The sequence below is a fragment of the Phragmites australis genome, chromosome 7 (genome assembly GCF_958298935.1).
Source record: "Phragmites australis chromosome 7, lpPhrAust1.1, whole genome shotgun sequence".
Lineage (NCBI taxonomy): Eukaryota > Viridiplantae > Streptophyta > Magnoliopsida > Poales > Poaceae > Phragmites > Phragmites australis.
This window is the reverse complement of record NC_084927.1, coordinates 38,259,694-38,329,603: the sequence shown is the minus strand read 5'-3', so window position 1 is coordinate 38,329,603 and position 69,910 is coordinate 38,259,694. Positions and strand designations below refer to the sequence as shown.

The 69,910-nt window shown below is 44.1% G+C and overlaps 7 protein-coding genes across 14 annotated transcripts; 4 read left to right on the top strand and 3 right to left on the bottom strand.

The window, feature by feature from the left end:
• Positions 1-19,089: 19,089 nt before the first annotated feature.
• LOC133923719 (vacuolar iron transporter homolog 5-like) lies at positions 19,090-20,146 on the bottom strand. The gene has a single exon (XM_062368999.1). The coding sequence runs from the start codon at positions 19,958-19,960 to the stop codon at positions 19,352-19,354; it is 609 nt and encodes a 202-aa protein (XP_062224983.1). The 5' UTR covers positions 19,961-20,146; the 3' UTR covers positions 19,090-19,351.
• Positions 20,147-26,985: 6,839 nt separating this feature from the next.
• LOC133925313 (SKP1-interacting partner 15-like) lies at positions 26,986-31,909 on the top strand. Of its 6 annotated transcripts, none has more exons than XM_062371236.1 (2): positions 26,986-28,577; positions 31,772-31,909. In XM_062371236.1, the coding sequence occupies exon 1, from the start codon at positions 27,220-27,222 to the stop codon at positions 28,567-28,569; it is 1,350 nt and encodes a 449-aa protein (XP_062227220.1). In that variant the 5' UTR covers positions 26,986-27,219; the 3' UTR covers positions 28,570-28,577; positions 31,772-31,909. The 6 variants fall into 6 exon arrangements, with proteins under 6 accessions (XP_062227220.1, XP_062227217.1, XP_062227216.1 ...); XM_062371233.1 differs by having other exon boundaries at positions 31,732-31,871; XM_062371232.1 differs by lacking the exon at positions 31,772-31,909 and adding an exon at positions 31,493-31,703.
• Positions 31,910-32,750: 841 nt separating this feature from the next.
• Positions 32,751-40,252, top strand: LOC133925312 (serine/threonine-protein kinase STY8-like). Of its 3 annotated transcripts, none has more exons than XM_062371230.1 (16): positions 32,751-33,675; positions 33,771-33,885; positions 34,053-34,141; positions 34,325-34,426; positions 35,062-35,134; positions 35,249-35,359; positions 35,924-35,974; positions 36,139-36,275; positions 36,556-36,663; positions 36,754-36,827; positions 38,388-38,563; positions 38,647-38,733; positions 39,179-39,259; positions 39,342-39,392; positions 39,530-39,670; positions 39,878-40,252. In XM_062371230.1, exons 1-16 carry the CDS (start codon positions 33,458-33,460, stop codon positions 39,935-39,937), a joined length of 1,674 nt encoding a protein of 557 aa, XP_062227214.1. In that variant the 5' UTR covers positions 32,751-33,457; the 3' UTR covers positions 39,938-40,252. The 3 variants fall into 3 exon arrangements, with proteins under 3 accessions (XP_062227214.1, XP_062227215.1, XP_062227213.1); XM_062371229.1 differs by having other exon boundaries at positions 32,773-33,675; positions 38,638-38,733; XM_062371231.1 differs by lacking the exon at positions 35,924-35,974 and having other exon boundaries at positions 32,763-33,675; positions 38,638-38,733.
• A 662-nt stretch (positions 40,253-40,914) lies between these two features.
• On the bottom strand, positions 40,915-43,674 carry LOC133925311 (SUMO-activating enzyme subunit 1A-like). Its single transcript, XM_062371228.1, has 3 exons — positions 43,363-43,674; positions 42,871-42,922; positions 40,915-41,309 (listed from the first exon to the last, which is right to left on the bottom strand). Exons 1-3 carry the CDS (start codon positions 43,458-43,460, stop codon positions 41,196-41,198), a joined length of 264 nt encoding a protein of 87 aa, XP_062227212.1. The 5' UTR covers positions 43,461-43,674; the 3' UTR covers positions 40,915-41,195.
• A 234-nt stretch (positions 43,675-43,908) lies between these two features.
• Positions 43,909-46,466, top strand: LOC133925309 (putative pentatricopeptide repeat-containing protein At3g15130). Its single transcript, XM_062371225.1, has one exon. It carries the CDS (start codon positions 44,226-44,228, stop codon positions 46,299-46,301), a length of 2,076 nt encoding a protein of 691 aa, XP_062227209.1. The 5' UTR covers positions 43,909-44,225; the 3' UTR covers positions 46,302-46,466.
• A 40-nt stretch (positions 46,467-46,506) lies between these two features.
• Positions 46,507-51,357, bottom strand: LOC133925310 (3-isopropylmalate dehydrogenase 2, chloroplastic-like). Its single transcript, XM_062371227.1, has 11 exons — positions 51,099-51,357; positions 50,877-51,006; positions 49,422-49,533; positions 48,935-49,010; positions 48,721-48,809; positions 48,393-48,479; positions 47,977-48,093; positions 47,777-47,884; positions 47,614-47,667; positions 47,356-47,508; positions 46,507-46,923 (listed from the first exon to the last, which is right to left on the bottom strand). The coding sequence occupies exons 1-11, from the start codon at positions 51,304-51,306 to the stop codon at positions 46,843-46,845; spliced, it is 1,215 nt and encodes a 404-aa protein (XP_062227211.1). The 5' UTR covers positions 51,307-51,357; the 3' UTR covers positions 46,507-46,842.
• A 103-nt stretch (positions 51,358-51,460) lies between these two features.
• LOC133925308 (uncharacterized) lies at positions 51,461-53,390 on the top strand. Its single transcript, XM_062371224.1, has 3 exons — positions 51,461-51,736; positions 51,823-51,911; positions 53,153-53,390. The coding sequence occupies exons 1-3, from the start codon at positions 51,544-51,546 to the stop codon at positions 53,282-53,284; spliced, it is 414 nt and encodes a 137-aa protein (XP_062227208.1). The 5' UTR covers positions 51,461-51,543; the 3' UTR covers positions 53,285-53,390.
• Positions 53,391-69,910: the final 16,520 nt, after the last annotated feature.

Sequence of the window (69,910 nt, the reverse complement as noted above, 5' to 3'; positions counted from 1 at the left end):
GAGAATGGCGGTAGCTAGGACTTGGAAAATATTCTATGTGCACGGCTTCACCATCTTGGTGGGGAGGCGAAAGAAATGGAGGCAAAAAATTTTTGGTCCAGCGTGGGATTGATCTGGCATAGTTCGGGCCCTCCCTATAAATTATTCCCTACAAAATGGAAAAGATAGTAGGGGAAACTTTCTTTCCCTAGGAATCGAGAATCATAATGTAGGGATACTAACTATCCTTATATTGTAAAATGACTACTAGGGAAAGAAAAATTTTGTTGGGAACATTGTAGTGTCTAGTAGTTATATAGGTCATTGAGGAGAAATCGACTGCTCCTCAGGGGGCCTCGAACATCTCTGCTCCTCGATGACTTCACATAGATCATTGATATTGATGGGATGGTTGCTAAATGTCAAGGTCCTGCGGTGATGAAGAGTTCGGTTATCTTCCCGGGTAGTCTTGTTTCAGGGATCATGTCTCTCCGGATCTGAATCATCACGAGAAGGATCAGCGTGGAACTTCCCTCGATTAGAGCTATTCATGGATGCCACATGATGAGAGTTCTTGGCCTGAATCAAGGCTTCCTTGGACATGTCATTCATCAAGTCGGGCCAACCCTTGCCTTCAGGGGTAGTCAGATATGTAATGGGGGTCATCGGAGGGCCTCCTATAGAAGGAGGAGCCTTTGAGCTATCATAGATCTGAAATGTTGGGTTCCCAATTGAGAGTTGGGAGATGTGAGATCCTAGACCCCATTGGGGTTTTGAACTAAAGTAATTGTCATCTGCGGAGGCTGGTTATTGTTTCCCGGAGCCTGGGCAGCAGGTGTCTTGCGTATTTTTTTGGATCATCATCATGATTGGACGAAGTGGTGCCCCCATCTCCGATGGCGAAGACTTCTCGGGGGTAATCTCTAGTAGAGGAGTCAAAATCCATCATGCATTTGTAATCAGAGGAGATTTCTAGGTGGGTACTTTGACAATCCATGTTGTCAGAAACCGCGGGGGAAGATCCTCACTTGTGGCAAATGTCGCTTGCGCAGTCATCTTGGTCACCAGGCTATTCGAGCTCGATGTCGTACTCTCTGGCACATTGATCCATAAAACAAATTACCTCATTGCTGGAGTCATCGTCAGTAAGGTCATCGCCTATATCCACCCGATCAATCATCGGGAACTTGTCAGTTGAGGGGGTAAAGTTATCGTAGAACCCCTCGTTCGAGAAGCCAGTTCTTGGTGCAAATTTGGATGGAGTAAGTGACGTGTTGCGTGACAAGGATTCGGCATCTTTGGTCAAATTTCCCACAAACGACGCCAGTTGTCAATGATTTATGAGCCTTCAATCTTACAAATACGTGAGGGATGTAGGGGATACTCCCTGTAGCCTAATCACACGCCACGCCCTACGTCCTGTTGTCTTGTATTGATCTTCGAGACAATATAATAAGGGGGTCATGGCTAGTCTAGGTGGATCTAAACATAGTTGAGTGCTCCTTGCGTGTAGTCTCAGCGAGATGTCGATATAGATCGTGTGTATAGAAGGCTCAAGGGCTTGAGGCTCTTGTAGGCTTTGGGCTTGTTTGTTGGACTTGTCCTCTGAAGGCCCCCCTGGCTCTGTATATATATATATATATAAAGGCCGTCGTGTGGCTCTTGGACACCATCCCGAGTAGGATTCAATTATCCTTAGAGATAAATTTCCATATATGTGAGATACCTTGGTACCGGCGGACAGTTTCCATACATCTAGAGATTTTTTTTTTCCAGGGCACGGACGTATGCTTTGAGAATACATGAAATCCTAGAGGATCTAGATACATATAAGATACTGATATATGATAGTTTTATACTACCTAACGTCACAATTCAATTTGGCAGATTGAGAACTTGAGATATACAACAAATAATGTGACTGTAACATCTATTTGAGGTAACCTCGAGCCAAGCTAGGGTCATTGGGGCAACCAAACGCACCCTAAGTGAATGGAAACATCAAGGTAGAGAAGCATGAATGAGGAACTAGGGAAGAAAGTCTACAAAGGCATTAAGTTTAGTCCATGGATCTACTCCAAGAACAAGTGCTCGCCTAGCCATGGTGAAAAGTCAATGACCTATTGGGGAGGAAAGAGCACAAGGTAGAATGTTGATGAGAGGTAATAGATGAAGAAGTTATTGACAAGTGTGTGGAGGACTTAAAGGACCTTTCCTCAAGCTTGATTGTGGTTATTCTCCTTTGTTTGGGTTGGTAAGTGCTTTTGGTGCCATCGTGTGTCTTAGGAGCGTTCTTATGTGTGCTGGTGTTGATAGGTGGGATGTTCAAGTGACCTTTGCATCGATGTGTTATACCAGGTTTTGTGTTGGTTTTTTATGCCATTGTAGCTTCAACCGGTGCAGCATCTAGGCCACGACCAGGAGCCCAGCGTCGTGCTTAGCTCACAAATCCCCTCTAAGACCTCAGTATGTATGTCATCGGTCATCCGAGGAAACAAGCAACGAGCCACAAAGGCATTAAGCCACACAGGCAGGGTGTAGGGATGGCAATTCTACCCGTGGGTGCGGGTACCTATGGGTAGTGTGCCCGACAGGCGAGGGCATGGGTTTGAATTGTTACCCATGGGCATAGCGTGTTAGGTACCTGCGAAGTAGTGGGTTGGGCACGGGTTTTATAATCTACCCACGGGTATACCCGTTAAGCATTGTTGGCCCAAAACTCCCTAGCCCAGCCGACAAGTCTAACCCGAGCTTTGCTTTCCTTCGGACTAGTCCATGAGGACCCCTACTCTTCCCGTTCTTCAACCTCTCATTCTCTCCTCTTACACCATCGTCAGCCTATCACCATGGAGGCCGAGGCCGCCGTCTCCACCACCGAGGAGGTCGTGGTCGTCATCACCGTCTCTGCCGTCGACTAGCCCCTTCCTCTAGTGCCCCCGACCGGACCCCTCCCCAAGCGTCGCCCCTAGCCATCGTCGTACCCGAGCACCACCTCCAGGCCGCCGTCCCCAAGCGCCACCGCCGTACCAGAGCCCCGCCTCCAGGCCATCATCATCGAGCGCCGCCCTCGGCCCCATCATCGAGCGCTGCCCTCGGTCGCGCCCGCTCCACACCTGCTGTCGTCTGCCCAATCAAAACCGTCACCCAAGCTCGTCGCCCTGGCTCGGTTAGATCCTCCCGTGCGCCACTAGCTTCCTCCCTCACTCCCCCATCGTAGGCCTCTCGCCCTCTGCTAGCTCCGCTCACCATTAGCCTCTAGCCCACACGCCGCTAGCTCCGGGTGCCAGATCCGCGTCGCTGCCCTCAGCCGCCCTCTTCCCCAAGCACCGCCCCTATCCCCGAGCGCCGCCCCGACCGGCCCCGTCCTCGAGCATTGTCCCCGACCGCTCCGACCTCGTACCTGAGTGCCGTCCCTGACTCCCCTCTCGCCAGCCATCAACCCTGGTCCCCGTGGGACCCGTCGGTTTCGGGTACCCGATGGGCACAGGCATGGATACAATATTGTGCCTGTCACCCTTCGCAGGCACGGGTCAAGTAACCCGAATCAGGTCGCGGGTTGGGCATGATTCTGCTTTGCTCGCACCCAACCCGACCCGTTATCATCCCTACATGGTGATCTCAAAAGCACCAGGGGGTAAGCGACAGACAGCAAGCCACAAAGGTCATAAACATCCTGCCAATTGGCAAGCATCAGTATCAGGGCAAGCTCAAGTCACAAGCCACAGTATAATCACATAGTTCATCCACCACCATCCGCAGATAACAGGGAAGTAAGACTGCAGATCATCCCCCAGAGTGACAGTATAAGTAGCCCAAAGCCGACAACAGCATAACGATAACAGTATATCAGCCGGCAACAAAGGGAGGAGCACATATACTGCATATGCTAACTGCCCGCATAATCATCAACCGACCAACTTGTACCTGATAACACAGGGGCAACATATGATCAATCAGAGCAAAGCTACAAACACTCAGAACTGCCCTGACATCAAGAATCCAATATTGCCCGGCAATAGCGTAACCGATTACCACCTCAAAGAACCAGCAGCACCTCATCGCCATCGACCAGACAACAAAGCCAACCGGAGACCCGACGGGGGGGAGTCGCTGGAAGCACACCCGCACACAAGCCGCGCATACCAGTGGAGTACCTCGATGGCCACGGCATTCATGCCAACCTGAGCGTCTCCACAGCGACGGCATTAGGCCGCGTGGTTGGAGAATACACTGTAGTCTCGGCCAGAGAGGGGAGGGCAGCTGAGAATGGGCCGAAAGGCAGCCTACTTCTCCCTTTCTTTTCTTCTTTTCTGTTTCTTTTCCTTTATTCCCCTTTTATTATTTTATACATATGATATGTATATGCATGTTACGAATATATGCTTGCATTATGCATGCAAAGCCATACGTATGAATGTGGTGCATAACCTGCGTCAAAATACAGTTGTACAGAATACACTGCAAATAGTTGTACATGCTTATTTAATTATATATGTGCAGAGCAGCGACAGCTAAAAGGGAGTCAATGCTTACCATTCAGACAGGCGTCCAGGATAGCATTGCAAGGCTGCCTGCCTGCAAGGCACCAGCAGAGAGGAAAAACTAGAGACGCCTATTCGATTCCCTCCTCCTCGCTCGGGCTATATAAACCCCATCATCCCCTAACCTATTCGCTCAACAGTCGCTCTCGAGTCTCGATTGCTACACAGCAGCAACGTTAGTACGTAGTAAGCATAGCTAGCCACAAGGCGACCATAAGCCAAGCTAGAAGCCATGGCCGCGCCTCACGAGAACAAACTTCCGGCCGCCGGCGGTGAGGGCCTATCGGCTGCTCAGGAACTCCATCTTCAAGTTTACAATCGTTGCATCATACGTCATGTACGAACTCATGATTTTTTTTGTTTGATATGTGGGCGCGGATGGTTGTTATTACAACTTTATGTACATCTCTGCAGCTTAGGGTTCTAGACGCTAAGATCGCCAAGCTGGAGCTCCAGTTAAACGACATGCTATCGAAGCCAAACGACGCCTCTTCTAGTTCTGGGTTGCTGGAAGACATCGTCAGCAACACGATGTCAAAGGGCTCTTCTTGTTCTGAGTTGCTGGACGAGATCGAGAGGATCCGCACCAAGCGAGAGAGAAACTATGGTGAACTCCAGAAGAACGAGCAGCAGATCCAGGGGAGTGATAACGGCGGTGAAGGCAACGCCGGCAGTGGCGCTTCTCGTCCCGCTGCCGGCGCCAGCAAGTAGCAGGAACGAAGCGCGGCTTGCTTAGTATTTCTGGATGCCTTGATATAATTAGCCCTTTACTTCTGTACCATCGTATGATGCTTCTGTGTTGCAAGCTAGATCGGATATCATCAGATCTCAGCTATATTTATCTCTTATGTTGCTGCTTACTGCTTAGGAATTCATTTTCTGCGGTTTAAATTTCAACTGTTATCGCCCAATACAAAGAATGAAAAAGATTTATTTGCAGTTTGTACTTGTCCAGAACTATCCTTGCCCCCCCCCCCCCCTCTCTGTATGCAATATATTTATACAGTAAGATCCTCATGAAGTACGGCTAAATATATTTTCAGGTCACGCTGCCGGCGCCAGCAAGTACCAGGAAACGAAAGTGGCTTGCTTAATATTTCAGGGTGCTAGCTAACCGAACGATTAAGACTGGAATGTTTAGCCCTGTTACTTCTCTACCATCGTGCTATGTTTCTGTATTGTAATCTAGATTGGATGTCATCAGATCTCAGCTATTTATCTCTTCATCAGTCGTCTAAATTTATCTTCTGCGGTTTACATTTTAATTGTTATCGCCCAAGCAATACAAGAACGATCGATGAAACGATTACAAGTATTTGTACTTGTCCAAAACTCTTGTTGCGCGCCTTCATACGAGTAAGCTAAAATATATATCAAGATTACTGTATTAGGGCTAGAATAGATTGAGTTCTTTTTTTTTCAAAAGAGTTTGGTAGATTATATGTATGATGACAGATCGATCAATGTTCAGATTATAAGTACAACAGAACATTGTTAATCAGTTGTGAATATTACTTGGTGATGTGGTGGCGGCCTTACTAGTTGTTATTGGTGATGGCAAGACAATAGAACAATGTTAATCAATTATGAATTTGTGATAGCTTCGGGATCCTGTTTACTTTCTTAAGACTATCTGCATAACAAATGAATACAATTTTTCATGCTTTCGCTCAAATTTTTTTTTACCATATGATCAGCATCATAGAGCAATAACTAGGCTTTGAAACATAAGTAGTCATGTCTTTGAACAAAAAATGCAGACAGAATGCATCAGATGGTGTAGAATATGAATAATAACAGCAGAAAACATATCAGTAGACAAACAGGCAGCAGCTCTGTTTTCTTAAAGACTCAATTGATAGTTTAATCTGTATATTCTGTATTTATCTTTTTGTTTAGAGGCCGTCAAATGAGTAATTTTTCTTCATTTCTTGATTTTGTACCTTTCAAGTCCTTGGCATTCCGTCTATTGCTCCTCTCCTTTTTTATTTACACGGTAAGAGCGTTTCCGATTATCTTCTCTTATACGGACTAAATTAACCTTTTTTTGTTGATAGTATATGCATGCCAAACTTTGATTAAACTCGCTTGTTTCCTGCAGAACTGTACCTTTTCATTATATTTGAATCAATAAATTAATCTAGATAAAGTGCTGTGACATTTTTGCATCCTTGAATTAATTTGTTTGCCTTTTCTTTTACAATAATGAAGAGATGGTTTCATTTAATCATCAATAAACCAGCTATTTCCCCATGCAAATGCTTTTAGGGACCGTGTTTTTCCGTTTTGTGTTGTACGTGCTACAATTTAATAAAGAAAACATAAACTAGTTGATTTCTTGCACAGTTAAATTTTTATAACATCAACGATGAAATCAAACAATACTTCTTTTTCCTGTAAATATTAAACCGTCAAAGACATATCTGGATCTAAGGACGTAGCTAGTTTCACGGGGGTTCAACTGAATTCCGAAAGTTTACCAAAACCAAACTCTCTCTCTCTCTCTCTCTCTCTCTCTCTCTCTTGACTATGAACAAAGCAATCCCATTGAGCCACATCATCAACAAATTATAAGCCTCCCTATCCGTCGTGCGGAGCCAAGTCACCTACCTGCATTTTGTGACCGGCTAGAATCTCCTTCAATGACATTTTTTTCCCTTCTGTTTTCTCATATTCTGTCATGCCTTTTTTCACATATGTAAAAACTGTTTCCTTGTTATTAATATATTATATTCAGCATGGGCTTTCCCCTCCAGTTTAATCAAGCCCCGGTCCGTAGTCAGTTTTCAACATCCAAGACGTCAAGGTTCCTTAACGTTGGTTGGATCTTGTTGCCTGCTATACCGTTCCAATCAAGAGAGGACTAGCTTTTTCATTAAAAAAATAAAAAAAAAAGAGCAAACAAGTGCATACAACACCAAATGCATGCTAGCCAATGCAAAACGATGCCAATTCGTCCATTCACCAACAGTCACAGTGGCTTCACATCAATAGACCTAAAAACTGCGCACTGTTAGGATTAATTAAAACATGTGTGCAATTATTAGGTAATGTAACTCTACATGTCTAACAAGCACACGTACAATAGCTTATGATGATACTCTTTTACGTGAAGCTATTTTTTTATAGAAAGTAATATCACTTATGAGTTTGATAAAATATTAGAATATTTTATATATTTTATTGTTGCAAATTCATATGCTTGGTATGTAATGTATCCGAAACATAATTATTTTGTGCATATCATAGAACTATTTTATATAAAATATGAATTCCGTTGTAACACACGTGCATTATACTTAGTTAACAGTACGTGATGTGCTTGTCCTACATACAAGGTTAGTGTATGCGACATTTGCGCCTCTTCATGGGTTAAACATTCTCATCTTAGATGTGTTGGGACCCTATCAGAAAATTTCTAGCTCTGACGACCACTTGTAACCACCCGGTGCTTCTAGCAGCAAGCTTGACTTTGCCCGTCTGCAAAGTCAAGCGATCAAAATGGTATATCACATGACCCTTGCATGCAAACGGTCAAATGAACCAAATGAAAGCTTGGCTACGGTTAATGCAGGGCCGGGCCTGAGCGAGTCAAGCCAGGAGGACGCCCTGGGTCTCCAAAATAAAGGTTCTCTCTTCATATATTTGTGTATAATATATATGTCTAATAACTTACATGATAACAAATAGAACTAAATCCAAAATAGCAGTAAACCTAACAGTCCGTATAGCAAGATGTACATGGTCTGGTTCTTTCAGTCTATAAAAGATCAAGTGACTTGCATGTATGTCTAGGCTATTTGGCCGTTTGCCTATTTCATGTTTTCTTCCATCCAAATAGTTTAGTTTTCTACATTCCGCGGAACCACGACTCCAAGGCGTTTCATATGCTTGCAGCTGCGATCGAGGACAGGCGTCAGCCATTGCTATATGAGTTTTTGTCGCTGATTTTTCTCCTCTATAGTTTCTATTCCACCTCAAATAGATCCGACCCTTGCTAAGATTGCACGTTTGAATATGAAAAAGTCCCCGCTCGCTCTAGCGATCGATGGGTCCGACTACGTTGCACAGTACGGGGGCGGCTCCCGCGTGTGCCCAATCATCACCGTCACAAAATCTGACCATTCATGCTACCAATCACAGAAGCACGCAGCCAATCGAACACCAGCAACTGAACCTAGCCATTTAGCATTAAGCAGCTATCTACCAGCGCAGTGTTTGTGCTGTGGTGCTGGCACCTACGAGTAATAGCTCCAAAACCATACTATGGATGCAAGCTACCTGCTGCGTGTACTGGTGAGTAACTAGAGCTGCACATAGCAAGTTGTACATAAGCATGCAGATACAGCTGATCGAGTGAGTATCTCTACCTATCTAGCACGTATTAACATAAGCATACGTACGTGTACTCTGATCCCTCACAAATTTGCTCCTGTGAGCATTTACAATAATTTTGTTCCCACAAGCATTTACGATAAGCTGGAATAACCTGAAATACATCCGATCGTCAGCTGAAACAACCTGTAATACGTCCGATCGGACGCATTAAAAGTTGTTCCAGCTTATTGTAATAGACGCATTTCAAGTTATTCCAGTTTATCGTAAATACTCGCAGATGTTTTTGTAAATATATAAATATTTAAATATTTATGTTCAATGAGATCTCTTTTTAGTTTTGCTGGGGACCACTAAAACCTATCTACTGCATGTACTGGTGAGTAACTAGAGCTGCATGTAGCAAGCTGTACATAGGTATACAGATACAACTGATCGAGTGAGTATCTCTACATAGCTAGCATGTATTAACGTAAGCATATGTACATGTACTCTGATCCCTCACAATTTTGTTCTCGTGAGCATTTACGATAATTTTGTTCCCGCAATCATTTATGATAAGCTGGAATAACCTGGAATACATTCGATTGTCAGCTGAAGCAACCTGGAATAAGTCAGATCGGACACATTACAAGTTGTTCCAACTTATTGTAACGGACGCATTTCAAGTTGTTCTAAATTATCTTAAATACTCACAGACTCTATCTAAAATATTATTTTTTAATTAATATATAAATATTTCAATATTTATGTTCAATAAAAATCGTTTTTAGTTTCGCTCGGGACCACTAAAATCTCAAGCCGCCCTAGGTTAATGTGTGACTCATTATTTTGAAATATATACTGCTAACAGTAAATGAGGTACGGTGCATGATTTGGAGGAGAGAGCTAGAGGGATATGATCGGAAATCGGAATAGATAGAGCGCTGCGTGGTGACGCGAGGATAGTGCATGCATGCATGCAGTCACGCAGTGCTTGATCGATGCGATCTCTCTGCCGCACCGGCGACGCTCCGCAAGATCTTCCACGTGGCCAAGCCCCGTCCTCTCGGCACTGCCAGATGGCTGCGGGCGTTATCATATGGAGGGCTCCCGTTCGATCCGTCTCGCCGCCGCCTGCCTACAAATCCATGCGCTTAATTAGCAGCCAGAATAATATAGTCTACTACTCCTATATAATGTTGGTACGTCTCACTCGCTAGACAAGACTGCCGTTTCAATAGACCGTCCTTCTCCTCTGCGGCCGGTCAGATCACAACCCTGCCCCGATCGACCACCAGATTCAGCTCGATCGATCATGCAATGGCGCCGCCGCCGCCTCCCGCCGCGGGTGCCCAGCAAGAGGAGGAGGACGTCCAAAGCCAAGCAGCCCCTGCAGACCAAGACAGCATCAGCTTGTGGGAGTACCTAGCCCAGTACTGCGGAGTCGACGTCGACGCCTTGCTCGCCGTCCCCGCTGCTGGTGAGGCCGCTCAGCCGCGGGTGGCGGATGGAGATCCCAACGACGTGCTACAGAAGAAGCTGTCCCACGAATCCGGTACGTGCCACATTGTACCTTTCTTTTGTTTGAGGATATATTTTTTCTGTTTTGTTTTGTTTAGAGGGACATACGTACGTACCGAAATGTATACACATTTCTTTTTTGAGCGGAAATGTATACGCGGTATTTTTAGAGGACTGTATACATAAGTAGGCCTGGCCTAACAAAAATATGGCCCATGCAGCTCGATCGGCCTCATGTTTGGATCCAAATTTCTGGCCCGCCCATGTCGGCTGCAACAAGGAAGCCCAAAAAGATTAGCTTGGCCCAACACAATTATTTACTTAATTATTCTCCAATGTAATGATAATTAGGCCAGTCTGGTTTGGGCCCAAACTGCCCGACTTAACAACCCTTTTTGCCTTACCAGGCCGGGAATGAGCTCTGAAATGGACTGGGCCTTTTACAGCACAACCTAGCCTTTTGATCTCGAAGACTAAAGAAGGCAGCGACCATGAAGATTTTTATCATCCTTCTTTCTTTTGCTTACCTTGTAGCTTGAGGCTTGTCTATTCATAACCTATGTCCATGTTGTATACCTAGAACTAGCCGTGCTTCAGCAGAAGGTCCTTGCGGACTCACCTGAGCGATATAAGGGTTGACCAATATCACATCTTGACCAAAGCAGAAATAGTGACTTGTGATCGACTACACATGGCCTCTGCAACACAAATTTTACGGTATATAAGAAAGCTGATAGGTGTTTCTTACCATAGTGTCACGGTGCAAATCAGAAAAGTATGTCTTTAAAGGTTCCAATGATGCATGAGTGAAAATTTCTTGGTGTTACACCTTGCAAGCAATTAATTCTAGAGATTTTTTAGGTAATGGACTGAAAACAAGCATTCCCCTCTGTCTTTCCATATGCAGTCCTTATTTAACATGCAAGTAGGCAACCAAGTAAATCCAGATGGATACACCTCTAGTACAATGTGCACAATTTTGTGCCACCTATTATAACAAAGCCCTAATACATTGCGTGCAACATCTGGAAAGAAAGGAATCGACGGATTTTTCAAAACAAATGTATGACGGCTCATCAAGTCGTATTACGCACAAAAGAGGACATTGCTCAAAGAAGGAGCGCCCTCGTGGTACATTAGGTCCTTGGTTCTAGGTTTGTGTATTTTGGAAGTGTTTTGGCCTTCGACTCCTTTGTACCTCCATGACGGCGGCACGATATAGCCGCAATTCTTTTCTTCTCTTCTCCTATAATGAATGGCACAGCTCCTGCCTTTATCGTTCAAAAAAAATAATGAAGTCCCAATGTAATGGTGTTCACACACGTCCTTGACACTGACCTCTCCAGCGGCAGCGGCGGCCAGATACCCTCCCACATCATCTGAACTTCGTCGGACCATCCTTCCTCCACATTTAGTCCCTCCCCCCTAGTCAGAGCGGCATGACTGGAGCTTGAATGACAATGCAATCATCCTTGATTTGCCTCATCTAAATCGCCAAATCTCATCGGAAACTTGAGTATCCGAGGGATCTTCTACATTCCGTCCACCTAGGAGATTTGTTGAAGCCATTAATGTGGATCGGAAGATAAAAGTTTAATCTCCAATCAATCTTTCTAACGTCAGCGAAGTGAATGCGAGCGATTATTCAAATTCCTCATTGCATCCCCAGAGCAATGTAAGGATTGACCGATATCACTTCCTGACCATTGTGATCGACTACGCATGGCCTCTAAAGCACAAATTTATGGTATAAAAGAAAATCGATAGGTGTTTCTTACCATAATATCTCGGTGCAAATTAGAAAAGTATGTCATTGAAGGTTCCAATGATGCATGAGTAAAAATTTCTTGGTGTTACACCTTGCAAGCAATTAATTCTACAGATTTTATAGGTAATGTACTGAAAACAAACATTTCCCTATTTTTCCACAGGGATAGGGAATTAGGCAACTAAGTAAATCTAGATAGATACACCTCTAGTACAATGTGTACAGTTTTGTGACATCTGTTATAATGAAGTCCCAATATAATGGTGTTCACATCTATCCTTGACACCGACCTCTCCAGCGACGACGGCGGCCAAATCCCCTCCCACATCATCTGAACTTCGTCGGATCACCCTTCCTTCACGTCTAGTCCCTCCCACCTTCCAGAGCGGCATGACTGGAGCTTGAATGATAATGAGATCATTCTTGATTTGCCTCATCTAAACCACCACATCTCATCGGAAACTTGCATATCCGAGGGATCTTCTACATTCTGTCCACCTAGGAGATTTGTTGAAGCCATTCTTGCGGGTATGAAGGTAAAAGCTTCATCTTCTATCAATCTTTCTAACGTAAGCAGAGTGAATGCAGGTGCTTATTCAAATTCCTCATTTCATCCCCAGAGCAAGGTGGATCAAGCCATGTCACCACCGACAAAGGGAGAGTTGCACCTTGAATTGCAACTATCCTGCGGCGGAATTGAAGCAAAGGTAGCCTCAGATCCTATCCGTGTGACGCTTTGTGGCAAGGAGCTGAAAGGAGTAACAGCACCGGCCTCAGCATGGCCGCACTCCTCTTCAATTATTATAGGTAAATGTAAATCCATGCGACCTTCCCCTCCTTCTCACCTCCCAACTCAATATTGTTCTCTAAACTTAAGATAGGAAGATGGCAAAAATTGTCATCAAGGCAATGACAAAGTTGATACGATACAATGAGCTGCTATATATAGTAGCGAGTCCCAACAAAATGTTGGAACTGCATAGAGCGTAGAAAAGGATAGGATAGAAGACTATTATGTCCGCCCTTTCTAGTGATTGGTAGCCCATGCGTTGTCGGATCTGCTACAGTAGCATAAGCGTGTGCCATGTGTTGGTTGCACAAGTTATTTTTCCGGTGAGCGTTGATAGATTTGTGTTTGTTTAAAGATCGATCTTTCTCTCTTGACGAAAAAGCCGGGATTTTCTTACGGGTATTATTCTTTCACTGGCTTCTAATACTAATTACTATCACATACATATGTGCAGAAGCAGAAGGAGGCATGGATTCTTCGGCTGCGCAGCCGGTGAGAATGGCGTCCGAGAACATCACCAGAGCTGGTTGCTACGTGCCTCCTCCGGCTGCCGACATGCTTGCGGCTGATCCTCTGCAGATGACGCTTGCTCCTTATGCGCCTGCCAGCGGCATCAACCTGAACCTGCCGCCTCCCGAGAGCCAGACGGCCGTCGTCATCCCCGACGACGCATCGTCGGACGCGGAAAGTGACAACCCACATGAGCGGCCGCTGCGTAAGTTGTTATGATCCCTAGCTAAAAAGCGAGCTGGTCATGACTGTCAGTCACACGCAAACGTCTGTGCATGTATATGCAGTAGAGCTGGTAGGAAGAAAGGATCCTCCATTGCGGCCCGTCATCCTGGAGTCGTCCGAGGTGTTCCGAGAGGCCGCCGAGAGAGCAGCAAGAGACAACATCAATGCTGGCGGCCCCGTTCGTGCGGCGCCCCAAGAACTGAACGTCGCCCCCGACAAACCCAAGCGCCGTCGCAGATGGCCTGCCAAGACGGTAAATACCAATTACTAGTTTTTACTTACTACTAATTTATTGGGTTTGCATAGATGTATTCCGTGTAAATAATACGGTACATTCGATTAGTATTTATTAATTTGTTAGGGGAGGGTGCGGTTTACTAGTTCATTTTGCAATGTGATGTTCCTGAAGGTGGCAAATCTGGATGAGAGGATCGAGCAGCTCAAGAACGAGGCACTCCTCGACCCCCCTCAGAGGAGATCGCTTCCGCTGATACAAGCAAAAATTGAGGAGCTCCAAGCCAAGAAAGATGAAATCCATGCAATAATGTTTAATCAGCAGGGAGAGGTAAGCAGTAGCGGAGGCGGTCAGCACGCTCCCTCCTCCTCCTCCTCCCTGATCCGCTGGTCGATCATAGATTCTAAAACAAAAGATTAAGCTTGCTGTCGTGCTATTGGTCAAACTGTTAGCGACGTACCGTCGTTCTTTATCTATCTCAACTCTTTTATTTGCTGGTTTTCATGAACCGAACCAATCGAAACTCATACTTCAGGTTTGTGTTTATTTATTTGGTGTCATTTGTTTATGTAGAAATGAGATCGATGATTGAAGAGGCTGAATAGTCATCTCAATAAATTTTTTTAAAATTGATGATCTTTCTCATATGTGAATCATCTAGCATACCTCAAAACCTAAGTGGAAGTAAAAATAAAAATAAGTTTTATCAAGAAAAAACCGAGGCAACACGACTCTACAGATGGTATATGAACCATATATTTCATTTGAAATAAATTCACATGTGTTAGCACTTGAAAGATCACAACTTGAAAAGAAACAAGAAAAGATAAACACCGAGCAACGAAACTCTCCAAATTGACTGTTTAGAGGTAAAATAATTTAAGACTCTATCACATAATCGTGTGTATCTTAATTTTATGCATCTAGCAACAAGAAGAATGATCTTACAAGGTGCTCAAATTTCAGCCAAAAAATCAAAACGAAAATCAAATCTGGAAAAAAAAAACTTATAATTTTACGAAAGAACCAATAGAGAGAAACTAGTAGAAGATGAGTACAATAACATGAAGAAAAGTAAAATTTATTGCAGCAGAGCTGAACCCTATTTTAGGTAGATCATAAAGATTTTTTCTCACAAAACTCTCACCTAATACGTAGGCTAAGCATTCATCTTTCTCTCCTCTAAAACTCTACACAAGGCTCTCATATAGATAACACAAGAGGCACAAAATGTTTGGTTCAACTCCTCCTATAACCTACCCCTCTATTTATAAGGCTAGAAAATTTGACCCCTAAATTTTCTAACTTTCTTCCAAAATACTCCTATCTTGTAGTACACTCATACCAACCTCGAGAGTATTTTGATCAATTTTCTTCTTGATTTATCGGACGGTCGTGACGTCTTCACGACTTAGTTTCGTCTCGATGCAAGTTTCGCGATGGTGTCACGTACTCATCTGGTCCTCTCACGGTTTTGAGGCCAAATCGTGAAACCCTAGCACGCTTTTCAAAGCGTGTCTCCCCACTTGCTTACACCTTAAGCAAGCGCTCCGATGTTGACGTGTGTACTCCGTCTTGCAATCTTGATCGCCAGCAAGTCTCTCCCACTCCTGACCTCTAGGGCCGCCTTGTCACTTATATCGGCATTCCATTCGCTTGACTTTATCAACACGCTGTCTCCATCTGTTTTTCATGCTTTACTTGATCTTCACGTGTTCAGCTAGAATCACCCTTAACTCCATCCAGCCTCCTTGATCGTTCGGCACCAAACACTCTGCTTGGCCCCGATCATCTCGTCGTCGATTACCAAGTTGCATACATCACCTGCACACTATGAAACAAGTAAACACATATCTCCAACTCTAATTCCAGTTAGTTCATATTCAATATACTCAAATAAAATCCCAAATCAATTCAAATCATACCAAAGATCATGCAAAATCGAAGATCATCAAATCAAATAAATACCAATGTCAATTGCTCATCACAAGTAAAGCAATGCATATTTCAATTTGATTTCTCAATCTCCCCCTTGATGAGTGCATTGATAACCCTCAAAGCACAAAAATTTTAGTTTGAAGAAATTAAAACAAGATAAGCTCATCCAAGTGAACAAAAACTCGAGAAAGAGCAAAATATGTTACCTGGCATAAAAGTAAATGCTTGAAGTAAATTACGGGAAAGTAAGTGAGTAGGGAAGGAGGACACCGATTTTTTGTCTCAAGGTATCGAAGAGTTGACACTTTCCCCTAATCCTCGTTGGAGTATCCACACAAGGATATCACTTCCTCTCGAGTCACCAAGACTCAAGTGCTCACTAGCGATTGTCACTTTTGCATCTCCAGATTAGTGGGCATCAAACCAAGTACAACCTCTTCTCGAGGCTCCCACAAGAACTCCAAGAGCTCACCAAAAACACCTCCAATCACCAAAACCGGCTAAGTGTTGCCAACCACCAAGAGTAAAAAGTTAATTGCTTCACTTGATCCCTATGAAGCCTAGACAACAGCTAGATGCTCACTCGCTACTCTTGAAGCACTAATGACGTTCTTAATCTTGCATTAATGAACTTCAAAATCAACTCAAGTGCTCTCTCTTACTTCTTGATGACACACAATGTATGAACTCTTCTTGATTGCAACAGATTAAACTGAAACCAAGTGGGTATTTATAGACTAGAGGTCTAAATCTACCCGTTGCTTAACAACCCAACTTTCTATGAACATCGGAAGGTCCGACATGCGCTAGCTCACCCACGCCAGACTATCCGACGTGTGCATTTTTAGAGCCCCAAATTGTGCCAGCTGTCATTAGCCGTTACTACAAGAAATACTTCGGCAAAGCCTTCGGTTCCCACGTCAAACTATCTGGCATGTACAAACACAGAAACCAATCTGAAATTTCTTCTCTGCAGAAATTGCTCCGACAATGTCATTTGGTGAACGCCAGACCATCCAGCATGCACACTCAATTCTTCTACCGAAAATCCTGTTCTGCGTAAAATGCTCCAACGTTCTTCATCCTCAACGCCGAACCATCCGGTGTATAGATTCAAAATTACCCTTCTGAGTCAAAACACTCTGACGTGTTCATCCCGCAGAGCGCCGGACCATCCGGCGTGTATTTGTTGTTTTTCTAGCCACGTCACCCAAAAATGCTCCGGTGTAAACGACTTTGTAGATCGACGGACCATCCAGTGCACTCAACAACTTACTAAACTGAACCAATAATACTTCATAGAGTTCATCTTCAAGATCGTTGAATCATCCGATGTAGGTGTTTTCTTCTGAACTCATCCAATTCAACCAATTTCGAGTTCTAACTTCTTGGCAACTTATCCATAGGCTTCTCTGAGATACCTAGTGTTAGAGTTTCACAAGTGTGCATCAAACATGTCTAGACTCACCTAGATCAAGCTACTACTCTTAGCCCCTCTTTATAGTACAGTAAAAAAACTAAGAAAAAGAACATATGCTACTCTAAGTGTCCTTGTGACACTCAGAACTAGAAGATTCTTTGATCATCCATGAGTTCAACTTAGTAACCAAGAATACCCAATTAATATTATGAGGTAATTTTTTTATTCCCTTCAAAATATACATATTAGTCACAATGATATGGTTATCATTAATCACTGAAACACTTACCACTTATCTAGAGGCCTAGATGCTACACATACACCTCAGGTGAATATCACAGTCCGATAGAATATAACTGGTACTAGGTAGACAGCTTGGAATGATTTATTATAAAAAAATTAATGATGTAAATATCACACAAGGGCGGGATAAGTTCAACTGGAATTTGACAAAAAAAGGTCAATTCTCTTTGAATTCCTTATACAAAGCTTTGAAACATATAGATACCCAAATATAAATAAATAATTATGGGAGTTCAAAGTATTCTCTAAAATCAAAAACTTTCTTTGGCATCTCCAACAAGGAGTTCTACTAACAAGGATAATCTAGTAAAAAGAAGATGGCAAGACAATCAGAAGTGTTATTCCTGTCATAAATATGAGATAATTAAGCACATCTTCTTTGAATGTCAATTCGCCCATTTCGCATAGTTCATCATCCATTACAGACTGTTACCCACCCCGCGATGTATCTCATATGATGGGAAACTGACTATGTTGCTTAGTAAAAGACTAAAAGCTCATGTACTAGGGTTAAAGTGGTAATGTTATATTGATCGCTATGGCTATATAGAAATGATATTATTTTTAGTAAGAGAATAAATATTTCATTTGAATGTTATATATATGTACACATTGGCTCCGCACTTGATCTATGCATCAACAGACGGACCCTCAAGGAATGGTAGCAACAACATATACGTAACTGGAGCAGACGATCAGAGAGCTCTTTGTCAGATATGGATGGGGTTTTAAGCTTGGGATCTTGAATTATCCACCTTAGCGTAGTCGGTTTCGAGTCTTATCGATGATTTGTGGATTTTTTGGGTTGTTTATTTTACGTTTTGTTCATTTTTGTCTTTCAGGTTACGTGCATCGTTGGTCATATAGAAGTTAGGAGTGAACGTTTATGCGATTGTATCTTCTTGTTTTAGTCATAAGAGTCAATAAAATTTTCTTTATAGAAAAAAATGTAAAATTCACGTTTTAAAGGTGCCTGAATTTTAGCACCTAAATATGGTACATGCGGGACCCATTTCCTCGAAAGTACCACGGCATTGGGGGGGGGGGGGGCACTCTATGACTCTCTACGGACGGACCCGGCCATCTGCAGCTGAGGAAAAACCGGAAAAAATAAGTCCATGCTCAATACGCTCTGGATTGCTTATAGTTTGCCTTCCCTGGTGTGGTAGACGACATGCATGACTATACTACTTGTCAGCCTGTGCCACTGAAACCGATGGTTGTCGCCTATTTAATCGGACGGAGGCATGCAGAAAACGAAGCTGGTGCAGCAGCATTATATTCAGAGAGGCCAAACCGCATGCATTTTCGTTCCTGTTGTGCTTCCAGCTGATGTGCTTTGCCTTTGGTGGCACCATGGAATTCGAATTCGTAGGAGACTGGAGACCGGACCGGACTGGGCATGCAATGTATTATACGGGCGCGTCTCGTCTCTGTCAGCATACAAAAAGCCAAAAACTCACTTGATCACCAGTGGCAAACTTGCAAGACAGCGGAAATCATTAGAGCTGCTAGACCAGTAGCTAGTAATTAAAAGCACAATATTATTAACTATATATAACAGTAAATTAGGCCGGTCACAATCGAGAGAATTACATTGCATCACATGCATGCAACGACGACGACAGATATGATCGATCGACGATGGATACAAGGGAATTGATGAAAGAAATCAAGGGGAGGGGAGCTAGCAATAATATAATCGATTCGAGTGCATCATCTATGCATGGTTAGCAGAGCAGATGGATGCGCGCACACAAGCATAAGCAGATTTAGAGCGGCCACGCCAAAAGCGTGAGGGGGCTCATATGCCGCTGGCTCTGAAAAGCCTCATCAGCCCGAACGTGACGCTCATGGCGGCCCAGCCACCGACCACCACCCGCGCGCACGATCTCGCCACTGGGGAACGCCCCAGCACCGCGCCCACGCACCCGAACGCGGCCAGCGCCGCTGTCGCCACGCCGATCACCACCCCGACCCGCAGCCTGTAGTCGCCGATGAACCCGGCCGCCAGCAGCGGCACGAGCGCGCCCACGGAGAAGGCCAGCGCGGACGCCGCCGCGGCCTGCACGGGGCTGGGGAGCGCCTTCTTCTCTTCCCCGCCGTCGCGCTCCAGCTGCGCGATCTCCACGTCGCGCTGGGAGCACACGGACACGAACTCGCCGATGGCCATGCTGCACGCTCCCGCCAGGAGGCCCGCGAACCCGGAGACGACCATGGCGCGCGCGTCCGGCTTCACGGCGCCCACGCCCAGCATCAGCGACGCCGTCGACACCAGCCCATCGTTGGCGCCCAGCACCGCCGCGCGCAGCCAGTTGGCGCGCGCAGCCAGGTCCAAGGACGACTCGTCGTCGTCCACGCACGAGAGGGCCGGGTTCTCGGCGTCCACCTTGCCGTCGACGTTCATGGCCATGGCAAGGTCAATCTGTGTACGTACGTTGGAGTGCTATCTAGTCTAGCTCGCAGCACAAAACTTGGCAGAGTAGCTAGCAACGCAACTTAACAAGGAGACCTCACCGGACTGTGAGTGATGGAGTGATAAATAGTACTCCAGTAGGAGTGGCAATAGTGTGGCGGACACACGCTAGCTTGCATTGTGGCCCGTTTTATAGTAAGTAGATCGGATCTCTCATCTGCAGGATCGGAGGTTTAATTTGTTGCGTGCGCGTGGCCAAGTACTCAACATGAGTGGGCACTGCTACCGAATCAGCTATAAGTAGCATTTTATTACTGCTGGTTATGAAAAAATTGACAGTGAAAGTGTATCACTGTTGGTTCCTATCCTCCCACACTTGAACCATGGTAAAACTATTAAAAATTGGTTTGTAATAAAAATCGGTACTGATAGTATCAGTGCTAGTTTTTATACAAATCGATACTGAAGTCTAGCCCGGATCCAAAATTTCAATGGAATAGCGTTTTGGCTCGCACCTCTCGCGTCCGTCCGTTTGGCTCGATCCTTATCCTCACACGCTCAATATGGCTGTCTTATCCTCATGCGCCCGCTCAGTCCCTCCCTCATCTCTCCCTCTTCTCTCCGACCACCCACCCAATGGATCAAGCTCCGACCGCCGAGTTCTTCTCTCCGGCTGCCGAGCTCTTCTCCTCCATCTCAGTATGACTCCACTCCCTCTTCTCTCCGACCGCCGAGCTTGCCGGAGGCACCGCCTAGCCGCCGGCCGCGGGGGCCCTGGCGCCCGGCTACGCCATCGACGGGCACACCGCAGATGAAGTAGCGGGTGGTGTCAGCGGTTGGGAGCGGGACGACGTCATCGCCAGTGTTGAAGGTGGCAAGGGGGCTGAAGCCAGGGCAGGAGTCGTAGTCGGTGTTGCTCACCTCTAGCATGGGCGGTGGCAGGATCCTTCGTGGCGGCGGGATCCACAGCAGCAGCGCAGCCGAGCGAAGCGCGGTGGTGGTCGAGCATGTGCTGTAGCGGCGGCCTTCGAGCTGCCGCGTTATATTGTTGTGCAGGAGCTCGGCGGTGGCGGGAGTGATGCTCAACGGGAGCGACGATGGGTGCGGGATCCGAGCTGACTTGATTTCAAGCCGTCTCGATCCATTTTTTTAGCTCCCAGAACATCTATCACTGTTGGCTCTAGAACCGGCAGTGATAGATTTTCACTTTCAGTGTCGAATAAACATTATCAGTTCCAAAATTGATAGTGATGTGGTTTTAAAACTAGCAGTGATCATTCTTTTTGCAGTAGTGCGGGGATCCACTCCTTTTTGGTGGAAAAGAGTCTTTTTTTCCTCCGATTTCGGTGGCCACCCATGGACATCGACACGCATCATAAAGCTAGCTTGCCATGCCAATTGTGCTTGCCGATTGTATATATGCGCAATCCACAACGATGTATATGGAGCACTATAGAACCAAAGCTACCTAGCTAGCTCGATCTAGAGCAGATCGTCCAAGCCGGCCATGAGCTTGCAATTGACAATTTTTGATGAACAAAGAAACAGAATAATGCATGCATGCTGCATTTGGCAGGTGTATGTTGGGCCATAGACACTACATTTTTGTTCTTTTTCTGAAACTTACAATGGATCTGGATGAGAAGAAAGCACATCATCTTGCACATTAATTTAAATTTGGGTTTGACGATGGATGATACACATATACTAGTATATATCGCTGCGCATATATATGCATGAGCGTTATAATATGACACACGCGCGATCAGGATCAGCACCTTGCAAATTTCTATAACGGGGGTTACTTGCCTTGTCCATTTTGCCATCGATTAGCTAGCTACTACTAGTGGACAGCTATATATATCTACGTACCAGGAAAATACTACTTCTGAATAGGTCTAGCTTGTTCAGTCTTATGATCACATGACATTACCGCCGCCCCTTTATACATAGGAACAATTGGAGGTACCTTCGAAGAAATAACCTATGAAAAAGTATATATGGATTTGGTACTGTTGGTGTGATCTCAGCTAATGACTGACGGAAACCAAGAAATAAGGGGGTAACGATTCCCTCTCTCACGCGTCTTGATTGATTGGAGGCGTAACCAACAAATGGTTATGGTCAATGGACAGCTATATATAGCCACGTACCAGGAAAATACTACTCTGAATAGGTCTAGCTTTTTCAGTCTTCTGTGATGGCCAGTGATTATCACATGACCGCTGCCCTTTTATACATAGCAACAATTGGAGGTACCTCCGAAGAAATAACCTACGAAAAAGTATATATGGATTTGGTACTGTTGATGTGATCTCGGCTAACGGCTAACCGAAATCGAGAAATAAGGGGGTCACAATTCCCTCTCTCATGCTTCTTGATCGGAGGCACAATCAACAAATGGTTACGATTTCCGTGCAGAGCTACAATGAGTGACGAGTTCCTGTGAGGTTCTTGCCTAAATCCTAACACCTAGAACCCTAACGAGATCAAAAGGAGCACTAATAATGGAGCGAAGACTGCCGCCACTTCTTCAACACTGTCGCCTCCACGACACCGGCAACAATACCACTAACCAACACACCTACATCGACAACGCGATCGCATTTGCATCAATTACAACGATGGCACTGCACTGTACTTCATCAACTTGTACAATACCCTATCGTGTCTCTTCCTCGAGGGATCTACACGCCTTATGGCTTCTACTGGCTCAAATATGTGATCATGCTTCCGCTCTAATGGGTGTTCATTGATTAGAGCTAGAGATTACGTCGAACAGATCAAGATTATTGTTAACAGGTACGTTGCAAATAAATATGTACTTATCTCTTGGGCAGATAATATATATATATATTAAGGATAGACGTCAAGAGACGTCAAGAACTGAAGAATTAAGGATAGACGATAAGCAGGCAAGGAATGGCATGCTAGCTAGCTTTGCCGTTGCATTACACAGCAGGTGTTTGTGTGTTCCCCGGCCTTTTTCTTTGGCCTGTAAAGTGAGTAACTGACAGGACATGATCTCCAAATTATCTCAGGCTATCTGAGCTAGTGATCGAGATTAGCTGCTCCGCACATAATTTAGTTAGAAGTTTGGAATGGCATCTAGCCAACAGCCGATGCGCATCTACGACGTAGATCAATGCATCCCAATTAAGCAGAATGAAAAAATCTAATCAAGATTAATTAAGGATACCTGTGCATGCATCCCTCTCGGAGAGACTGTTTCCTTTTTGTTTCTTTAGAATCCGGCCAAATGAAAAGAAGAGATCGAGTGCTTTGAGCAGACAGAAACTTTGACGGGAAGATGACAAGAGAGACACATATATACAGCATCAAATCGCAGCCCCTCCTTTTTTTTTATGGGAACAAATCAAAGCGCGCAGACGATCGATCGAGTACTTGCCGCGATGGACCGATTGCGAGAAAAGTAGGTCAACTGTTTAGGTACGCGCGAGAGAGCTCGGGCGGTGGCGCGGGCGATGATACGACCTCCATGATCAATGGTGCATGCAGGTGCAGCCCCGCGCGCGCATGCAGCAGCAGCAGCTAGTGACGATGGAATGGGAAATGCACGAGGTGACGGGGAATTATTTGCGTGGGGTGTGTCGGGGCGGGCTAGTGAGTGCTGAATCGGCGGGCACTGGCCCTCGTGAACCAGCTGAGGTGAGGTGAGGTGTGCAGTGCAGTGCAGAGCAGAGCAGAGAGATGGATGCATGGAGGGAGGGAGGGATCGAGCATTTGCGGGGGAGTAAATTAAAAATGGAAGGGAGTGCGCGATAAGCAGGCACGCGCTCCACACGAAAGCCACCGCTCTAATCCTTCTCTATCCTATCGTCTCCTTCCCTTTTGGTTTTCATTTTGTTGCCTTAGCTTGCCCCCCCGGCTGGCTTGCTTTACGCAGCCTCCTCATCGCTTTCTTCTTCCTGCCATCCTTGATGGATATTTAACTCCTACCTAGCCCCGGCCATGCTTTCTCTTTCTCGGTGTATAATTATTGTGTTGCTCCGCACTGCATGACCTCCATTGCCATTGCCTTTTAGACTACTCCTAATGGGAGAGTTTCATTCTCATTAAATAGAGCGACATTTCAGTATTTTTTATGATATGGCAAAGAAGTAATGAACAGAGAAGAAAATCGTTTCATGTAGATGAAACCACCTAATCACTCTTTCTAACATAGTTACTCTTTGCATGTATTACATATGAAATAATAAAGTAAAATAATGTATTGTAAGAGACTATTTCAACCACCAACTAAATACGCTTTTGTTTATATGACACTCTTAAAAACACAAATATAAAACCTTCCATTGGGAGTAGTCTAACAGTCGGGACCTCGCCCCTTGGGTGCTCCAAGCAGTCAGTCAACTAGTTTAACCTTTATTTTAATTGTTGAGCACGCGCCCCTTGCATATACTAGCTAGTCAGCTCAGCTGCACACAGGCAGCACACGGTGCCGTGGTCTCCAAAGAAAAAAAAAACTATAGCAGAGATATATGAAAAGGTAAACTATAGCAGAGGAAAAAAACTATAGCAGAGATATAATCTTCATCTTCAACGCAACGCAAAATTATTAGTGGTAGAGATTCTGCTTCTATCTTGCTAACATGCTCCTGAATGTATCTGACTCCATGGATAATAATGGCCTTTGCATGAAGGAGAGGAGGGGGACCTGAACACTTGGTTTTGGTGATAGGTGGTGTGACTGAGGGGATCTTATCTTACACGTGTTTTTGGTGATAGGTGGTGTGACCGGATCAGTTTCATCATCTTATCAATGTAAGTTTTCATTAACGGTAAATAAAATATACCAGGTCACCAGTAAACATGATATATCGGATTATCAAACTTAAATTCAAACAATTTAAAAAAATAGTATGAATTTGCTAAAAATTATCCATAATAAATTAATTACCATAAATTGCATATAACAACATAGATACGAGACAATATCATAAATTCATAGTACATTAGATAGATTCGTTACACCGAATATAACAATGCCATCATAAATGCATAGTACTTTGACATGATTAAGCAAAAAAAAGCATAGTCTCAAATGTTACATGTTTAAATTTTAAAGCACATATCATCAACAAAGTGCCAAAATAAATAATTTTATTCCAAAATATCGCCAACAAAACATCCACACAAGCACATGCACCAATACCTTTATAATGGCCAACCAAAGGAATGAACAACTCTGTATCTAATTATGGGGCATCTCATCTCAACATCTTCTATATCCCCAAATCTTGCAACAGATGAAAATAATAGCCCTTATCTGTCACTGTGTTATACATCTTAATCTACATAATAGCAATCTATTTTCGTGAGCTAAATAGCAATCTGCTTGCACACTCATCTTGAGTAATGTGCAAAATGCATTATACCTATTTTCATGACCACCGCAGTCGCACCTGTTGTTCCTCCTGTGCCTCTGCCACTGATGCCGCTTGATGATGCGCCGGAGCAGCCACCAATAGCTTGACCCTTCCCTTTGTCCTTGCCATGGAGCCCCTCGTCTCCCTCAGTAGCAGCTCCTTCGACGGGAGGACGCTCCTCAACTCCCCCTGATGCCATAGGGAGCTGCAAGCCTACAATTGTGCACCGTCAGAACTCAGTTTTAATCAATTAAGTCATCTATCATGTGCCGTGTTAATCAATCAGATGCTGAGAAATAACATGAGGATAAGTGATGAGGACATGCATAAAGACAATGACATCAGTTGATCAGACACAAATAACACAGCTGGATGAAGTTGCATGTCCTTCTCAGCACAACAACTGCTTTATTTCTTAGATAATGATATGGACTTATGAGCGCCAAAGCACTTGAGGGCTGGTGGGGTCGCGGTTCTGAAGCTCCCACAAGCCGCAGGCCGGTGCTCGACATCGGTACTCGGCGATTGCGGCACGACGACGCTCGGAGATTGCCTCGGTGTCGGCGCTGCATGGGCCCTCCGTCGCTCCTGCCTCTGGTGGCTGGGATGACCACTTGGACTCGTCGGGGGCGCAAGATGTGTGATACTATTGCGCGCTGGAGGGGGCACGCCGCAGGGCCGTAGGGCGGCGGGGGACGGGAACAAGCCGAGTCATGGGCGGGGATTGGGGATTTTGGGGACAAGGTTTCACGCCTGGGCGGCTGGGGTGGTTTTCTGACCGGTTTTTGAAATTTGGTCCAAAAAAGTTTGGCTGGTATGGTTTTTTTATCGGTCCACGCTGGTAGAACAGATAAATCAGGTTTTTCGGATTGTTGAGGCCTAAATTTGAATCCCTCTCGACGGCCTCAACGCGGCTTCTTCTGAATGGATTGCGATCCAGCATTTTCCCCGATGTTGTTTATCATCGTCCTTAAGAAACTCATCACCAAGGCAGGTGCTGGCGCCGCCCTGTGCATGTGTTCCCTGGTTGTGGATGCAGATCGAAGCTGGAGCAAGGACGACGGCCATGTAAGGATCCACATCGAGCCGGAGCTCATGGAGTTTATGTTCCAGACGTCGGTCACAACATGCAGATTCTAGAGTGACAACTGGGTGCAGGGCAAATCCAACCTGAACCTGCTCTGCTCTGCTCCGATGTGTCAATGAACATGGACTGCAGTGAGCCTCTCTCTACATGGTCATTGATGTCCAGCTCAGTGCGCGGTGCCGGTGTGGAAAGCTTGGCAAGTACTGTATGCTCCTCCTCTTCTTCTTCTACATGCAGTGAACCTTTGGACTGCACAGACCTAGCTGTGGTGGATGGAGGTGGAAGATCCTCTCCTGGGCTGGCATGCCAGTTGAGCCCATAAACAAAGCCCATGGGCCTCCAGGCCTAGGCCCACTGTTCTGGGTCCTCCGCTACCCAGACAGCTGGGTCCGGTCCTCCGCCGCATGTTGCCATGCCCCACTTGGCACGCCACCTTTTTCCTCTGCGATTTCCAGGTCATTTCGCCGCTGACACACACACCAGAGCATACTCCTTCGATGACATGTGCGGCCCACAGATACTGGTCCAACTTGTCAGCGACTCTAAAGAACAAGTAAGACAAGGGAGTAACGGATGGTGGAGATGGAGCCGCAGACGCAACGGCCCCCGGTCAGACGGAAGAAGCATCGCTCCTCAACACACCACCCACCGCCTACGAGGGACCTATCTCACTGACCGATGGGCCACCCGCACATTGGACGACACTTAACAAGGTTGCTGGACCCACGAGCATAGACTGCAAACAGCGAGCGGGTCGATCCACCAAAGGTGGGTAAGTAATGTCACTCGACGACTACGGGCCAACTGAAATGACCGAAACACCCCCACCGGCGCCTCGCCTCGCCTCCTGGTTTGCAAATTCCAATACCACCACCACCGCCCGCACCACTTCTCCTCCTCCTCCCCACCCATCCACCATGGACACCGGCTCCGACTCGCCGCTTCCCGCCCCGATCCACCGCCTGCCGCCGGACGCTCTCCGCAACGTCCTGCTCCGCTTGCAGCTGCGCGACGCCGTCCTGTGCCGCCCCGTCTCGCGCCTCTTCCACGAGACCCTCTCCTCCCAGTTCCTCGCGCTGCTCCCCACCATGCGCCTCCTCATCCTCCGCCACCCGCGTCCCGACGGCGGCGGCTGCCTCCACGCCTTCGACCCCGAGCGCCGCCACTGGCTTCGCCTCCCCTTCACCTACTTCCTCCCCTACCAGTCCTTCTCCCCCGTCGCGTCCTCCACATCCCTCCTTTACCTCTGGGTCGACACCTCCTCATCACCCTCGCCTCCAGCCCTCCCGTCCACCTCCTTCTCCTCCTCGACCGCGCACCCACCCAAATCGCTCGCCGTCTGCAACCCCTTCGCCGGCACGTACCGCCTACTGCCCCCGCTCGGATCCGCCTGGGCGCGCCACGGCACCGTCCTCGCGGGGCCCGGCGGCACGGTGCTCGTCCTTACGGACCTCGCCGCGCTGTCCTACACCCCGTCCGGACCCGGCAAGTGGATGAAGCATCCCCTCTCGCTGCCGTGCAAGCCGCGGAGCCCCATACTGGCCTCCGGCGCCGCCGCCGTGTTCGCCCTCTGTGATGTGGGCACCCCGTGGCGCAGCCAGTGGAAGCTCTTCTCCTGCCCGCTTGCCATGCTCACCGGCGGCTGGGCGCCCGTGGAGCGCGCCGCCTGGGGAGACGTCTTCGAGATCCTCAAGCGCCCCCGCCTCCTTCCGGGGGCTGGCGGTCGCCGCGTCCTTATGATCGGCGGCCTCAGGTCCTCGTTCGCCATAGATGCGCCGTGCTCCACAGTGCTCATCCTCCGTCTAGATCTGGCCACCATGGAGTGGGATGAAGCTGGTCGCATGCCGCCCAATATGTACCGTTGCTTCACTGGCCTCTGTGAGGCTGCTGCACAGGGCAACGCCATGCCCACTGCTGCTGCCGGTGGCAACAATAAGGTGAAGGTGTTTGGGGGTGATGGGAAGGTGTGGTTCTCTGGAAAGCGAGTGCACGGGAAGTTTGCAATGTGGGAAGAGGATGAGACGGGGAGCAGCGGTGGCAAGTGGGACTGGATGGACGGTGTTCCTGGGAACAGCGATGGTGTATACCGCGGCTTTGTGTTGGATGGCGGGTTCACAGCAATTCCTTGACGCTTCCGGTGCGTGACTAAATGCGCTCAAGCTACAATTTTAAATTGATATGGGACATCTATCTACTGCATGCATGGGGACTGATATGTCCCTACACTTTTTTACAGTCTTTAGCATGATGAGAACTTCTAATTGTTGTACTTGGTTAATGAAATGCTTCAAAGATATTTCGGTTGTTTGTTTCAGACGATAAAATGTTGCAGACCATTCTTTATTTACATGATGAAATGTTGCTTTGATAGGAGCAAAATTTTAGCTTGTGGTAGCTGTTATGCTTGTTCATATGCAAGGTGGGCACGTTATCATAATACCTTAATATGTCAATGTTGTTCATTGGATGTTTGCATCGAACTGTAATAGAATTAGCTTTGTTACCGGTTGCTTTTAAGCAAGCAAACTGATCACCATCGCTGCTTAAGTTGTGACTTATTGGGTGTCAGTGCTGTTGATACTCAGTCTAGGTATTAGAAATGGTTTTAACTTTTAAGTAACACTTATTTGCACAGGTATGCGTACTGTAACACAGTTTCGTAACTCCATCACAGCCAGTTCTTTATTTGGTCGAGGTCCAACTGTGAACTAACTTTGGTTTGAATCACAAGCCCTTTGATTAGCTATTTAGTTTTTAGCTCTAAATAGTTAATAAATAAGACAAATAAAGGTTTCTCTTATACAGTGGTTACATGAATTGGGGAACCACAAGATAAATTGTAACAGGACATGGCTTTGTCCTAGTTCTAAGGCACTACTTTGATGGAGCGCTTATGTTGCACAGACACGAACACGGCGACACGACACGATGAGGACACAGGGATTCTGCTTTTTCAAAAAAAAAAAAAAAATCCGACACAGGGACACAGATTTTATTTTTAAATTTTATAAATAATATGTAATGGGAAATGTATAACTGAAGTTTAATAACAAATAATAAGCAAAAAGTGCAGAATTACTTTGAGATGATCATGAATTACTAAGTAGCTAATAATCTTCTTTCCCGTCAATTAGCTCAACTTGCTCCACAAGGTCTGCACCTTCAAAAGACACACTCTCCAACTCGAGTTCTTCAAGAGATAGATCAGCCACTTCAAGAATCCCAACACCACTCAGTGACTCAAAGTTATCTCCTCCTACATCCCACATTCTTGTTATCCCTTGTTTATAAGCTTTCGATCTCCTACAAAGAAGTCTCAAGTTATTGTGCACAAAGACCAAATCTTTTGCACGCTCATGAGTTAGCTTATTTCTTTTCATGCTATGGATAAAGCTATAAGTGCTCCAATTCTTTTCACAACATGAGGATGAGGTGGGCTGATTTACCAATCTAAGAGCCAAGTTTTGCAACAGTGGTGTGGAGGTTCCATGGTTTGCCCTTCATTGGTTGGAGGATGCCTCGCCTCTATCATAAATGCAATCAAAGTCGTTAAATTCTGCACTGCTAGTAGAAAACCTTGCATACTCATCTTTGACTTGCTCTTTCTATTGCTTCATCCACCTTTTGCAACTTCACTTTTTAGTTGTTCAAGGATAGGGACCATGACCTTGGGACAAATTCTAATTCCAGTGTTAGATATTTTCAGCATTTTAAAGTATTTATTTGTTTGAGTTCCAACTGTGAGTTAACTTTGATTCGGTTCACTAGTCCTTTGATTAGCTATTTGGGATTAGCTCTCATTAATCAATAAATAGGTCCTAAGGTGGTTATCTCGGTAGTGGTTACATGAGTTGGGGAACTACGGGATAAATAGTTACAGGACAGGACGTACCCATGTCCTAGTTCTAATGCGCTTTGATAGAGTGCTACAGTTATGGATGCAATTGGGCTGGCGGACTCATCAACCTATCCTAGCACTTTTGATTTACCCCTAATGTGGACCATGTATAGAAAAGTAAACTACTATCTAAGCGCGATGAGGGTGTAGGTCTGTCCACTTGCATCCGTAGTAACAATGGCAGATCCATATACTGGGCATCAGGCAAGTGCCTGAATGATTTTTTCTTTTCTTTTTTTTGCATTTACATATATATGTTTTGTATATTACAATGAAGACTTGCAGTTTCAAAAGTAACTAACGGAATGCCCCCATTAGACATGATTTCCATGGTCCACCTGTCAGCACTAGCTATTGTTTGAGGGTTTGAGTTGAAGTTTGTTTCTTCTCTATTGGCTGTTGCAAATTGATCTTTTGATTATTCTAGTACAATCTTGGTACTATCATGTTGTTCTCATCCTTATTTCCAAACTTAATTTGATAAACAAGATTATAAAGTTTTGAACTTATATTTATTAGAAGTTGGGATGTGCTCTTGGAATGCCTACCACTTCCACCATAGTCAAGGATGTGAAAGGAATATAAGAAAAGGTTTGTTGTGTCCCATGGGATGTATTACTGGCAATACTTCCATGTGCTCCCCTCTTTTCTATTTAGATTGCTTGTTTAGTAAAAAATTAGGAGTAAAATGAATTTACTGCTTCACACCCTCTTGAAGCAATCATGTTTTCCAAACTCCTGCATGCGTACACATAGACATGTGTATTTGATGTTTTGGGTGCTTGTGTGCTGATCTTAGCTAATAAATTGAAATGCGCTTCTACAAAACTTTGTTATTGATACCCTAGTGTGAAACAACGCATGCTCATAAACTTAGCAGCATGTATCAAGTTCACTCTAGCTCATTGATGGGGGAGTATCTGAGCACCAATTAAGAACATCGGGAGTGGACGCTGTGTAAAACTCAAAGCTTGAGCCGAGCATCAGAGCAGTACTAGTTTAGAAGCTCAGGAGTAGGAATCCTATGTAGAAGTCAAAGCTTGGGCAGAGGGTCATGATACTGCATGAATGTCAGGAAATTTTGAAACTGTTGTTGTACGTTGGCTTCATTGGTATTTTCCCCATTAAAAAGACTCTTGTTTTGCATCTGACAGGATAACTTTAACTGAGCTGCAAAGTGGCATGGTGGTGGTAATGGTATTATAAATTTTTATTAGTGAGCACATTATGTGTCAAAGACTTGGATATAATTTTGTGAAGTTGAATAGATTGCACTCAATGATTATTGTTTGAGCATATTGTTTGTCTGGCATGGCATTATTAACAATCAAGGAAATGGATCTGTGGTCTGTATTAGCTGAATAGAACCTTTATACGTTTGATTGGGATTCAGGAGCATTCTGGATGTTGACGCATTCCGCTTGTGGTGGTAGGCATAATAATCATTTATTTCATGAGGTCAAGAACGGATGCAGAGTGGAAGCATATACTAATCGAAATGACTCGGCAGTGGATACTTTCTGATCAGCAGCTGATTTGGCCACCTAATCCTGGATTGGTCTCGGCTGCTGGCACGTTATGAGCCTGGCAGCGAATATAATCAATCGTTATGCTGGATCTGGATTGAATACTCCGTCGTCTAGTTTGGAGGTGACATTTCGTCTGTTACACTCTTTTTCCCGGTGGTGGCGACAAAGCTGGAATATCTGTTTGTAGCAAACCAGAGTGCAGAGTGTTCCAACTCAACTCAACACAAAAGGTCGGTCGGTAGGTCGGTAGTTTTCCTCTTTTCCCTTTCACTCAACTTGTTTATTCCAACCTGATTATCAGTTTGCTTTACTTTCTTTCATCACTTGAAGAACGATCAAGTCGGTGTCACCGGTGACATGCAAACCACTCTCGCCCACTACTCAACAACTTGCCGTTTTACTACTTGCAATCATCCTCACCAGTGTCAAAAAAGATTATGCAACGAGGAGAGGAGGTGCCTTGACATGCAAGCCCGTCTCCGGTGCTGCAACCGTGAGATGATCGATAGCAACATGACGCACTCGCTGCTTCCTGATTCTCCTCCGTCGATCGTACAAATTTGTTGTGAATGGGGGCATCTGCAAGCTTTGTTGGCACTACTGCTTGGAAGTTTCAGCGCCACAAGTGTCAAAACGGGCATCTGGAATGCTTCGAGTCCAGCTCTGTTTTTGGTCCATCTCTTCTCTTTCGATCCCAGTGCCGTACGCTTGGACCCAGCTGCTCACAATCTCTCGCGAGAATACTAGTACGATGTAAACCAAGAATAATAAGGCCCTGACATAGACGTCCAGGTTAGTTTTTTAAAAAAAAAATAATGGAAAGAAGTTCGTCGCGTGATGTATATAGCTCTAGACAAGGTTTTCACTTGTCTAATTCTAACCTACAAGAGAGAAAATCCTCGCAAAAAGGAAAAGAGTAAGAAAGGAAGAAAAAGAAAAGAAAAACACAAGGCGGACAGCCGGAGGAAGTTTGAGGGGCCCACCGTGCAGCGAGCCGTACGCCAGAAGGGTCCAACCTCCGGGACTCGCGGAAAGCTAAAGAGGTGGCCCCACCCGCGGAAACCAACAGACGGCAGGCAGCCGCCCGATCATCATCCAGCGCCTCACTTGCTCCATCGCATCCCACGGCGCATCTCCGGCGAGCCGGAAAGTCATTTTCGAATCGGATAAGGACCCCACTGGCCGCAGCCACCGTGACACGCCGGCGCCGCCTCCTCCGCCACGAACAAGCAGCAGGCGGCCAGGCGCCAAAAAATAAACCCCTCTTCCTTCCTCTGCCCCTCGTCGTCTCTGCCGTCTCGTCTCCGCCGTTTGTATTGGACTTCTCGCCTCGCCTAACCGGAGACGTCACCGGGAAGTACCAAACTGCTCCTCCCGCCGGCCTGTCCACCCTCTATAAATACCGGGACGACGCCTTCCTCTAGAAGATTCTGCCGCCACCGCCAAGGATTCCCCAGCCCACCCATTTCGCCGTCGCCATCGGACTCTCTCTCTCTCTCTCTCTCGCCGCCGCTGCCCCCTCCGTTCCTAGACCCTAGCCAGTGGACGTCGCTATGGACGCTCCGTAGCGGCAGCTCGGCGCCGCGGGAGATGGATGAGGATGACCTGGAGGAGGGCGTGGGCGAGAGCTCGTGGCCGCACGGGGCCGCCGCCGCCGCCCGAGAACGATCGGGCGGCGGCGGGCACGGGTTCACCGACGTCTGGAAGGAGATCTACAACCGCCTCAAGGAGATTGGTAACGAGGAGGCCATCTCCGACCCGACCTTCCCCGAACATCTCGAACGTCACTTCGAGCGGCTGCCGGCGAGGTCAGTTTTCATCTGCACATATTTCTCTTCTCGCCTGTGGTTTACGAGCTGGTTTTTGACTTGATTTTTCGCTGCGTTTGTGCCCGCCGGTGCAGCTATTCCATCGATGTAGACGTCAACAAGGCGGAGGACGTGCTGCTGCACCGGAGGATTCTCGATGAGTGCGCCGACCCTGGCAAGCGACCGGTCTTCCATGTCCGTTTCTTGAGGGTGAGCAGCGCTCGTCATTCATCAAGCTTCTTGTTGTCTGCTTCGTCTTCTCACTCCCGCTGAATACACTGAAAAGCGCACGCACGCACAGACTGAGAGAGTTACTCTTTTGGAACGATCGCAGTTTACATTGAATTGTGCTCTGCCTCCTCTATCTCTATGAGCAGTGCATCCAGGGTTCGGCGGATTCACAAGACAAGCCACAAGGCTCGTCTCCGAGGGAAAACAGTAATGGCGGGGGCTCTCCCAAATTGAGGTATAGGCTATAACCCACGCACTTTGTAATATAGGCTATAACCCCTTGAGTGTCTCACTTTTGGTTCAAGTAGAGTGAATCTGTCTTTATTTTCGACAAGACAATTTTTTAAATGATAAATGGGACCATATCAAGGTGTTTTCTCATGTTTGTTAAAGAGTATATTTTGTATATATTGGACAGAGCTGGTGAATTCAGAGGATTTGAGCCATACCAAAGGATGATGGAAGACCTGAGTTTAGAGAGAAGAAAAGGTGTGGATGACTCTGAGGCCAGTTCTGCAAGGTCTTTTCTCCAGCTCAGAGTTATTATTACACGTAGCCCGGTAGCCATATCAATGCAGCTCGTATTGCATCGCGACCTTCTTAATTTCAGCCATCTGTCTCCATTTAAAAGCTGCAACTCTTTCATGTTTTCAGCTACAAATTTTTTTGCTTTAGTTTTGATTTTGATTCTTGGATTATATGCTTGTTTGGTGCTGGTAACGTGATAGATCGTAGAAGGTTCTATCATGCTTTCATTTGAGACCAGATCACCAGAGCTAATCTGCAACCATGGGTCGGACCGTCGGAGCATAAGTGTCATTGTGTGACTTGAAAGGGTACCCTTTGTGTTCAGCATTAGTGCAATGATCTGTAAACTGGGGTAGTGATGCATGCTCTGATGGTTGGATTTTGTGGATTAGCTTTTGCTCTTAAGGTTGAATGTTAGCAATTCAGCGCAGTTCTTTGCAATGGTTGGTCGTTTCTTCCTCACCTGCTTTAATATTTATGTCGTTGTGTTATTTCAAAATTCAAACCAGTTTGGCGAGTGCTCTATTTCGCGCTTCATTTTGGCAAATCATCCTTTCAAGCTGCTTCATCAATATTTAATGGTCTGGTTCATAAAACTTTTGAAACTGACATTCAAAATTTCCATAGGAGAGATGGAGAAATCCTCCGTCTTCATGAAGTTATTTTTTCTACCATCGACAAGCCAAAGCTCCTTAGTCAGGTAAAACTAGGAGCACCAGTCCATGTGCTACGTGTTTCTTCTATTGAGACTTCCGATGATACATGCCTTTGCATACTACTTGTAGCATTTTAGTTATGAACTTTTGTTTTACAGCTATCCGCATTGCTGTCTGAACTTGGATTGAATATTCGTGAAGCCCATGTTTTCTCAACAACAGATGGCTTTTGTTTGGACGTCTTTGTTGTTGATGGCTGGGATACAGAGGTAAACTTAGAGCATGTTTGTAGTGCTAGCTTGTTTATTGACGCCTTTTGGAACTCTGTAGATTCCTTTTTTGATTTTGAGAACTTTCCAAAAAGATTTTGAATTAAACAAATTTTTTTTTTTTTTTGCAATTTTATTTGGAGAACACAGAGTATATGCACTTTCCCTAGTTTTTAACAAGATACATCTTTCTTACTAAATACTAGAACAGGGTATTTTAATCCGAAGTGCTATCTTCTCGAAGGGGGCAAGGTCTCTTCCTAGGTGATAGTTATTTAGGTCTGCAGGGTAGGTATCAATTTATGAAGAATTTATAAAACCTAGAACTTTAAGTTGGCATTTATCCATCAACTTGGAGTTCTGATTTTGTAGGACAAAGGAACTGGATCGTTCTGATTTAAGATTGACAATTAGCATCCTAAGTTCTTAACTGCTATATCTGGCAGCTTGATTATCTGTGTACCCTGTAGATTCATATAAAAAAGCGAAGCACCAATGATTATCTTACATACTTTTTCTTTAATGGAGTTCTTGATTGAAAAAATTGCCTGACACTGCTTGCAGGAGACAGATGGTTTGTTACAAAGTCTTAAGGAGACAGCAGCACGTAATCATGTATACTGTTTTCTTTCTTTATTATCTTATATACTTCGAATCCAGAAGTGTTTTCTACAAAGTCTTAAGGAGACAGCAGCACGTTATTGATCCACTTGCAGACTTAAAAAGAATCATCATGCTTAACCTTTTTCTTACAGCCTTAAATCTCATGTGGCGTGTAGGCTTCCTTGTCTAATCCAACGAACTCTGCAGCTTCGGAGAGAATCCTTGAGCTGCAAGAGAAGATTGGAGATTCGGATTTCGACAGGAGTTTATTGCAAATTAAGGAGAAGATTGCATCTGGGTCTTCAGGCGACTTGTAAGAACAATGTAACACTTAATGAGGAATACTATGATAAATATAAAGCTAATTGTTCTGAGCTACAGTAGCAACTCAATTGATAGTGTGGGTTCATTCTCTTTGCATGCATCATTTAATAGGTAAAGGGTTTAACATGGGCACAATATCACAAAACATAGTCAAGAAATCAGCTATATCATGACCTCTGCAGACATTGCATGCATTGACTTATATTTGGCTGTTATTGGCAAGAATTTAAAATAGTTCAGTGATCAGGACACTGTGTTCTCGTCTGCAGATATCAAGGAACTTATCATGGTGTGGATGTTGCAATAAAGTTCCTTAGAACCGAGCATGTTAAAGATTCTTCAAAAGTAGAGTTTTTGCAAGAAATAATGATACTAAGGTAAGATTTCATATTGAATCTCTGGGACACATAGTGAAATGACAAATCATCCAATTCCATATAAGTCTAACACAGTGAACTTATTTCCAGGAGTGTTAATCATGAACATGTTGTTCGATTTTACGGAGCATGCACAAAACAGAGAAAATATCTCATTGTAACAGGTGACATTAATTGGAAATCTTGATTGCTGCTATTTGAATGGGTATGAGTGTCCTTGTTGATCCAGCTTCAGATAAGAGTGTGTTTTTTTTGGAAACGAAGTCTTACTTCAGCACGTTTGGAAAACATATTCTTGGGCATATTCACGTAGTGAATAACATTTCTGGCTTAAAGTTCAAGCATATGCTTAAGTTGACCAGTATGTGCTTGGACGTTCACTGTCAGTCCCTTAAGCATATAATGTAACTAGATATCACTGTACACATTTCCGATTTTGCATTTTGTTTTATCCTCATTTTGAGGATTAAAAAATTAGAGCTTGAAAGACAGGGGATAACTCCTGTCGGTAGGAACATCAAGAGCAGTTATGCCTATAGTTGCGATCATTACATTTGCTTAGTGCATTCACACATAAAGAATATCTACTCCATGCTGGAACATAGCACAAGATACACCTGATCAGATGATTCTTGCTGCTTTGTTTCTATTGGATCAACAGGTCACTGCCCAAGCGCCCATCCTTCAATACCATATGATCTGCTAGTTACTTCATGTATGTGAATAAGTCTTCGTTTTCCATTCTTATATTAAACTGCAATTTGTAAATTAAAATGAAAGGTCTATGATATTTTTATTTGGATAGCTTCGTGCATTAAACTTTCCTGTTTGTGTTGCATTCCCTTTCTGCATGGATATGTTTTGCTATGGTTATACTTCAGTATGATGAAAGCTGGATCCACTAGCTGCATTCTTTTTCTGCCTGATGGATCCATCCTGTCTTGTACATTTTTTTTAATGAAACAGAGTTATTATATTGATACTGGATATGAAGAGATATATATCATTGGCGTTTAACTTGATTATCTTAGCTTTCATGAGTTGCTGCTAACCGCATGGTTGATTGGCAGTAGAAGAAAATGGATTATGTTGTCTTGCTTTGTAGTTAGATGTTTTCCATAACTTTTCTTGCTATAAAGCAATTAGTATTATCGACTAAAATTCTTCAGTTACCCTAAAAACAATATTTGTGTACATTCTCATTTACAGATCATCATGCAAGATTTTTCTAGTTCGTATATTTCATGTAGCCTGATCTTTAACTAGACGATGACAAGAAATTGAGTGGAAGCAGAATAGCGATGTGAACTAACACTTTCTGTTTCTCTGTCCTACGCTAAGTGGCGTTGGTTCTTTGACCCGGTTGCTGTTCATATTAGAAATTTAGAAGTGAAATGGTGGAATCAAAAGTAATTGGAACTTTCATGAGAACATGATCCAGTTGCCTAACTGAATTTCAGTTGTGATTATAGATGCAGGATCTTTTTCGCGTTTGTATATGCCAACTCCAAGCTCTCTTGCTACTTTCATGTTCCTGATTCAATACCAAAAAGAGCCCCCATGCCATATATTTACGTGTGTGCTTTCATATTTAGTTTTTTAGTCAGTCAGATAATTGAAAGTTGTTTCAGATGTATAGAGTTTTATTGTCGGACAATTCATTTTTCCTGCTGACTGCTTTTCATGAGATTTTTTTCTCTTGTTGTTGTTTTTGTTTCTTTCAGAATATATGCCTGGAGGTAATCTTTATGACTTTCTTCACAAGCAAAACAACACATTGGTGCTCCCTGTGATTCTTAGGATTGCTATTGGTATCTCAAAGGGGATGGATTATTTGCACCAGAATAACATCATCCATAGAGACTTGAAGACTGCCAATTTGCTAATTGGTTCTGATCAAGTATGCCTATTGTTTTGAAGTCCTGTAGTTACCAATTCAAGGTTGATAAAGCATTGACTGGTTTTTGAACATAGGTTGTAAAGATTGCAGATTTTGGTGTCTCGAGGCACCCAGCTCAAGAGGGAGAGATGACAGCTGAAACTGGTACCTATAGGTGGATGGCACCTGAGGTGCGCTGATCCCTTTGCCCTTGACTCTTTCTCCCTTTTTCTTCTTAGGACTTTTCCGATACCTGCAATTGCTTAGTGGAGATTTTGTACTGCGACACCGAATCTCTTTGGCATCCTTTTTGGTTTCTTATGAGAAGTTCTGTTTCACAAGCTCATCTCACCAGGTACCGAGTGTGCACTGTTACTTTTCACTGCATGCAAGCATAGAAAATGCAAAGATACGGGGGATTGGTTTGGGATTTAGGTTAAGTTTGGACTGAATCCTATCCGGATTCGCCACATTTAAATGTCTAAATCTCAGGCATTGGACGTGATTGATTTTACGTATTACACTAATTGTTGGGACAACAGAATACAATAGCTACCATCTGAAGATAGCTCTTTCCGTGCAAGTAGGGATATTGTGTATGTGCAAAGTGCTTATTGGAGTTGCTTGTTTCACCAGGTAATAAACCATAGTCCTTATAATCATAAGGCAGATGTCTTCAGCTTTGCTATTGTTCTATGGGAATTGGCCACTTCAAAGGTAAACCTTGTTGCTCATCTTGAGTGATTTGAAAATTGGTATACTTCAGTTAAAAGTGACAGCGTAGCCTTCTGCTATATAGATCCCATATGAAGATCTGACACCACTGCAAGCTGCATTAGGAGTAAGGCAGGTATGTATTTGGTCCCAGGAAGTTCCAAGCTAAATTATATGTTGGAAAGGAAGCAATTTCATATTGAGTGGTCAGTAGTTAGTCTTGGGCACAGAAAGATGAAGGTACAACACTAAGCTTTGCTCCTTGTTTATTAGGGAATGCGCTTGGAGATCCCCTCTTGGGTGCATCCGAGATTGTCTAAATTGATTCAGCAGTGTTGGGATGCAAATCCTCACTTGCGACCCTCTTTCTCGGAGATTACCATAGAACTGGAACATATCTTACGGCATGTTCAGGTAGATTCTCCCTAGCTATATTTCAGCTATGCGATGGTACAAAATGGCTCCTATAATTGGTAATTGTTTCTGATATGGACTGCATGAATTTTTCTTAGCAAGAAGGAATAAAGATTTCTGTTAATCGTTGCTTTGTTATAAGAATCACAACCGAGAGAAGAAATCACTGATCTCTGTGATCTGATGAGCAGATAAATTTTTTTTCAGGCCTCCAATGGAGCTCATCGACACTCAAAAGCAAAGATACAAAAGAAATCACAGCGATAGACTTCCAAGGTTCCTTATAACGTTTGTCAAACAGCTTAGAGCTTTTCATCCAGATTATGAGGCTACGGTTGGTTGCTAGGATGCTACTGTAGAATGTTGTGTGTGTGGGGGGGGGGGGGTGCGGGGTGCGCTTGCATGTATGTAGACATGCCCCAATTGGTATGTATTAAGTGTTTATCCTAAAATAGTACTTACCGGGAGAATTGTGCTCGTTACAATGCAAATAGGGCAACCAAAGACATTACGACATGTTTGTACAAGATGGCTTGCAAGCAGTATAAATTGAATAAAGTGCTATAGTTTTTGTGTTTTTCATTTGTGTCAGTTGCATTTGGTTCATGTTTCGTAAGACTTTCACATGGAAATGTCTATTTGACTGTATGGTATAAACCCAAGTTTGAAGTTGCTCAATCTGAAAAAGGACCAGAACGAGAGGAGGGGGAAACGAGTACATATACTAAGAAGGAAAGGATGCAGTTTCATATCGAGTGGTCAGTAGTTAGTCTTTGGCACAGAAGGATGAAGGTACAACACTAAGCTTTGCTCCTTGTTTATTAGGGAATGCGCTTTGAGATCCCCTCTTTGGTGGATCCGAGATTGTCTAAATTGATGCAGCAGTGTTAGGATGCAAAACCTCACTTTCGACCCTTTTTCTCGGAGATCACCGTAGAACTGGAAAATATCTTACGGCATGCTCGGGTAGATTCTCCCTAGCTATATTTCAGATATGCAATGGTGCAAATTGGCTCCTATAATTGGTAATTGCATTTTATACGGTCTGCCTGATTTTTTCTTATCGCGAAGGAATCAAACAAGGCAACGGTTGCTGACTACTATGCACATAGATAGGGTGAATCTACCTGAAACGCCCGATCAGTACACAGGCATGAATGCATGATGATATAGCTGCAGATACTTCACATTTTGTCTTTAACCTTCACTGCTACATAACTTTCCACTTCCTTTTCCCTCAGTCACTGCTACCTAATTCGACCAAAGGGTAAAGGAAAAACAGAGCATTCCATCACTCAACAAGCACATGGAAATCTTCCAGACTTCATCAATGAAATTGTCACATAATGTTATGTTTTCTGCTCGACACAATTCCGAAGATGCCACAGTTTGGTCCTGTAATCAAAATACTAATACCTTTTCACTTCCTCGCCTACTAATCTATGAGTTGTTACAAGCTCGATGCTAATGAGTGGGTACAAGGACCAGTGGACCAGGTAGAATTAGAGTTTGGCGGATAAGTGCTTCAGCTAGCATAAGGTGTAGGGATATCCTCGATGACACCTTTACCATCAGCCGCATCAAAATAGAAGGAATTCTTGACCGGATCGCCCTTACAGGATATTGATTTAATCACCTCCTGTTCGATAAAAGATGACACTGTGAGCACGATGCTGACAAATTATGCAAATACAAAGGGATATCGGAAAGGAATAACATCCACAGTGCTGCAGTATTGCAACCATATGCAGATCAAGCTTTCTCAGTAACTCGGAAGGAAAATATTATGTATAAACTAGTTATTCACACCTTCCTTACACTGGTCATTAATTCATGCTTGTGTTATATAATGTGAAAAATGTTCAAACAACTACATGCTTCCACCAAGTGTTAGTCAGTGTAATTTCAACTTCTGCTTAACACTACAACATTTGGTTAGTGTTAGCAAGTTATTGCAGTTGCTAAAACACTAAATAATTTAATAAGTGCAGGTGAGAGCTTAAGTCAGCCAGTAGCAACAAAAACTTCAGGGGAGAGCCTGGTGCGGAAGTGGAGGCATCATTTTCCATCCACGAGGTGGAAAATGAGCAAACAAATTATCAAATCAACATGTAACATAGCCTAAAGCTAATTGGTAGTGGGTCTTTGGGAATAGCTAGCAATATCAACTTTAATAAAAGCATAAATGGTTGGCAAACCAATTAATAAAGAATTCACCGTCCAAATACAAAACTGCATATATCACCTTTCAAATAAGACCAGAGTGACAAGGAAAATATGCTTATCATATACAATGCGGACATACGCAAGAAAAAATATACATAATAATTAACTAAATGCAACAACTAAACTTGAACAGTTGAATCATTCACGGCAGCACCTTGCATCCTGATTTCAATACACTAGCGCATCAACCCGTGCGACTGCACAGTTTAGAAATTTAGCTTACGACTAAATTGTAGATATTTGTGTTAATAATAACTGTATACTAAGATACATCAATTATTTATATTTAAATATTAGAATTAAAATATAAATATAATTTTTGTTTATAATATTGGAATCATGTTTATTATTTATGAATATATCTAATTTATAATTTTCATTTTATGTGTTATGCAAATTGATTTTTATTTGTTTCTTGATTTTTTGAAATTATTATTATTTTTAATGTCATCACCGTATCTCATATTATTTTTTTGAAATACATTATAAATTCTTTGATATTATTTTTGTGTGATAATCCGTAATATGTTTGCGTTCTGTTGTTTTAATTTTGTAATGTTTGATTATAATTGATTTGGAAAAGTGTGTTGATTGCTAACGTAATTAAGTTGGAGTTTGCTAACGTAACCTTGTTGGACAAATAATATCTACAACAAAAAAGGAAAGAAAGGCAAGGCAAGAAGTAGTCTTGGGGCTGGACTCTATGATTTATTTTTTAATCTTCTATGTTGTTTCATCTGATTATTGATCTATGGTTACATTTAGTCAATCAATTAATTTGACGGTTGGATATTTTGCTTTTTTATTAGAATTTCTAAGGGTTTCTTAGAATTAACGTGGAGGCACCAAAAGAAGCCTCCAATTAGTAAATATAAGATACTTATCAAATAGTAATCAGAAGACCACCAAAGATAAAAAGAGGTGGTAGAAAAAACCATATAAACACTATAACTGCAAGTGATTTTTTTAGTTACCTCAATAGTAGTGCCGTTGATGCCACACACAAGCACATTCGCTTTACTTGGCCTGTTCGAGGAAGCACAAATATAAGAGACAGTTAAAATAAAAGAAATGCATCAAGCAAATAACTTCATAAAGTTCCACATCTTCGCATCAAAAAAGCAATTTTTTGGGCAAAAAATACAAATTTAAGCTCGAAAAATTGGAACAACTGTGGCAAACAAAAAATGGGATAAGATCCAGTAACGACTTGAAAGACCACATGATGGTTTTTTTTACTACAATTCTGAGTCCTCACATAAAAAATGCAAACTTTGGACTTAAAACTCGAATAAACACAGACGGAATTTAGCCTTGAAACCGAAATAAAATCATAACAGACCGAAAGTTCGAATCTTTACGCGGTCCAAAATAAGGCCACACAAAATACAGCAAAAAATGCAGTAGAAGAAAGAAAGAAAGCAGGAGCCCGGGACAAAAGGTGGGGTTTTTCAGTGGCGACGCACCTCTTCTGGGCGTCGACGCCCCAGGCGCGGATCTGGCGGTCGTAGAGCGCCGTCTCCTGCGCTGTCCGCTCCTCCTCGGCGCCCCCGCCGCCGTCCATCGCCCGGAACCCGAGCCTAAGATACGAACCCCGCTAGCCACCGAGGAGAAGGGAGGACACGGAGCAAGGGTTTCAGCAAACGCAGGGTCGACGACGGTAGGCGCAGAACCGAGCGGCGCGGGCGTCCCGGGCTCGCGTAGTGCCACAGAGCAACGCGCGTGCGGCGGACGGGACAAGCGGAACTGAGCGCGTGGAAGCCTTAACTGGGACAGCCTTGTGGAATATGATTTCATGATCATTCTGTTTGCTGTAGAATATATATCTCTGAAATTCCAGGCTTCTGGGTGAGACCTGGAGTTTCCAGTCCACTTGATACTAGTAACTGATTAAGTAGGGAATTGGAATGAAAAGTCGATGCGTATAGTATCTGAAGAAGATGACTAGAATGGATACCTACGGAAGAAGCATATCAACTCAGCCACATATTTGAACGGATCCATCACGAAACAAGAATCGGATCGGATCGCTGGAAGAAAAGCAATTGTTCGGAAAGGTGCGAATGAGAAAAGAGGGAATTTGATCATCTGTTCCTTCATTTCCATCGAGTGTTGTTGGTGTTCCGGACTGATTGAAGTCAACTGAGTGTCCTAAGAAACAAGAGCAAGTTGCCTGTTGAGCCTGCCTTGCGTTCGCAATAGCCGGAGCCAGTCAATTTGCAGACCATTTTTGCCTCGAGTTCACCACCACCTTAATTGATCTCGTAACCTGAATCAACGGGCTGAGGCAGAGCTATCTGCACGAGCAGTGGCATTTCGTACGAATCCAATGGAGCAGCGGAAGATGATCGCCGATCTCCTCAGGGCAAGCACGAAAAGCTCGTCCCTCCGCGGCGGCGTCCAGCTGCACGCCGCCCTGACGAAGCTCGGGTTCGGATCGGACACCATGCTGAGCAACAACCTCATCGACATGTACGCCAAGTGCGGGAGGCTGGACAGGGCAGGCGAGGTGTTCGACGGAATGCCCGGCAGGAACGTGGTCTCCTGGACGGCCTTCATGGTGGGATTCCTGCAGCACGGGGAGGTCAGGGAGTGCCTCAGGCTGCTCGGCAATATGCGGGTCTCCTCCGAGGCCACGCCGAACGAGTACACGCTCTCGGCGAGCCTCAAGGCGTGCTATGTCGTCGGCGACACGAGCGCCGGTGTTCGGATCCATGGATTATGCGTCAGGGCAGGGTACGAGGAGCACCACGTCGTGGCCAACTCGCTGGTTCTCATGTACGCCAAGGGAGGAAGGATCGGCGACGCACGGCGAGTGTTCGACGGAACCGCCTTCAGGAACCTCGTCACCTGGAATGCCATGATCTCCGGGTACACTCACGCCGGCCACGGCAGGGACGCGCTGCTCGTGTTCCGGGAGATGCAGCAACGGCACGAGGATCAGCCCGACGAGTTCACCTTCGCCAGCTTGCTGAAAGCATGCAGTGGCCTTGGCGCGGCACGCCAGGGCGCGCAGGTTCATGCAGCCATGACGGCTAGAGGGTTCTCCACAGCATCCAATGCTATCCTCGCCGGTGCACTTGTCGACCTGTACGTCAAATGCCGGTGCCTGCCGGTGGCAATGCAAATTTTTGATAGCCTGGAGCGGAAGAACACCATCCAGTGGACCACGGTGGTCGCCGGCCACGCGCAGGAGGGGCAGGTGAAGGAAGCGATGGAGTTGTTCCGACGGTTCTGGAGCTCCGGCATCCGAGCCGACGCCCATGTTCTGTCCAGTGTGGTCGGCGTGTTTGCAGATTTTGCGCTGATCGAGCAGGGAAGGCAAGTGCATTGCTACACAATCAAGAACCCGGCCGGCCTGGACGTGTCAGTGGCGAACTCGATAGTTGATATGTACCTCAAGTGCGGGTTGACCGAAGAGGCAGAACTGCGGTTCCGGGAGATGCCGGCGAGGAATGTCGTCTCATGGACAACGATGATCAATGGCCTCGGAAAGCATGGCCATGGCCGTGAAGCAATCAACAAGTTTGAAGAAATGCGAAGGGGAGGCGTTGAGCCCGACGAGGTGGCCTACCTGGCGTTGCTGTCGGCATGCAGCCACGCCGGCCTTGTTGAAGAATGCCGCTTGTACTTCTCAAAAATCCGGCAGAGCAGGAGGTTGAGACCGAAAGCAGAGCACTATGCCTGCATGGTTGATCTCCTCGGGCGCGCGGGAGAGCTCAGGGAGGCCAGGGACCTCATCCTGACGATGCCAATGGAGCCAACCGTTGGCATATGGCAGACACTGCTGAGCGCCTGCAGAGTGCACAAGGACGCCGCCGTGGGCAGAGAGGCTGGCGACGTCCTCCTGGCCATCGACGGCGACAACCCGGTGAACTACGTCATGCTGTCGAACATCTTCGCCGAGGCGGGGGAGTGGCGCGAGTGCCAAAGGGTAAGGGATGCCATGAGGTGCAAGGGACTTAAGAAGCGGGGCGGGTGCAGCTGGGTGGAGGTCGACAAGGAGGTGCACTTCTTCTACGGCGGCGACGACACGCACCCGCAGGCCGGCGACATCCGCCGCGCCCTGGGGGACGTCGAGAGGAGGATGCGGGAGCAGCTGGGGTACAGCACCGATGCGCAGTTTGCTCTGCACGACGTGGACGAGGAGTCGCGCGCGGAGAGCCTGAGGTTGCACAGCGAGAGGCTTGCTGTCGGGCTGTGGCTTCTGCGCCATGGCACGGACACCGGAAGCGGCGGACAGGGGGAGGTGATCAGGGTGTACAAGAACCTGCGGGTGTGCCGGGACTGCCACGAATTCTTCAAGGGTTTGTCGGCTGTGGTGAGGAGGGCGTTGGTGGTGAGAGACGCGAATAGGTTCCACAGGTTTGAACATGGCGCGTGCTCCTGTGGGGACTATTGGTGACTACACTGAATCGCTTCTGCAGCCCCAGCCGTTGTATCATCGTTCCCTAGTTTTTCTGTTTCGATCTGACAGTCTGCTAACGAGCAGAAGAAAGAGCCTTGACCAACCCTGCCCATTTCGTCACTTCAGACCACGGAGCCACCAAGAACAGATGATCAGCTCTAACAGCTAACAAGATTATTGCCCACTCTTCAGCCTTATCAGATGTCCCGAAATCGGACAATTATCCATAGAAACTGAAAAAAACGTAGCCACAAAGATATTCTGTCAATGCCACAAGCCCAACCACTTTTTCAGCTGGCATAAAGGGAACTATCCCCTTTTGTTGGGCGAATAGATACACCATATATCATGGACAAAATTAAATTACAGGAAGTCCAACAAAGAGGCCACCATATCAATTCAGCCGTTGAAGTTTCCATACATAGGCAGAAAATAAAATCAACAGTCCAGAAGCAATATGCTCTTTCGGCAAGCTCAACTTCTAAAAAGCTTTCAACCATCTCAGTTGGCAGGGTTATAGCTTGAGTGCCAACATGTATCAGTTCACAGCAGCCACCGCCTTCTGCGACTCCACTGTCTTCAAGACTTCCTCCCCCATCCGCTTGCATCCAACCAATGTCTGCCAATAGAGAACATAAGTTTCCAAAAAAGGAGGTGAACCAAAATGCGAACACCGTTGATGCCTTGTCAAACTTGCTATCCCATTCTTCCACAACTTGGTAGGGTTTAATGTGTTTGAACCACAATGAACCAGAGCCTCTGAGCAAAATCCTATGCACCAATGAATGTTTATACCAGCATGGTTTATCTAACATGGCATAGGCCTAGCACATTCCTTACATAGGTTCATCATACAAAAAGCTGATTTCTAGGTGAGCACCAAGTACTTGAAATTTAAATATACACAACAAGAATCTTTTCCTTTTTGGCAGAGAAGGTAGGGATAAAACTTTTCCTTCAAAATAGTTTGGCAAATGTCAAATGCAAGCATAGATTTTTTTTCAAGAACAAATGCTTCATCGATAATGGCCGTGTAACAATTTTATCTTACCATTCCAGGAGAATATATGTCCCCAGTTCGGAACCCATGGTTCAGTGTTTCTGTAACTGCGACTTCAATTCTCTTTGCAGCATTTTCTTCTCCAAGGCCATAACGTAATAACATTGCAGCACTAAGAATTGTAGCTAATGGATTTGCCTTGTCCTGGACTCAACAAATAAAAAGAGAGGAAGCAAAGTTCAAACAAAGCTACACATTTAAAGTCAATCTAGCGCCGAAGAATTGTTTAGAAATAGAAGTCATCTCAACCTGCCCAGCAATATCAGGGGCAGAGCCATGAATAGGTTCAAAAAGACCAGGTCCCTGCATAGAAACAGAACGACCTCCTCAGCAGTACTCCTATATGTTAGCAGAATATAATAGCATCTATAACAATTCAGAGGACTTAAAGACATCGGAGGGAATTTGTTACCGATTCACCAACACTGGCAGATGGGAGCATTCCAATGCTTCCCGTAATCATTGATGCTTCATCAGATAATATGTCACCGAAAATGTTGTTTGTGACAATTGTGTCAAACTGCAGGGATACATGGAAGTTAGGGGGTCAACACATCCTTTTGATGCTTAGCCAGGATGCAATGAATTAATTTCATAAATGAAGCAGCAAACCTGCTTAGGATTCCTAATAAGCTGCATTGCGGCATTATCAACATACATGTGCGAGAGCTCAATGTCAGGGAATTCCGAAGCTAGGGCAGTCACCCTTTTTCTCCAAAGCATGGATGCCTACAGTAATATTGGAGTAAAGGGGTTGTATTAATTATGTGCAAAAGGAAAAAGAGAATCCAAAACCCTATACACTTTAACCTTTCAAGAGATTTTCTAGTGCCAACAAAATGCTAAAAATGATGCATAACAATAAGTGAATTAAAATAAATTCTACAGATAGAAACATCAAAACCTTAATATTTTGTAACCAAAAGATGGAGCTTCAATTCAAGTGGAAAGGATCCAGTAATATTCCACGCACAATATTACTTCAAAACAAGTTACCGAATACATTTGGGACGAGTGTAATAAGGTACCTCAAGCACATTTGCTTTGTCTACTGAGCACAGTTTCCCTCTTCTCTTGCGAGCAACCTCAAATGCAATGCGTGCAATGCGATCAATCTGGGGATGACACACACAATTCCGTCTTCACCAAGGATCAAAATTGTAACATATGAATGCCTTCTTCAATAAAATAATACAAAAAAGAAGATTTGAAAACGATCATAGAGATTCTCCCAGAAATCACATCCTCACATCTCCAATTAGTTCTGCATAGACTTGGATGCCATAGGGGATGACACTATTCGAAAATACTTTTCCAGGGGAGAGGTGGTATAATATCTAATGGAGGGTAGGTCACCTCAGAAACTGAATAAATTTCTGTATTGAAGCCAGTATCCTCTCCCTTTTCATTGGTTCCAAAACCCCTAGGTTTGCCAAAGTAGATTCCTGCCCCACAAGGAATAACATATTACTATTTGCAGACGCAAGTTTCATCAGAATGCACTAGTGAAAATCAAAATGGAAATGAAACAAAAATCAAGATACATGTATCAGAATTTAGTCCATATTACCTCCAGTGAGCTCTCTGACCACCATGATGTCAACACCTTCAGCTACCTCTTTCTTTAGTGTCGATGCATCTACTAACTACAAAAGGTGTTAGGCCAAAGAAAAAGGCAACACAGAAAGCACATTTGAGTGACACTGGCAAATTGGAACTGTGTTGTTATAACAAAGTCATATAAAATGGTAGAACAGTCTCCTCGAAATATGTATTGCCTGTACTTGTGTAATTACAACTTGAAGGAGTAAGTTCAGAATATTCATCCCATGTATTGCTTTCATGCCAGAATTTCCTTGTGTTTTTTATGCTTATTACAAATAACTGACTAGACTGTTAGATGTTACCATTCCTTTGATGGATACACAGTCACTCGGATGGAATGCAACTTAAGTGATACGCTACCTAACTGGGAATCATGGAGCAGTTAAATGACTAAACAAGCACAATATTGTTTGCAAGAATTGCATTGAAACTAAGACTTGGCGTGGGTATACCTGCGGCAACACTGCAGCTGGTCGCAGATTGGCGAACACCCCTAGCCCGGCACGGAGCTGGAGCAGCCCGGTCTCAGGCTTGAGGTGCTTCTCATTGTTATCCCACTTATACCTACAGCCACACATCACATCAAACTGCTCAAAACACAGGTGTGCACCACGAATTCCGAACAAACCAAATGCATATCGCTGCTGTTAGTTACTATTTGGTAGTTAGGATTTGTAATCCCGTACTACCATATGTATCGGGGGGGGGGGGGCTTCTTGCCCGTAAGTCTTTGTACTCTATTTATACCGTCCGAGAGGCTCAATACAATTCATCCCACACAATTTATTCTTCCTAACATGGTATCAATTTAGGTTTCGATGATAACCCTAAACCCACCGCTTCCACTTCCACCGCACCGCCCCTAGGGAGATCGATCTCCATGATCTCTGACGGGGACTGCGCAACCTGTAGCTAGGTTTCCGCAGCCGATCCTATAGATCCGCAGCCGTTTTTGCGTAGTTCAGCACCAGTAGGGCTCCTCGGTCGCACTGTCGGTACACACCCTGGTTGCCTCCTACTATTGTTGCTTTTGCCTTTTTCCCGATCAGAGATCAGGTTGTGTCGCTCCTCCGATCCGTCGATCGCTCCTCTACTTCGGACTACACTGCTCGGCTTCAACCTCTCCAGTACCTCCTCCCTCCGACGATGCTGCAGCGTGTCTGAACGTGTTCGTCGACACCATTCAAGCGCCCGTCAGCCTACCGTTGTCACACTGGATCATCATCGCCAACGTGTCATCCGCGCCATCAGCCATCACACCACCGAGCACCTACGCCCATGGCCACGTCGTCATTGCCTCTCGCCACCACCCTTCAGGTGTGGTCACGGGGTCACCGCCCGCTCGTCCTCACCACCGCCGCCAGCACCAGTCCAAGTCAGCACCGATCTACCGCAACTCCAGGCCACCGTCGCCGTCGCCCCCTCTCGGTCGAGGCCGCCGTCGCCGCCGGTCGAATCGTTGGCTAGATCACGCTGATTTTGTGTACCTATGCGCCCGTGTTCTAGGCTTGCACCCCTCTCCATGGTAACATCCACGACACACCGCTCTCAGCTACCTCGGCAACAAAAGGGCTACCATTCGCATGAGCTCCTCGTCGGTCTCCACTCCAGTCGAAACACCCGTAACACGGCAGCGTTACGACTGCAGGGGGATATCAGTCCGTCGGCTTGCTACCTTCGACTTCTTCTCCAGTTTGACCATCTGCAATGCTCCCGCTACGTTGCAGGAGGATGTTAGTGTATATTTGGTAGTTAGGATTTGTAATCATGTATCGAGGAGGCTTCTTCCTCCCTAAGTCTTTGTACTCTATTTATACCGCCCGAAAGACCCAATACAATTCATCCCACACAATCTATTCTTCTAACAGTTACTACTGGTGGTGCTGCTCAAATAACAATCCGCTCACCCTCCTATGGCGCCGAGGAGTACGGCATCAGAATCCTTGGCTGCCGCGAGCGTCTCGTCGGGGAGCGGTACGCCGGTGGCATCCAGCGCGGAGCCGCCCATCAGCTTGTCCTGGAACCGGAGCTCGACGCCTGCCGCGGAAGGAAACAAAAAAGGTCTCATCATCCTGCTAGTACTCATAGAGTTTGGAGCCAAGGCATTGGATGGTGACGAATAAGCTTGCCTTCGAGAGAGCCAGCGAGGGATAGGACGTCCTTGGCGACGGCGACCACCTCCGGGCCGATGCCGTCTCCGGGGAGCAGCGTGATGTTGTAGCTCCTCGCCGCGGATGAGCACCGGACGTTAGCCATCGGCCGCGGCCGCGCCGCCGTGGCGGCGCTCCGGCGGGAGAAGGCTAGGGTTTTGAGCGGCGTTGCCTGCAGAGCCACCATTGCTGATGCTTGCGCGCTTAGCTGTATTGTATTGTATTTGGTGATTCGTCACAATCACAATGGTGTAAATAACTACTAGTTGGGAGTGGACCCACCCCCCCCCCCCCCCCAACACACACACAAATGCAACAAAGCCCGCAGGCCCGGCCCGATTCGGCCCGGCCCATATTCGTAGTGCTGCAGGTGGGCCCACTCGAGTCGGGAACGAATCGACTCCGGACGGAGACGGGCACGACGATGGCTCCGGGGAAGCGAGGTAAGGCCAAAGGGGAGGCGGCGGCGACGGCGAAGGCCGCCACAGCCGCGAAGGCCGCCACAGCCGCGAACGCCGGCGGAGGAGGGTTCCCGGGCTGTCTTCGCCTGATGCCGCCGTCCACCGTCGCCATCTCGATCCACGCCAAGCCTGGCTCCAAGGTCGCCAACATCACAGGTCGGTCTGCCCCCACTATCGTTCTTAGTTGTCACTTCCACCCGCTCAAACCCTAACCCTGAAGCGCGTGTGAGTGGTTTTTGCAGAGATCGGGGAGGAGGCGGTCGGCGTGCAGATCGACGCGCCGGCGAGGGATGGCGAGGCCAACGCCGCGCTTGTCGACTTTATCAGCTCGGTGAGTAGTTCGTTGCAGTTGCAAAACATTAGGTCACCCCGAATTAACTTGGATTGGGTACTTCCATGTTATCCGCAAAAATCGAGCTATGGTTGTTACGATTTGCATCATCTATTGCCTGGTTTGGAAATTAGGAATGCATACTTAGGGGTTAGGACATGACTTACTCATCAGTTGTGGTCCTGACCTATTCGAAATAGGGATATTGTTGTCTGTGAAGATATTCATACTTTTAGCTTGTATTTACAGAGTGACGATCGAACATGTAACATGCTACACTTATCATTGAGCAATTATATCCCAAGTGGCAGAGTACCCTGAAGATACTGAACTAATAAAGTGTGTGCTTTCATGTAAAGATTATTCAGCTTTGGTATGTGTCCAAGAATTGAATTTCTTAAGAGCTGTTCCTTCAAATCCACCGCAAATTGTGACGGGGTTTTTTGCTCTGCGAAGGTGACTTTTAAGGTTTGATTGCTTAGTTTAAAAAAAAGTTTGATTGCTATCCACCTGAAGGAAGGCCATACTGAATAGTGATGAGTGGCCAATTTGGTACTTGAGGTTCTATTAGTTCTCACATGGATAAAGATTTCAAACTGCGCTGGTTTTGGAGCACGAAGAAAACACAGTTTTCTTTAGAGTCGTCAATGGAATGATGAATTGTTCTTTGAGCTTAAGCATGCTGTGAAAGCAATTTTTGGCTAAAACAAGGGGTTAGTTTGACTCGGTGTAAGGCTTCACTCCTTTAACTTGAGTCTGTGATTCTGCATGTAGTACAGTAAAGTAGCATTTAGAGGAGTTAGTCTTGGACATTTAAGTGTCTCATTGTGTGAGCTCTATCAAGCTGAACCGATAGGACTTAAAGTTCATATTTCATAACACTAAAATTGATGTTTCTTTAGACGTGAACAAGCCTGATCAAGTAGCTTTGATCTTATTCATTTCACTGCCAAACTGTAGTTCAAGGGGTTAAAGTCATGGAAAAAACATGGAAACAGTATCCTTGGGCACAACCCACTTGATTGAGAATAGAAGCTTAATATGAGGATTGAGTTCATCAACAAAAAGGGCAAGAAAAAAATGCAATGGATTAGACTATATTCTTCGGTCCTATTAACCTTTCATCTAGAATAATGAACTGTTGCAATCAAAATGGATGTTGTCAATGTTTGGATCATCCGAGGTTTCATTTTCTGTCGTATGTGCTATCTTAATTCTGAGAATCCCCAACAAATTTACAGGTACTTGGGGTGAAGAAAAGAGAAGTATCTATTGGCTCTGGTTCTAAATCAAGGGAGAAGGTTATACTAGTACAAGATACGACTCTTCAAGGTGTCTACGATGCTTTGAAGAAGTCCTGTAATTGTGCATGATGTATGTATGCTAAAACTGAAGTTACTTAAATGAGCATCAGCTAAATTAGCGGCCATTGTAATACATATTTGCCGTGTCAGTGCACTTCCTGGTTCCTAGTGATCATCTTCAAATTTGCGACATAAGTCTGGAAATGAGGTGACTTGGCTGAAGATTAACTAAATGGGATGTTCTCGTCCCTGTCATGAGATGTGTCATGAGATGGGCATCTGTGAATGAGATCATGACATAGGAATTCTCTTAGGCACCTTGCCAAAAATGATTTGCAGGGATGGTCTGTCATCAAACATTAAACCCTGGTATGGCTATTGGCTGGTGTGATTTTTCGTTGTCAATTGTAATCATGGCATTTCGTTGTCAGTTGTAATCAATGCTGTTGTCCCAAGAAAGAAAATAAGACCCATTAAGCCAGAGGATGCCTGGAACATAACTGGATTGGGCCTTTTGGGCTATTGCAGAGTTACTGGGTCAATTTGATTGAGACGAGAGCACTGAGTCCATGTCAGTCCTGGCAAACCAAAAAGAAAGGTCAGGCCTTGGATTGGACCCCGACTTGTTGTTACTTGTTGCTACGGTGTTAAAGTGTAAACTAATCCAAACGTACTTGGAACATTACGTACATGAGCCGAGCCGTTTCGCAACTTTTACATCCCCAGCGTTTAAAATAGGAGTATGTTGTCTACTGTCGAGTAGTATTGGCTTAGGCATTGGTGCCAAAAGTTGGAGTAAAATAGGGGCTACAAAAAAAGAAAAGAAAGAAGCTTATGCTCATCATTTGTAGCATAATACTATAGTAGTAGTGGTGTAGCCACTTGCGGCCAAGGTTCCCAATATCGTTTGAGGCTAGTCCCCAGCGATAATTGAAAATTTACGGTTATCGTGAAAACCACTCAAAATCCGATGAGAATTTGTACAAAATTCGCTTATTCAAATTTGTAATTCAGAGAAAAATCGACCGAATCGGCATTCGGTAACCACTCGAACTGGACGGTTACCGACCATATTAAACGATTTATCCAACGGTTCTCTCAATAACCGAAACTAGAAAAATCGATCGCATTTGTCAATAACTGGCCGAATTATGTGAATTTCTATGAAGTTAAAGGAAAATCGCAAAAATCATAAAAAATCACAAAAAATTAGGAAAAAAAATAGAAACAAATGTGGCATGAGATTTGCTATGTTTTGTTTAATCAGGAATAATTTTGGCATGACCTTTGCTATATTTTGGACATTTCCAAGGAAACAAATATATGCATACATTACATAAGTAACACCTCAAATTAACAAATATGTCAAATTATCCATTAAAAAGTAGAAACAAATTGTCCTTGCAATATGGCATAAACTCAGGGTCTTACCACTCATAGACCCACTAAAATAGGAGGCTTTGATTGAGTATCGGGGACATAATAGTTATACAGATACGATCCAGAACTACTCTCCATGCTATAGTTGCTGGAATAGTTCACACTATCTTGTGGTACATCATGGCCACCCTGTATGACATGTCTTTGTGAGGATGGGGACACTATGGTTCTAGTCCTATGTGGTATGCGAAAACTAACTCTCGCCAATGCATTTTAAGATTCTCCCACCATGTTAAGCTAGATAGGCAACCGTGTGTATATCTTGCAATGTCAGAACCAATGTAGCGAGACTGCTATAGCTCACTAGGTGTCATCCATTATATGAACATATCCCTTCGACGTAGAAAACTTTGAATGACAATGTCATGGTCTCTAAATTCATCAATTGATTTCAACATTAAATTTATCGTATGCGCCACATAAGACTGTCACACGATAGCAGGATACTCCCTTCTGAGAACTTAACATGCATTCTTATAATTGGACCCGTTATCAGTCACAATATGCACAATATTTTGTGATCCCATATCATTGATCACTGATCTTATCTCCTGCATAAACGAATTAACCAAATAAATATGCAAAAATTGTAATGCTAAGTTACCACCTCAATAAAACAATTACCTTGTTCAGATACTTGCATCTTGGTCGTAGCCAGTCTCACCTATGGACTTGTGAAAAAACATACGACCATTGCAATATAAAAGGAAATTAATAATACTCGTGTTCATCAGTCCAGTCCAAAAATCACACATGATGGTAACACCATACTCTGGCCATTCTAACTTTCACTTGTCAAATATCTTTTTCAATGCACTCTCGTTCTCTTTCAGATACTTACCATCTATATCCCGACCAGTTTGAGATTGGACACCCTCTCCTATTATAGAACAGATTGTCATATGTCAAAAAGAAAGAAATATGACAATAATAAATTTATTACAAACTTTATCATTCATCCTATTTATATGTTTCTTTCACTGCAACAACAAAGAATGTGTTGGCCCTTCTACCAGGAATACCTTATGTGTGAAAAAAATTGGACCATACCAAACCAATAGCTACCTTTGTATTCTTTCTCTTCGCACTCCATGACCCGGTGTCAATCCTCTGTTGCACATAGGGATGGCAATCCTACCCGCGGGTACCCAAACCCGACGGATACGAACATGGGTCTGAAATTTTACCCACATTCATGGCGGGTCGGGTGCCTGCGAATTCGTGGGTTGAGTGCGGGTATAATATTCTGCCCACAGGTATCCATGGATATACCCATCAGCACAATCAACAGGCCAACAGCCCAGCGTGCCCAATCCAAAGCTTTGAAGCCTAGCCCAATTTCCAAAGCTAACCGTAGCAGTCTGCACTCTTGCTGTTGCTAGCTTGTTGCTTCCTCCCCAATCCCCATTCCCAGCAGCCTCAGTATCGCTTGCCTAATCACCTTAGTGCAGCTCGGCTCGCCACTCCTTACCGCACGTGCGCCATCCTTGGGCGCTCAACCCGTCTCTCCCTATCGTGCACCGGTCGCCAAATCCTGGTCGATGCTCCCTGCCTTGTCGCGCGCGGCATTGTCCTCGGGCGCCCAGCCCGTCGCTCCCTGCCGCGCACCGTGATGTCGTCTCCGGCACCGCCCCAGGTCAGCCAAGTGGCCACCCTCATCTAACACCAGCCCACACCTGTTGTCCCCGCCTCCCCAAGTCCCTAGGCGCCGCCCCAGGCCTCAGCCGTTCAGCACTACCTGCCGGATTGAGGTGTGGTTGCAACTACTTGATTCGATGATTTATTTGTGTAAAACTCTGATAGATTTATTTGTGTAAAACTCTGATAGATCATTACTCCTGAATTGAAAAAAAAAATCATTCATAATAGGCTTATTCAATGAAAATTTCATCATCTTCTTGTAGAGGCAGCAAGTCACAACTGAGAAAAAAGATATTTCTGTTGCCTGTTTGAGACTTGCAACTTGTTGTTTCACTTGTTGAGTCTTACTGAGCTACTATTGTAATCAAAAGTGTTGTTTCTTGCTAAAATGCTGCTAAAGTGGTGTTGCTACTAAAAACCCGTGGGCGACTCGCGGGTTTCAGGTACCCGGCGGGAATGGGCATGGGAACGGGCAATGTTTTCTGCCCATCACTCTTCGCGGACGCGGGTTGGGTAACCAGATTTTGGTTGTGGGTCGGGCATGGATCTGCTTCGCTCAAACCCGACTTTATCTGTTGCCATCCCTAGCCTGCACAAGGGTTTTTGCTACAACAACATTATAATCCCACACACTTAGTGGCTCCCTGGTTGAAGATGCGCTCATAAGCATCCTATTTAAAAACATTGCCTCCTCTGGCACTTTCACTACCACCTCCATGCTTGTAGGAATCACCTACCCTCCTCTTGAACTCTTCCTCCTCCCTAGACTAAGCCATGGCACGCTACAGCTATTCCTTTTTCATCTCATCATTATCACTTGTCAAATCTACGTGGACAACTACCTCTTGCCTCCAAAGTCTCTCCTCAAACCTTCTATTTCTCTTATCTCTTACCCTATCAAGCTCACGCCTAAAGTAGTCACGCACATCTGGAGGTACCCTATTGCAACTTATAACATTTGTTCCACGCCTTGCCAAATGTTCTTTCAACCTTATAGCACCACTGCCTTTCTTTTCCTTCTTGCAGTAATTGCACATAAACCCCAAGATCAAGTTGTCCCCATGCTACCACACCACATCTCTATCCGTCATCGATTACTGCAAAACAACATATATCATCCTATTAGCACTCCATAAATTCCAACACCGAGTAAACATTAAACAAAATCAACTACTAGGCACTAACCAACGCTTTCGGACACTAACCAACCCTAACAATCTAAAAATGGACCATAACCGACACTAACTAGTTTGTATTGCCTCTGTTGGAAGAATAAATCTCACACTAACCAACCCTAACAACCTAAAAACGGACCATAATCGACACTAACTAGTTGTATTGTCTATGTTGGAAGAAGAAATCTCAATGTTAACCTACTAATAATAGTCTGTGAACAAAATGTATCGATCTATTTTAAAAGAACCTTCAAGCGAAATTAATTATGTCCATGCATGTTAACATGATAAACATGTACTGTCATGTTGCTAGTCATGCATAAATATCTCAACAAATAATTAACTTCACCAATATTAACTATCCTTACAAGTACAAGGTATTAATGAATCACGCAAAAAATTGCTAGGTTTTAAGCGATTACTGAACAAATCGCGTTGAAAATCGCCAGCCGTCAGGTGCTCGCTTAAGTAGTCGGTAACCGCTCCAATGCGATCGATAACCGACCCTACTTGCTTGATATGTGTGCTGTCTCCACCGGATTTGCACGGCAACGCTGCGGATTTGGGTGGTCGGGTAGTGGAGGTGAGGATTTTTCTGTGGAACGACACGAGGGCATATTGCACAACGAGGAGAAGACCTCCGACCCTCTTATCCCACTGAGGTGGTCAAAATAGACCATTTGCACTGTACATTCAGCCCATTTTAACTTTTTTCTTTTTTATTCTTTTTTGAACTATCAATGTTTGAACACATATTTTATGATACAAACGACATTTTTCTTAAAAAAATATTCACATATGGTCTTAAAATTATCTCTAGTTTTTATAGATTTTTTTATTTTTTAAAATGACTTAATATTTTAAATTCTAATTCGATAACCGATAGCAATCAATGTGGCTCGATAAGCTCGTAATCACGACAACCGCTTGATAACCGTCGCATTTTTAACCTGCTTGCGGCGCATCCAAATTGCAGCCAAAGTTGAGTGCAGGGCATGGCGCCTGCGATTGATTGGATGGGTTGTGTGTCTTGTACGAATAACTTTAATTAACCTGCCGCTCTTAAGCCGAAACAAATTATAGGTTAGTCGTGCCGACCCGGATTTAAATGTCTCAACATTCAAGCAGTGTATGCTTGATAATCGTGAACAAGCACAATGAGACGCCAAATTGCAAAAGAGCATCCACCGTTTTTGACTGAGGAGAGGAGAGGAGAGGAGAGGAGAGGAGAAAGCGGACTTGACATCTAGGCACGAATCTTAATGATAAAAACGGAGAGCTCCTGGCAGAAACCGAGGTACATGCTAGATTACTGTATGTCCCAACTTGGTCAACTTTGCATTTCCTAATCATGTTTTGGCGAGCTGGTAATGACTCCAGCTTCAACTTGGCTCACGGGTACAGGTCGCCGCGTGCTTAGAGAAGGTGAAACTTTCAAAAATAGATAACACATATCATCATATTTGTTAAAATATGATAATATATTGGTGTATTTATAAATTTAGCACTGGTATTCGGCATCTTAAACATCGAAAAATCGATTTCGATACTTAAGGTACCGAAAACTCTTGTATTTGACACTGAGGTGTCAAATATGACATTATTAACCGTATTTGGTACCTCAAGTGCCGAATACAGGTCGGCACTGCTCACGTTGTATCGTGTTGCTACTTTCGGTGCGTCCGGTCACATCGTGTCGTGTCGTTTCGCTTTTGTTGGCTTTTTGAACCTACGCTCTGCCGTGTTTGTCTATAAAATGAGAGCAGGCTGGTACGGAGTGTCAACGTGACCAAAGAGGAGACGAGCAGCGCGAGCACAGGAGGAGAGAAGATGAGAAGCAACAGCGTAGCACGTAGAGAGGAAAGCAGCGAAGGGTGAGGAGGAGGAGGAGCACGATGAGAGGAGAATCAGCCTGAAACGAGGAGGAGCAGTAGTGCGAGTTACAGTAAGTACTTAAATTATGTATTTAATTAATACTTGTAGCAATAATAATAATTAGAGTAAGTAGATTATTCAATCCATTCAATTACATTTGTATAATTATTTGGTTAGTTTGATTATATGAATTTGATTATTTGCTTAGTCAGTGTAACGGTAATTAGTGTGAATTTGTATAATAGTAATTATTTTCTTAGTCAGAGTAAGTAGATTGTATAATAGTAATTAACATGAATTTAATTAGTCAGTGTAATTAGATTATTTAATTAGTTTAATAACATGATGGCTTAGTGGTGGTAATTTGTGCTAGTGGTGGTGTAGGGTGGTGGCCTAGTGCGTGCATGCTCTCCATAGGTGTAAGTAGGGTGTCGCTGTAATAAGAGGAAAAAGAGAAAGAAAAAAAAGGATAAAGAATAAAAAATTAGTTTCAGAAAGATTCAAACGAAACTTTGGTTGGACAGAAAATGGCAAATTGAATTTTCTTTAATTAATAGTAGTGTGCACCTATTTTATTAGTATTTTAATTCAATCTATTAAAATGTAGTACGTATAAGAACCCATGTCCTTAGTTAAAGAAAAGAAGTAGCTATGAAGTCAAATAGAGTAATCTTTTTAGTATCTTCTACTCATTGTATATTAGTCATTTTCTCTCTTTAGCTCACTCAGTATAAAGTAATCTATAAATAGGTTAATAGTACATTGTAAAATATGAGCACTGAAATTTTGCTATGAACTATAGATATAGTAGTATTCAACGTAAAAAAAGATGACCACCTGGGTTGAGAGCGGCATGTTCCCTCCCCCTTTTTCAACTCTCTCTCTCTCCCGCAACCCAAAGCCCCGCGCACGCACATGGATGGCACAGAGCGCCTACGCCCTGAGAAAATGGTGGGCATCGTCTTGCCACCTCGCCACCATGATTATTGCCCATGCCGCATGCCGTCACGAGCCGCACCATCTCTCTCTGCTCACTTCTCTCCCCTCTTCCGTCTATAAATAGCACACCCGACTCCTTCTCCCCCTCCCCCTTTCCCATTTCGCCGCTACCGCGCCCATTCTCTCTGCCACAGCTTCGTCGTCACCGAGCTACCGTCGACATGCTGTCGAGGAGCTCTAGGAGTAAGACGCTACCCCTGTGCCGCCGCACGTTCGTCGGAGGCCCGATGGGAGCCGCCATCACAAGAAGACCAAGCTGCTCCACCACTTCGACATCATCGCTCCCCCGGCCACCTTCCAGTTCTCGCCGTCTCAACACTGGTGAGCCTTCCAGTCCCCCCATAAGGTCACATAGATAGCATATAGGCATCCCCGTAGCTCCTTCTCACTCGTAGCCGCGTGTAGCCGTAGCATTTTACCTCCACTGTCGTGAAACTGTCCACTGCTAGTGTGCTTTTGCTCTGTATTGTGGCCGGCCATCGTGCCGTGATGCCTAAAGGCACTAGGCCTCTTTTCTTTGCAGGTTGGCACCTCCCAGTGCAATGGAGGTGCTGCCCAAATTTTTCTGGACCATTGTCCCCTCTCCAGTCACCATATGGCACTGATCTCATCGCCGGCCACCATGAAACCTCGTCGCCCAACTCTGGCAAGCTTCCCAGTGCGTGCTGTAGCGGATTCCTCGCCGTCGGCCGTTTTTCCCCTCCCCTCCGCCTGAAAGTACTTGAAGTCAACTAGAGATGGGTGAATAGTTGTTTCTAAAAATTAAAACTCTGCAGCGGATCAGATAGTGTCCGAAAACTCCGGCTCAATCCGGCCCGGAGTATCCGAGTTCACCCGGATTATCCGGACTATACAGAAACTTGAAATCAAAGTAAATCTAAGTAAGTCTAATATTGTCTACGAGTTACCACAGTCTCTATAATATATATATGCTCCTTTTAAACAATAACCTGCACTCAAATACTGACAAGCAACAATATCGAGGCAAATCCCCAAATAACAATTTGAATGAGTAAAGTGCAAGAAAGTAAATGAAGACAAGATTTGTTCTCAAAGTTCGGCCACCTCACAAAAAAGCGCCTATGGGTGACCTCTTGCCATCTAGAAGCACGAAGCTTCAAGAGTAAAGAACACAAATTGCAGCTTGACAAGAACTCAAATGCTCAAATGTTTGCTTGTTACTCTCTTGCTCTAAATTTCACTCCCCAAACCCTAACTCTCAAATCTTGCAAAGATCAAGCACTAGAGGGGTTTAGGAGGGCTATTGAATGCTCTTGAGAGGGTTGGTTCACATGTAGCTCAGCAGCATTAAATGGAGGGGATGAAGAGGTATTTATACCCTTCCCCCAAAAACTAGTCGTTACTGTGCTTTTCAGACAGACTTGGAGTATCCGAATTCACCCGGAGACTCCGAGTAGCACAGAAACACACACACCTAACCTGTCAAAACTAGCCGTTACACTGACTCGGAGTATCCGGGTTCACCCGGAGACTCCGGGTAACACTTGAGAAAAACGACCAAGATACTAGTTCGGAGGATGCCCGGAAGGTCCGGAAGCATCAGGACCTGTAGACTCCGGACAAACTCGGAGACTCCAGCTTTAGCACCCTCGGCAGACAGAGACTCTTTCTCGGAGTCTCACTCGGAGACTCTGGGACACTGACAGCATCCGAAGTATCCAGGCTAACCCAGAGACTTCGAGCTCAGGCTTTGAAGCGAGACAGAGACTCTCACTCGGAGACTCCGGGCTCAGACATAAAGCCAGATAGAGACCTTCTCTCTGAGTCTTACTCGGAGACTCCAGAATACTTAACAGAATCTGGAGTTTTCGGACTAACCTGTAAACTCCGGGCTCAGACAACTCTGCATTTTTTTCCTGTTGTCCGTGAGTTATTATGTCTATCAAATTTTGGTTCTAACAAGATACTTTGAGCATTGAGACACTAGAAAGACTACCAAAATGAATCCCTCTTAATAGTACAACATTCCTAAACCCAAATTCAAAAGTAAAACAAATTAAACCCTATGAGCTTCTTCATGCCGCTTCTCTTTTCTTTTTGAGGGACGTCGACTTCTTTTAACCCTTTCAATGGGACTAAAACTTGTTCATAAACTCGATAAACTAATTAGTCACTTAATTTTTTGTCATCAATTAGCCAAAACCCACAAAGGGCCTAGATGCATTTTCACCGCTGCTCGCGTTGCACCAGCACGCCCACACGCCCGTGCGCTCGAGTAGATCGGCCTGGCCGAGTGGGCCATGGCTCATCCCAGCTCGCCGCTGCCCAAGCAGGCCGGCCCAGCCATCGAAGGTCGCGCCCCAGTGGGCTGGCCTAGCTCTGCAGCCCGCTAAGCTATGCAACCCAACCTCAGCCCGGTTCATCCTGACCCAGGCCCGACCTAATCCGAGCCCATCTCAGCCAGCTGGAATTGTTCATGTGAGCCCCCACTGAGTTACTGTTCATGTGGGCCTAGACTACTTTTCATGTGGGCCCCACCCATAAATAGTGTAATTTTGTAATTTTTTATTTAATTTAGATTAAATCTTCCATGAGTCATAACTTCTCCATTCTAGCTCCGATTTTGATGATTCTTTCGCTGAAATTCATCTAAATTCGTAATCTACCCATCTATCAAAGTGTGATATCCATTAGAACTCATTTGGCTTTTCATTTGGTGTTAAATTCTGTTCTTCTCTAGTATAGCTTGTTACTGATTGTCAGGAGCGAGTGTTGCGCGAAAAGCATCAAGAGCGAGGAAAATCCTGATTTCAACCAAGACATTGAGGAAAACTTCAGAGAAGAAAAGTCCTATCTCCTTGATTATATTGAACCTATGTTTTCAATTAATCTACATGATTAACTTAAAACTTGACTTATATCGCATATGTTATATATGCATTGCGCTTTACAAACTACTTGTAGTAGTTAATCCTATCAATACTTGCCATGCCGTAAATGTTATCATAAAAAATACATATCACCCTAGAATTGTATGTTGTTATCTATATTAATGACATATAACGTCTTGATATCTGGTATGCTTATGATTGAATACGTCTCCTTGAAGACGTCGCTTTTAAAATATCTCTTCTCGAAGATAAGATTTATTGTTATCAATGATAACGCATATACCATGAATTCTTGATGGTTGTGAATTTCGTGATGGTTGTGAAGTCCTTGATGTCGTGTGGGATGTGAAGGGTGATGTGTAAAAATAGGTGAAAACTGTTTTGACGGGGGTAGGTGGAGTAGTACTCTGGATGAGGATACTCGTGGGGGCTTGAGTTACCTCTGTGGTATTCATTGACGGAAGATACATGCCCTGGCCGTTTAAGGACCGAGTCATTACGTCGTCATGCTTAGCCACCTCGTGCAACCATGCATCCTGAATGAGCAGGACTTAACCTCTTCTTCACCAGATTGAGTTGGGCATCATACTAGGAGGTTGAGAGCATCGAGTAGTCAAGTGACCATATGTCTCTCTGTTTGGAGGTTGCTAGTACCGGCTTATGCTTAAAAAGGGGATTGGCCTTCAATACATGGACTCTAGTGCTTGGGAGTAAATCTCGTAGAAAAGCCCAATAGTAAAGTTGTTTAGAGGGTCTCGGTACGATTCGCTCCTCCACTTGCAACGGTTGGAGGCTGAGCATATCGCAAGAGTAAAGTTGTACAATCTCCGCAGAGTGTAAACCTATTCGAATAGCCGTATCCACGGTCATAGATATGCGATAGTAGTAACCATTTTGACTAGACTCTGGACATGTGTGTCTTGATAAGTGAGTATGTGGACTAGATGTCAGTGTGATGAGGTTTCTAGCTCAATTCGCTAGAAGCTGTGTGGTATTAGAGGTACACCAGATATGATAATAGAGACTGCAGAGCGAGGTGTAGCCCCTCCCAGGACCGAAACCCCCCAAATATAGTCTGTTACCTGATTTGAACTATTCAAAACTGTTTTCAAGTCAATCTAGATAATACAAAGGAATACTTGCATAAAAACTGCTTTATGTTTAAAATTAAATCGTAAAGACTTGTCCTTGTTTCATCCCTTATGTATCTATCAAACACTTTGAAGTAGTATATGACTTGCTGTGTACTTTTTGTACTTATTTTTTCTGTCATTCAGATGAAGAAATTGATGCCGATTTCGCCGGAGGTGAAGGAGAGGATGAAGAGTAGTCCTAGAAGTCACGTTCGCACCCTCGCTGTTGTGGCTTGGGGTTTTGCTTTATGCTGTGTTTCGTTGGCCATTAGGCCAGGTTTGTAATATATGGTTCGGTTTGTAACCTTTTGTTCTCATAATCATAATACTTATGTACAAAGTTTAACTGTGATACTACTATTATTATATTATTCGTATCAGCTACTTGATACAGGGACTCATATAGGAGGTACAGGGGATCTCAGGTTCGGAGTCTTACAATCACTTCCCTAAAAAAGTTACCTACACAAATACATTAAATAAATAATAAAATATCGACAAAATTACGTTGAAACAAATTTACACACACTCACTCATCCAGTTTCTTTCTTTATTTATTCGCTCGTGCCATGATAAAACTAAATTGTGCTAGTGCACTCTATCAGCCCTACTATCACCGTTAAGTATTGTACTCTATACAGAAAGATGACACGAAATGACACACATTCACTCATCAAGTTCATTTCTTTATACTTGTGTCCTAATAAAATAAAGTTATGCTACTGTATTCTATTCAGCCCCAAAATGACACACGACGTGACGTGAAGGACGAAGCATGGTCGGCTTGTATTTGGCACCTGAGGTACTGAATACGACATTGTTCATCATATTCTACAGAGAGTTTTTAGCACATGATGTACCGAATACGACACGTTCACCACACCCCAGGTGCTGAATACAGGAGTTTTCGATATCTTAGGTACCGAAATCGATTTTTTTAGTGTCAAATACATGTACTTAGATTTATAAATACACTGATATATTATCCATTTTAATAAATATGATAATATTTATTACCTATCTTTAGATTTTTGTCTGAAAGAAGAGGAGCACGTTCGCTGCGTGCATTGAAGTAGACTCTGAGCGTAGACGCGAAACAAGAAACCTCCGAAACCGCCATTGTCACATCGCTACCTACAAAGCTGTATACAGGAAATCAGTGTCGGGGAATAGAACCGAAGAAGATGGCATTTTATGGATGCTTTTGCTTGCGTGGATGGAGGGACGAGGATACAAGGGACATGCCCATGCGCCTTTTTGAGCCAGTGACGTGTGTTTGGTTGGACAGGGATGGGATCATCAACTTTGATCAATATTTTTCATATATGTAAGATATAGTGAGACGGTTTTTTTGTCAAATTAAGTTGCCCACCTTATCTATTTTTAATCATTAGTAATAATTATAATATTATATTACTAATTAGTATTTATTACTATAAGATTATAATCGATAAGTGTTACTTAGTGTGTTAACTAGTGTAACAAAACATGTTAAATATCACTAACTAGTAAGAGTGTTTCTAACTATATAGATAGCTGTTATCTATAATATTGGTAGATGTCACTAATAGATGACACTGTAAGCAACCTCCTTAATAGTCTAATTACAGCACTCACTACAAAGTCAGTGTAAGTCCAACTACTAATATATTATTGTATTGAATGACAATCTATTAACTGCTACTCCCTCTAATTACAAATATAGGTCGTTTTAGCATCCTTAACTATTCTCTAAATATAAGTTATTCTCGAACTTTTATGTATTTTTTTCTCTTTTGTTCCCTTCTTACCATTTTCAATAAATGCTACCACTCTCACAAATTAATGAGTTATCTTTTCTAATGTAAAATAAATAAAGGGCAACAAGATCATTTAATCTACTTCCTTAATACTTGTGCACAAATTTAAAACGATCTATATTTACAATCGGAGGGAGTAGCTATTATTTTCTCTCTCTCTTCATTTATTCTCTCCTCTACATTGGTAAAATCTAACATGGACACATTTATACTAGCTGACATAGATTGTTAAAGAGGCTATAAAATCATTAGTGATAATTAGCATGATTAGTAATAATTAGTGTTAACTAGTATTAGTGCACATTGATTAGTGTATGGCTAGTTATTATTATTTAAAATTAAAAGATACAATTAAGTTAATTATTATCATCACATTCACCCTCGTCTATCCAATCAAACATAAATTATTCATCTCACCCACCTGATGAAACAAACAACTTAAATGATCTTATACTTACCAACATAAATAACCATATCCCATCCACCTATTATTCCTCTAACCAAACGCACTCTTAATGCATAATATTATTGACTGGCCTACAAAGCTACAAGTCTTTCTCAATCCTCTTTGAGATAGAATAAAAAAAAATGGTTTGTCTCCACATCAGGTAACTGAGATTTTACTTTTTTTTCTCTGTTACTTTTCTTAACCGTTGCAACATCCGTAAAGAACTACTGCAACAAACAAAAATACTTATTATAACATATAAGAATTATATATATCCGTTTCTCTAATATTGCAACAAAGACAAGAAGCTGTAACAAACATAAATAACTATTGCAACAAATAAGAACATATGAAAATATCTATTGCAACATACAATAATATCTATTGCAACAGATAATAAATATGAAAAACTATTGCTACATAAAAAGTAAGTACTGTAACATACCATAATACTAATTGCAACATATAAAAAACTATTATAGCTGATATAAAAATACAAAGAACTATTGCAACAAACAAAATCACTACTGCAACATAAAAAATCGACTGAGAGATAAGTACAATCTGAGGCGATTAAGAACTAGCTAATCTCGTTAAAAAAAGCAACAGCTGATTGGCAAGTGTCGAGCTTTCTGGTTTTTGAGGGGATAAAATGAAAGAAAGCTGATGAGTCCAAACTGTTCTGAGAGGGCAAAGACTGAGATTGATTTGTTCGGGGAACAAAAAAGAACTGAGGTTGCAGTGTTCTGAGAGTACTTTTAATTAGTTGTCATGTTGTAATTAGTTGATGCATGCTCCAACGGTGTGCCATTCTTGAAGTGAGGTAAGGCATGAATAACGTTAGGTGTTTAAGAAAATATAGTGTTAAATATCTTACATAAAAATTGTAATTTTTAATGTAAGGAAAAAATTATATGTATTTAAATATTATTAACTATCCTATTAGTACTAATATAAATAACGATATTTGAATAAATATCCATCTAAATATCTGTGCTATAAAATCAATTTTTTTATAAACACTTTCTCTTAGACTGTCTTCAACCATATTCCCTTTATTTCGTTCCCTTCTCGATTCATTTCTCCGTTCTCATTCCTTTTATTTCTTCTCATCTCCAACAGCTTCCCTTCGAGGGGAATCGCGAAGGAAAATAAGAGAGAATCCCGATCTAGAGGGAATGACTCTGAGAATTCCTTCACGACGTAAACCGTAAAGAAAAAACCGTTAAAAAACTGAAAAGAACAAAAATCCTGTCGTTAAGGAATTTTGATACCTGAAACAAAACCGTTAGACACAGTCTTAGCACGCATTGTACGTGCTCTTGCTGCCACTGCCTGGCATCGGGCTGCACAAGTCCCTCTTGCACATGCAGATGCAGATCGTGCTGAAGAAAGAAAAGAGGCTTTCGGTCAAAGCAAGCGCGCGCGCACACGACGACACGATGGGACGGCCGGTCCAACACAACCACCACAGTACGTGCAGCAAGCCATGGCTGATGGCACGGGGCTGGGCAGTGTATAATACTCCTCCACATGCATATGTATGATGAGTGACGGTAGTGCAGATTGCACGGAAGACAAGGAGCCTTCATGCCATCTTGTTCATCTCTTAACTCCGTTCTTTGGCTTAATTATGCCTTTAATTTGCCTAAGCTACTCCAACGTCCAAGAGTCACTGGCGCCCTTGACCGTGGCTCGCGGTTGCCGGACGGAGCTGCGGGCGCCAGAGACCGCCAGTTGCGACGGCCGGCAGGGCAGGTCACCCAGTCGCCGTGCTGGCTTTGCGTGATCAGACGCGGCGGCAGGGTCGTGGCTCAGTGCTGCCTGCCTCCTGTGTCCTCGAGTGGCGCCACCGGACAGACCCAGGTCCCGGTCGCAGTCACACAGGTGCATGCAAGGCTCAGGCCCTGCCCAAGACACCGGCCAAGCAGACGGCAGTGAAGAGCGATCAGCCATGCATCGATCAGACATACTGGTGCTGATTGATCCATTCGCTCAGGGGCGCTCAGGCTCAGCTCAGTTGGGACTTGCACACAGATGGGACGCCTGATTGACCCCGCTCCGGCGAAGCGGAGGACCCGAGGATGCGATACTGCACGGTGGAGTAGAACCAAAACCAAGAACCTGGTCAAAGGCTTTGGTACTCGGTACTCCGCCCGATCGGCATACAGGAGTGGATTCTTCCTTTTCTTTTTTACTTTTACAGTTGCTGGTACGCAGTAATTCCTCCGTTCGGAATGAAAAGACAAAACATGACGACAATATCTGACGACGATTTGATAATTAATAATTAAAGATATATTAAAAATATAATAAAGTTTAATAATAGATTATCATCATACACTTATCTATTACCATGCACAGTAATTTTAATAACCATGGTAAGATAAATAAGACATATGTAGAATTACACACGCTTGAAACTATCTCAAATTAGAAAAACGTTCTCTAGATAATAAAATCTATAAGTGTAATAAGGAACGTCAAGTGGGGTCAAACATGTAAGCCAAGCGATATAGAGTCAAACATAAGCATAAACAATCTAATGAGATCCACTGCATACTCAAGTCATAATCAGATTTATCTGATAAGATATTCATAATTTTGATCACGAGAAAACTCACCGAGATTCATATGAGCAGATCTAGACACACTCTCATTGTAATTGTCTTCTCCTGATATTAATTAAGACAACATATAATATAGAGTTATTATCCTAAGAGAGATCCAAATCTATATAAAATCTTGTGTCCTGCACTTCGATACGCACAATTGATAAACATGTATACCTACTTTAAATAAGTATTTACTGTCGAAGATTAGTTCCTAATAATATGTCTGTAATTGACTATGGCAACTTTGAGATTAGAGATTGAACACAAATTGAGACACGTGATTAGACAGGTTCGAGCCTCTGGTTGGAGTAATACCTTACGTACTGTATGGATAGTGATGTGTATGTATTCTCTCGAGTACAAGTAATATGTCTAGATATCACGTCCCAATTTTGTAATCATGTCATTATACATAATCATGCATCATGAATATTATATTTATTTGTTAAGCATATGACGAGTGTTTGTTATTTTAAATGACAGTTTAACTTTTGTTTAGAGTTATAAAAATACTCGACGTTAGAGCTTTCGTCTAGTTTAAGTCACGCATAGGCATGTGAAGTGAATCCATTTAAAATAGTTTCATCTTGTTTGTAATCGTTGCACATATTTTCTTAAAAATATTCGTAGCTAGAAATGATGGTCTCTCTAACACATGGAACCCACTTAGCCAGCCCTACACCTCAACCCTCTCCTTTCCTTTCAACAGCAGCACCCC

Excerpts from the sequence above, each read along its gene's own strand:
- LOC133923719 (XM_062368999.1), bottom strand. The coding sequence starts at position 19,960 with ATGGCCATGAACGTCGACGGCAAGGTGGACGCCGAGAACCCGGCCCTC.
- LOC133925312 (XM_062371229.1), top strand. The coding sequence starts at position 33,458 with ATGGATGAGGATGACCTGGAGGAGGGCGTGGGCGAGAGCTCGTGGCCG. Across the intron at positions 34,142-34,324 it reads GGGGGCTCTCCCAAATTGAG|AGCTGGTGAATTCAGAGGAT; the intron begins GTATAGGCTATA and ends TATATTGGACAG. Across the intron at positions 36,828-38,387 it reads AAAATATCTCATTGTAACAG|AATATATGCCTGGAGGTAAT; the intron begins GTGACATTAATT and ends TGTTTCTTTCAG.
- LOC133925310 (XM_062371227.1), bottom strand. The coding sequence starts at position 51,306 with ATGGTGGCTCTGCAGGCAACGCCGCTCAAAACCCTAGCCTTCTCCCGC. Across the intron at positions 48,810-48,934 it reads GGTCAGAGAGCTCACTGGAG|GAATCTACTTTGGCAAACCT; the intron begins GTAATATGGACT and ends CTTGTGGGGCAG. Across the intron at positions 48,480-48,720 it reads AAATTTATTCAGTTTCTGAG|ATTGATCGCATTGCACGCAT; the intron begins GTGACCTACCCT and ends TGTCATCCCCAG.
- LOC133925313 (XM_062371236.1), top strand. The coding sequence starts at position 27,220 with ATGTCACTCGACGACTACGGGCCAACTGAAATGACCGAAACACCCCCA.
- LOC133925309 (XM_062371225.1), top strand. The coding sequence starts at position 44,226 with ATGGAGCAGCGGAAGATGATCGCCGATCTCCTCAGGGCAAGCACGAAA.
- LOC133925308 (XM_062371224.1), top strand. The coding sequence starts at position 51,544 with ATGGCTCCGGGGAAGCGAGGTAAGGCCAAAGGGGAGGCGGCGGCGACG. Across the intron at positions 51,737-51,822 it reads CAAGGTCGCCAACATCACAG|AGATCGGGGAGGAGGCGGTC; the intron begins GTCGGTCTGCCC and ends TGGTTTTTGCAG. Across the intron at positions 51,912-53,152 it reads TTGTCGACTTTATCAGCTCG|GTACTTGGGGTGAAGAAAAG; the intron begins GTGAGTAGTTCG and ends ACAAATTTACAG.
- LOC133925311 (XM_062371228.1), bottom strand. The coding sequence starts at position 43,460 with ATGGACGGCGGCGGGGGCGCCGAGGAGGAGCGGACAGCGCAGGAGACG. Across the intron at positions 42,923-43,362 it reads GGCGTCGACGCCCAGAAGAG|GCCAAGTAAAGCGAATGTGC; the intron begins GTGCGTCGCCAC and ends TTCCTCGAACAG. Across the intron at positions 41,310-42,870 it reads TCAACGGCACTACTATTGAG|GAGGTGATTAAATCAATATC; the intron begins GTAACTAAAAAA and ends TTTATCGAACAG.